General features: G+C 44.8%; 2 protein-coding genes and 1 pseudogene across 2 annotated transcripts in view; all 3 read left to right on the top strand.

Annotated features, from left to right (window-relative positions):
• Window positions 1–22,551: 22,551 nt before the first annotated feature.
• LOC121574303 lies at window positions 22,552–32,354 on the top strand (annotated as a pseudogene).
• A 912-nt stretch (window positions 32,355–33,266) lies between these two features.
• LOC121573455 (long-chain fatty acid transport protein 4-like) lies at window positions 33,267–57,341 on the top strand. Its single transcript, XM_041885458.1, has 13 exons — window positions 33,267–33,622; window positions 36,047–36,208; window positions 39,583–39,977; window positions 40,974–41,132; window positions 41,338–41,407; window positions 41,658–41,749; window positions 41,847–41,956; window positions 42,881–43,090; window positions 43,635–43,761; window positions 50,900–51,037; window positions 51,336–51,500; window positions 54,918–55,064; window positions 55,914–57,341. The coding sequence occupies exons 2-13, from the start codon at window positions 36,048–36,050 to the stop codon at window positions 56,069–56,071; spliced, it is 1,932 nt and encodes a 643-aa protein (XP_041741392.1). The 5' UTR covers window positions 33,267–33,622; window position 36,047; the 3' UTR covers window positions 56,072–57,341.
• Window positions 57,342–69,572: 12,231 nt separating this feature from the next.
• Window positions 69,573–72,089, top strand: part of LOC121573454 (protein AMBP-like) — an 11,181-nt gene continuing 8,664 nt past the window's right edge. Inside the window, exon 1 of the mRNA XM_041885457.2 lies at window positions 69,573–69,754. Coding sequence (XP_041741391.1) covers window positions 69,641–69,754 — 114 coding nt within the window. The 5' untranslated portion in view covers window positions 69,573–69,640. The remainder of the gene's footprint in view (window positions 69,755–72,089) is intronic.

Raw genomic sequence — 72,089 nt, 5'->3', positions numbered from 1 at the left:
GGGGTGGGGGGGTAGAAGGATTACTTTATACTTTATACTATTCTAGTAACAATAATACATTTTGGAAAAATAATGAACTGGGTTTGATTTAGTTTTAGTTTAAATTACAAAAATGTTAATTATCTTTTTAAACTTCCATTAGTTAATCTATTGCTCAGTTATTACTTGGCTCATGTAAATAATTATGAAGTCCTTTAAACATCCTAAGTTCAATATCCCCATAGTGGTCACATTTCTCTCATGTAAATATTGCAGCTACATAAAAATATTAAATAAAAAATGTATTTGGGAAACACCCAGTCTTTGCTCTTTTCTTCATTACCTTGCTGATGATTTCAAGTTGTATTGGATTTATTGTTCTGTTAAAGAGATTGAATACATGTTGTTTAGTATATTTAATACATTTAGGTTTTTTTCTCTGTGAAGTGAGTTCATTTAAAGTTATGTGATTTGGTTTATGGAGACACACAGTAACCAAAAACCTGATCTAATTTACATATTTATACTGAGTTTGCAGAACACAACAAGTTTCCCAGAATTGTTTGCCAGAAGTTCACAAGTTGCTGCAAATGTACCACAACAGTTTGCCACAAAACAAAATTGCATGTGAAAATGAACTTTTCGCAAATTTGGCAAAGGTTTGCCACAACTGTTTGTCAGAAGCCTGTTCTTTGGGTAAGAAGTCAAGCTTATTTCTCTCAAGTTTTGTGCACAAATTTGTTTACATCCCTGTTAGTGAGCATTTCTCCTTTGCCAAGATAATCCATCCACTTGACAGGTGTGGCATATCAAGAAGCTGATTAAACAGCATGATCATTACACATGTGCACCTTGTGCTGGGGACACTTAAAGGCCTCTCTAAAATGTGCGGTTTTGTCACCAAACACAATGCCACAGATGTCGCAAGTTTTGAGGGAGAGTGCAATTGGCATGCTGACTGCAGGAATGTCCACCAGAGCTGTTGCCAGAGAATTGAATGTTAATTTGTCTACCATAAGCCACATCCAACCTCATTTTAGAGAATTTGTCAGTACTTCCAACCGGTCTCACAACCACAGACCATGTGTGACAACGCCAGCCCAGGACCTCCACATCCGGATACTGACTGGTTTTCTGATCCACGCCCCTACCTTTTTTTTAAGGTATCTGTGACCAACAGACGCATATCTGTATTCCCAGTCATGTGAAATACATAGATTAGGGCCTAATGAATTTATTTCAATTGACTGATTTCCTTAAATCTTTGAAATTGTTGCATGTTGCATTTATATTTTTGTTCATTGTAGATCACATATTCATTGACTTTGTTGAGTTGTGAAAATGTGGGTTGAATGCTGTAACAAAACAGAATAAAACAATCAAAAGTCCCATGATGGTAGTGATTGCCCATTACTGCTTATCACTTATTAACCATCATTTATTCACATTACTTTAATAAACTATTTCAGTTATGTGTATTACATTTGTTTTATTTGATGACATTATTATTTCATTCCAAGTCATCATCTCATCTCTATAGAGCTGCTGCCTATGCTGTCTGACAAAATTTTAGTAGTTCTTCAAAGAAAATAAGGCATATTTTTAGGACTGCTGAATACCAACTACCAATCACTTAGATCATGTAATTTCAGGTGGAGATACACTACATGACCAAAAGTATGTGGACAGCTGCTCGTCGAACATCTCATTCCAAAATCATGGGCATTAATATGGAGTTGGTCCCCCCTGTGCTACAATAACAGCCTACACTCTTCTGGGAAGGCTTTTCAGTAGATTTTGGAACATTGCTGCGGGGACATGCGTCCATTCAGCCACAAGAGCATTAGTGAGGTTGGGCACTGATGTTGGGCGATTAGGCCTGACTTGCAGTCGGCGTTCCAATTAATCCAAAAGGTGTTCGATGGGGTTGAGGTCAGGGCTCTGTGCAGGCCAGTCAAGTTCTTCCACACCAATCTCAACAAACCATTTTTGTATGGACCTCGCTTTGTGCATGGGGGTATTGTCATGCTGAAACAGGAAAGGGCCTTCCCCAAACTGTTGCCACAAAGTTGGAAGCACAGAATCGTCTAGAATGTCATTTTATGCTGTAGCGTTAAGATTTCCCTTCACTGGAACTAAGGGGCCTAGCCCGAACCATGACAAACAGCCCCAGACAATTATTCCTCCTCCACCAAACTTTACAGTTGGCACTATGCATTGGGGCATGTAGCGTTCTCCTGGCATCCGCCAAACCCAGATTTGTTGGTCGGACTGCCAGATGGTGAAGCATGATTAATCACTCCAGAGAACAAATTCCACTGCTCCAGAGTCCAATGACGGCGAGCTTTACACCACTCCAGCCGACACTGAGCTGTTGTTGCTCCTAGACGTTTCCACTTCACAATAACAGCACTTACAGTTGACCGGAGCAGCTCTAGCAGGGCAGACATTTGACGAACAGACTTGTTGGAAAGGTGGCATCCTATGACGGTGCCACGTTGAAAGTCACTGAGCTCTTCAGTAAGGCCATTCTACTGCCAAAGTTTGTCTATGGAGATTGCATGGCTGTGTGCTCGATTTTAAACACCTGTCAGCAACGGGTGTGGCTGAAATAGCCACATCCACTCATTTTAAGGGGTGTCAACATACTTTTGTATATATATTGTACTAAAGAGGGCATTTTTCTGTCTCTTCTGTAGCAGGCATAAAATAAACACAGACCAGTGGCCTCCCGAGTGGCGAGTGGCGCAACTGTGCCACTAGAGATCCTGGTTCGAGTCCAGGCTCTGTCGCAGCCGGCCGTGACCGAGAGACCCATGGGGCGGCCCACAATTGGCACAGCGTCGTCCAGGGTAGGGGAGGGTTTGGCTGGCAGGGATGTTCTTGTCCCATCGCGCACTAGCGACTCCTCTGGCGGGCCGGGCGCAGTGCACGCTGACTCGGTCGCCAGGTGTACAGTGTTTCCTCCGACACGTTGGTGCGGCTGGCTTCCGGGTTAAGCGGGCACTGTGTCAAGAAGCAGTGCGGCTCGGTTGGGTTGTGTTTCGGAGGACGCATGACTCTCGATCTTTGCCTCTCCCGTGTCCGTACGGGAGTTGCAGCAATGGGACAATGAGCAGTAATGGGACAAGACTGTAACTACCAATTGGATACCACGAAATTGGGGAGAAAAAGGGGGTAAAATACCAACAAGCAAAAAAAGAAACAGATCCCAATGGATTATGGTCATTGTAGTTAATTACCACATTTTATGCGCTAGACTATGTAGAATATTGGCCTGTTGGAAACTCCCTACTACATCGCACAGTTCAGGCTGGATCTGATCCCCTTAACCCCCTCTCACACTCCCCTCACTCTCAATCAATCACATTTATTTGTAATGCTTTTACAGAAACCCAGCCTAAAACCCCAAACAGCAAGCAATGCAGATGTAGAAGTATGGTGGCCAGGAAAAACTCCCTAGAAAGTCAAAAACCTAGGAAGAAACCTAGAGAGGAACCAGGCTCTGAGGGGTGGCCAGTCCTCTTCTGCCGGGTGGAGATTATAAGAGTACATGGCCATTAAGGCCAGTTCGTTCTTCAAGATGTTCAAACGTTCATAGAGGCTGGCATGCTAGTTAGCTATGGGGTCATAGGATTCGATGCCCTGGACGGTTTTCACGGAAGAATACTGTACCAATTTAGCTAGCTGAATAAACTAAGTTAGAGTCTATTCCTAGAAAACATTGATCCGCTGTAGTTTACAACAATTATAATTTCTAAAGTGGAAGTTGGGAGAGTTACAGTGGGGAAAAAAAGTATTTAGTCAGCCACCAATTGTGCAAGTTCTCCCACTTAAAAAGATGAGAGAGGCCTGTAATTTTCATCATAGGTACACGTCAACTATGACAGACAAAATGAGAAAAGAAATTCCAGAAAATCACATTGTAGGATTTTCTATGAATTTATTTGCAAATTATGGTGGAAAATAAGTATTTGGTCAATAACAAAAGTTTCTCAATACTTTGTTATATACCCTTTGTTGGCAATGACACAGGTCAAACGTTTTCTGTAAGTCTTCACAAGGTTTTCACACACTGTTGCTGGTATTTTGGCCCATTCCTCCATGCAGATCTCCTCTAGAGCAGTGATGTTTTGGGGCTGTCGCTGGGCAACACAGATTTTCAACTCCCTCCAAAGATTTTCTATGGGGTTGAGATCTGGAGACTGGCTAGGCCACTCCAGGACCTTGAAATGCTTCTTACGAAGCCACTCCTTCGTTGCCCGGGCGGTGTGTTTGCGATCATTGTCATGCTGAAAGACCCAGCCACGTTTCATCTTCAATGCCCTTGCTGATGGAAGGAGATTTTCACTCAAAATCTCACGATACATGGCCCCATTCATTCTTTCCTTTACACGGATCAGTCGTCCTGGTCCCTTTGCAGAAAAACAGCCCCAAAGCATGATGTTTCCACACCCATGCTTCACAGTAGGTATGGTGTTCTTTGGATGCAACTCAGCATTCTTTGTACTCCAAACACGACTAGGTTGAGTTTTTACCAAAAAGTTCTATTTTGGTTTCATCTGACCATATGACATTCTCCCAATCCTCTTCTGGATCATCCAAATGCACTCTAGCAAACTTCAGACGGGCCTGGACATGTACTGGCTTAAGCAGGGGGACACAGCAGGATTTGAGTCCCTGGCGGCGCAGTGTGTTACTGATGGTAGGCTTTGTTACTTTGATCCCAGCTCTCTGCAGGTCATTCACTAGGTCCCCCGTGTGGTTCTGGGATTTTTGCTCACCGTTCTTGTGATCATTTTGACCCCACGGGGTGAGATCTTGCGTGGAGACCCAGATCGAGGGAGATTATCAGTGGTGTTGTATGTCTTCCATTTCCTAATAATTGCTCCCACAGTTGATTTCTTCAAACCAAGCTGCTTACCTATTGCAGATTCAGTCTTCCCAGCCTGGTGCAGGTCTACAATTTTGTTTCTGGTGTCCTTTGACAGCTCTTTGGTCTTGGCCATAGTGGAGTTTGGAGTGTGACTGTTTGAGGTTGTGGACAGGTGTATTTTATACTGATAACAAGTTCAAACAGGTGCCATTAATACAGGTAACGAGTGGAGGACAGAGGAGCCTCTTAAAGAAGAAGTTACAGGTCTGTGAGAGCCAGAAATCTTGCTTGTTTGTAGGTGACCAAATACTTATTTTCCACCATAATTTGCAAATAAATTCATTAAAAATCCTACAATGTGATTTTCTGGAAAGAAAATTCTCAATTTGTCTGTCATAGTTGACGTGTACCTATGATGAAAATTACAGGCATCTCTCATCTTTTTAAGTGGGAGAACTTGCACAATTGGTGGCTGACTAAATACTTTTTTTCCCCACTGTATATTTGAGTGTTTCAGTGAAACGTAAGTGAGGGAGGCCCCGCTCTCTCGCTTTCCCAGATGTTTAGTTCATTTCATTCCAATCTCCTTTGCATTATTGTAGCCTTTTTCTGTAGCCTGTCAACTATGTGTCTGTGTATCCCTGTTCTCTCCTCTCAGCACAGGCCATACAAACGCTTCACACTGCGTGGCTGCTGCCACTCTAATCTGGTGGTCCCTGCGAGCACGACCCACGTGGAGTTCCAGGTCTCCGGCAGCCTCTGGAACTACCGTTCTGCCTATGCTACCCTCCAGTCCCTCAACTTCTTGGTGCTGACGGAAACATGGATTACCACTGAAAACACTGCTACTCCTACTGCTCTTTCCTCGTCTGACCATGTGTTCTCGCATACCCCGAGAGCATCTGGTCAGCGCGGCGGTGGCACAGGAATCCTCATCTCTCCCAAGTGGACATTCTCTCTTTTTCCCCTGACCCATCTGTCTATCTCCTCATTTGAATTCCATGCTGTCACAGTCACTAGCCCATTCAAGCTTAACATCCTTGTCATTTATCGCCCTCCAGGTTCCCTTGGAGAGTTCATCAATGAGCTTTACAAGTTCCTTTCCTGAGGATGGCTCACAGTTCTGGGTGACTTCAACCTCCCTACGTCTGCCTTTGACTCATTTCTCTCTGCCTCCTTCTTTCCACTCCTTTCCTCTTTTGACCTCACCCTCTCACCGTCCACCCCTACTCACAAGGCAGGCAATACGCTTGACCTCATCTTTACTAGATGCTGTTCTTCTACAAATCTCACTGCAACTCCCCTCCAAGTCTCTGACCACTACTTTGTATCCTTTTCTCTCTCGCTCTCCTCGAACACTACTCACTCTGCCCCTACTCAAATGGTAATGTGCCGTCGCAACCTTCGCTCTATCTCTTCCGCTACTCTCTCCTCTTCCATCCTATCATCTCTTCCCTCTGCTAAATCCTTCTCCCTCCGATCTCCTGATTCTGCCTCCTCAACCCTCCTATCCTCCCTTTCTGCATCTTTTGACTCTCTATGTCCCCTATCCTCCCGGCCGGCTCGGTCCTCCCCTCCTGCTCCGTGTCTTGACGACTCATTGCGAGCTCACAGAAGAGGGCTCCGGGCAGCCGAGCGGAAATGGAGGAAAACTAAACTCCCTGCGGACCTGTCATCTTTTCACTCCCTCCTCTCTACATTCTCTTCCTCTGTTTCTGCTGCTAAAGCCACTTTCTACCACTCTAAATTTCAAGCCTCTGCCTCTAACCCTAGGAAGCTCTTTGCCACCTTCTCCTCCCTGCTGAATCCTCCTCCTCCTCCCCCTCCCTCCTCCCTCTCAGTGGATGACTTCGTCAACCATTTTGAAAAGAAGGTTGACGACATCCGATCCTCATTTATTAAGTCAAATGACACCGCTGGTCCTGCTCACACTGCCCTACCCTATGCTTGGACTTCTTTCTCCCCTCTCTCTCCAGATGAAATATTGCAACTTGTGACGGCCGGCCGCCCAACAACCTGCCCGCTTGACCCTATCCCCTCCTCTCTTCTCCAGACCATTTCCGGAGACCTTCTCCCTTACCGCACCTCGCTCATCAACTCATCCTTGACCGCTGGCCATGTCCCTTCCGTCTTCAAGAGAGCGTGAGTTGCACCCCTCCTCAAAAAACCTACACTCGATCCCTCCGATGTCAACAACTACAGACCAGTATCCCTTCTTTCTTTTCTCTTCAAAACTCTTGAGCGTGCCGACTCTAGCCAACTCTCCTGCTATCTCTCTCAGAATGACCTTCTTGATCCAAACCAGTCAGGTTTCAAGACTGGTCATTCAACTGAGACTTCTCTTCTCTGTGTCACGGAGAAACTCTGCACTGCTAAAGCTAACTCTCTCTCCTCTGTTCTCATCCTTCTAGACCTATCCGCTGCCTTTGATACTGTGAACGATCAGATCCTCCTCTCCACCCTCTCCGAGTTGGTAATCTCCGGCGCTGCTCATTCTTGGATTGCGTCCTACCTGACAGGTCGCTCCTACCAGGTGGTGTGGCGAGAATCTGTCTCCGCACCACGTGCTCTCACCACTGGTGTCCCCCAGGGCTCAGTTCTAGGCCCTCTCCTATTCTCTCTATACACCAAGTCACTTGGCTCTGTCATATCCTCACATTGTCTCTCCTATCATTGCTACGCAAATGACACACAATTAATTTTCTCCTTTCCCCCTTCTGATAACCAGGTGTGCGAATCGCATCTCTGCATGTCTGGCAGACATATCAGTGTGGATGTCGGAACACCACCTCAAGCTGAACCTCGGCAAGACGGAGCTGCTCTTCCTCCCTGGGAAGGACTGCCCGCTCCATGATCTCGCCATCACGGTTGACAACTCCATTGTGTCCTCCTCCCAGAGTGCAAAGAGCCTTGGCGTGACCCTGGACAATACCCTGTCGTTCTCCGCTAACATCAAAGCGGTGTCCCGATCCTGCAGGTTCATGCTCTACAACATTCGCAGAGTATGACCCTACCTTACACAGAAAGCGGCACAAGTCCTAATCCAGGCACTTGTCATCTCCCGTCTGGATTACTGCAACTCGCTGTTGGCTGGGCTCCCTGCCTGTGCCATTAAACCCCTACAACTTATCCAGAACGCTGCAGCCCATCTGGTGTTCAACCTTCCCAAGTTCTCTCATGTCACCCCGCTCCTCCGCACACTCCACTGGCTTCCAGTTGAGGCTCGCATCTACTACAAGACCATGGTCCTTGCCTACGGAGCTGTGAGGGGAACGGCACCTCCTTACCTTCAGGCTCTGATCAGACCCTACACCCAAACGAGGGCACTACGTTCATCCACCTCTGGCCTGCTGGTCCCCCTACCTCTACGGAAGCACAGTTCCCGCTCAGCCCATTCAAAGCTATTCGCTGCTCTGGCACCCCAATGGTGGAACAAGCTCCCCCACGACGCCAGGACAGCGGAGTCACTGACCACCTTCCGGAGACACTTGAAACCCTACCTCTTTAAGGAATACCTGGAATAGTATAAAGCAATACTCCTGTCCCACCCCACATTAAAAATAAAAGGTGGTTGTCCCACTGGCTATCATAAGTTGAATGCACCAATTTGTAAGTCACTCTGGATAAGAGCGTCTGCTAAATGATGTAAATGTAAATGTAAATGACCAGCAGGGTCAACTAATAATCACAGTGGTTGTAGAGGGTGCAACAGGTCAGCACCTCAGGAGTAAATGTCAGTTGGCTTTTCATAGCCGAGCATTCAGAGGTTGAGACAGCAGGTGCGGTAGAAAGGGAGAGGGAGAGAGAGAGAGGGAGAGGTAGAGAGAGGGTAGAAAACAGCAGGTCCGGGACAATGTAGCAGGTCCGGTGAACAGGTCAGGGTTCCATAGCCACAGCAGAACAGCAGAAACTGGATCAGCAGTGTGACCAGGTGGACTAGGTAGGGCTCATGTCCTCCGGGAGGGGAGAGAGAGACAGAGAGAGAGAGTGAGAGACATTGGATAATTAGATGGAGCATACTTAAGTTCACACAGGACACCAGATAGGACAGACTGACCCTAGACCCCCGGTACATAGACTATTGCAGCATAGATACTGGAAACTGAGACAGAGGAGGTCGGGGGACACTGTGGCCCCATCCGACGATACCCCCGGATAGGGCCAACCAGGCAGGATATAACCCCACCCACTTTGTCAAAGCACAGCCCCCACACCACTAGAGGGATATCAACAGACCACCAACTTACTACCCTGAGACATGACGGAGTATAGCCCATGAAGATCTCAAGCACGAGGGGGAGCAAAACCGGACAGGAAGATCACGTCAGTGACTCAACCCACTCAAGTCAAGTATAGCGGAAAAACCTGGCACGACGTGATGCACCCCTCCTAGGGACGCAGACGACACACATTGTGTGACGCAGACGACACACAATTAATTTTCTCTTTTCCCCCTTCTGATAACCAGGTGGCGAATCGCATCTCTGCATGTCTGGCAGACATATCAGTGTGGATGTCGGATCACCACCTCAAGCTGAACCTCGGTAAGACGGAGCTGCTCTTCCTCCCTGGGAAGGACTGCCCGCTCCATGATCTCGCCATCACGGTTGACAACTCCATTGTGTCCTCCTCCCAGAGTGCAAAGAGCCTTGGCGTGACCCTTAACAACACCCTGTCGTTCTCTGCTAACATCAAAGCGGTGACCCGATCCTGCAGGTTCATGCTCTACAACATTCGCAGAGTACGAACCTACCTTACACAGAAAGCGGCACAGGTCCTAATCCAGGCACTTGTCATCTCCTGTCTGGATTACTGCAACTCGCTGTTGGCTGGGCTCCCTGCCTGTGCCATTAAACCCCTACAACTTATCCAGAAGGCCGCAGCCCGTCTGGTGTTCGACCTTCCCAAGTTCTCTCATGTCACCCCGCTTCTCCGCACACTCCACTGGCTTCCAGTTGAGGCTTGCATCTACTACAAGACCATGGTGCTTGCCTACGTAGCTGTGAGGGGAACAGCACCTCCTTACCTTCAGGCTCTGATCAGACCCTACACCCAAACGAGGGCACTACGTTCATCCACCTCTGGCCTGCTAGCTCCCCTACCTCTACAGAAGCACAGTTCCCGCTCAGCCCATTCAAAGCTATTCGCTGCTCTGGCACCCCAATGGTGGAACAAGCTCCCCCACGACGCCAGGACAGCGGAGTCACTCACCACCTTCCGGAGACACTTGAAACCCTACCTCTTTAAGGAATACCTGGAATAGTATAAAGCAATACTCCTGTCCCACCCCACATTAAAAATAAAAGGTGGTTGTCCCACTGGCTATCATAAGTTGAATGCACCAATTTGTAAGTCACTCTGGATAAGAGCGTCTGCTAAATGATGTAAATGTAAATGTAAATGACCAGCAGGGTCAACTAATAATCACAGTGGTTGTAGAGGGTGCAACAGGTCAGCACCTCAGGAGTAAATGTCAGTTGGCTTTTCATAGCCGAGCATTCAGAGGTTGAGACAGCAGGTGCGGTAGAAAGGGAGAGGGAGAGAGAGAGGGAGAGGTAGAGAGAGGGTCGAAAACAGCAGGTCCGGGACAACGTAGCAGGTCCGGTGAACAGGTCAGGGTTCCATAGCCACAGGCAGAACAGCAGAAACTGGATCAGCAGTGTGACCAGGTGGACTAGGTAGGGCTCATGTCCTCCGGGAGGGGAGAGAGAGACAGAGAGAGAGTGAGAGACATTGGATAATTAGATGGAGCATACTTAAGTTCACACAGGACACCAGATAGGACAGACTGACCCTAGACCCCCGGTACATAGACTATTGCAGCATAGATACTGGAAACTGAGACAGAGGAGGTCGGGGGACACTGTGGCCCCGTCCGACGATACCCCCGGATAGGGCCAACCAGGCAGGATATAACCCCACCCACTTTGTCAAAGCACAGCCCCCACACCACTAGAGGGATATCAACAGACCACCAACTTACTACCCTGAGACATGACGGAGTATAGCCCATGAAGATCTCAAGCACGAGGGGGAGCAAAACCGGACAGGAAGATCACGTCAGTGACTCAACCCACTCAAGTCGAGTATAGCGGAAAAACCTGGCACGACGTGATGCACCCCTCCTAGGGACGCAGACGACACACATTGTGTGACGCAGACGACACACAATTAATTTTCTCTTTTCCCCCTTCTGATAACCAGGTGGCGAATCGCATCTCTGCATGTCTGGCAGACATATCAGTGTGGATGTCGGATCACCACCTCAAGCTGAACCTCGGTAAGACGGAGCTGCTCTTCCTCCCTGGGAAGGACTGCCCGCTCCATGATCTCGCCATCACGGTTGACAACTCCATTGTGTCCTCCTCCCAGAGTGCAAAGAGCCTTGGCGTGACCCTTAACAACACCCTGTCGTTCTCTGCTAACATCAAAGCGGTGACCCGATCCTGCAGGTTCATGCTCTACAACATTCGCAGAGTACGAACCTACCTTACACAGAAAGCGGCACAGGTCCTAATCCAGGCACTTGTCATCTCCTGTCTGGATTACTGCAACTCGCTGTTGGCTGGGCTCCCTGCCTGTGCCATTAAACCCCTACAACTTATCCAGAAGGCCGCAGCCCGTCTGGTGTTCGACCTTCCCAAGTTCTCTCATGTCACCCCGCTCCTCCGCACACTCCACTGGCTTCCAGTTGAGGCTTGCATCTACTACAAGACCATGGTGCTTGCCTACGTAGCTGTGAGGGGAACAGCACCTCCTTACCGTCAGGCTCTGATCAGACCCTACACCCAGACGAGGGCACTACGTTCATCCACCTCTGGCCTGCTAGCTCCCCTACCTCTACAGAAGCACAGTTCCCGCTCAGCCCATTCAAAGCTATTCGCTGCTCTGGCACCCCAATGGTGGAACAAGCTCCCCCGCGACGCCAGGACAGCGGAGTCAATCACCACCTTCCGGAGACACTTGAAACCCTACCTCTTTAAGGAATACCTGGAATAGTATAAAGCAATACTCCTGTCCCACCCCACATTAAAAATAAAAGGTGGTTGTCCCACTGGCTATCATAAGTTGAATGCACCAATTTGTAAGTCACTCTGGATAAGAGCGTCTGCTAAATGATGTAAATGTAAATGTAAATGACCAGCAGGGTCAACTAATAATCACAGTGGTTGTAGAGGGTGCAACAGGTCAGCACCTCAGGAGTAAATGTCAGTTGGCTTTTCATAGCCGAGCATTCAGAGGTTGAGACAGCAGGTGCGGTAGAAAGGGAGAGGGAGAGAGAGAGAGGGAGAGGTAGAGAGAGGGTCGAAAACAGCAGGTCCAGGACAACGTAGCAGGTCCGGTGAACAGGTCAGGGTTCCATAGCCACAGGCAGAACAGCAGAAACTGGATCAGCAGTGTGACCAGGTGGACTAGGTAGGGCTCATGTCCTCCGGGAGGGGAGAGAGAGACAGAGAGAGAGAGTGAGAGACATTGGATAATTAGATGGAGCATACTTAAGTTCACACAGGACACCAGATAGGACAGACTGACCCTAGACCCCCGGTACATGGAGGTGGAAACATTATGCTTTGTTTCCACCTCCATGTGTTTTTCTGCTAAGGGGACAGGACAACTTCACTGCATCAAAGGGACGATGGACAGGGCCATGTACCGTCAAATCTTGGGTGAGAACCTCCTTCCCTCAGCCAGGCCATTGAAAATGGGTCGTGGGTGGGTATTCCAGCATGACAATGACCCAAAACACACGGCCAAGGCAACAAAGGAGTGGCTCAAGAAGAAGCACATTAAGGTCCTGGAGTGGCCTAGCCAGTCTCCAGACCTTAATCCCATAGAAAATCTGTGGAGGGAGCTGAAGGTTCAAGTTGCCAAACGTCAGCCTCGAAACCTTAATGACTTGGAGAAGATCTGCAAAGAGGAGTGGGACAAAATCCCTCCTGAGATGTGTGCAAACCTGGTGGCCAACTACAAGAAACGTCTGACCTCTTTGATTGCCAACAAGGGTTTTGCCAAGTACTAAGTCATGTTTTGCAGAGGGGTCAAATACTTATTTCCCTCATTAAAATGCAAATACATTTATAAAATTTTTGACATGCGTTTTTCTGGATTTTGTTGTTGTTATTCTGTCTCTCACTGTTCAAATAAACCTAACTTTAAAATTATAGACTGATCATTTCTTTGTCAGTGGGCAAACGTACAAAATCAGCAGGGGATCAAATACTTTTTTCCCTCACTGTATACAGGTAACAAACTGAGATTAGGAGCACTCCCTTTAAGAGTGTGCTCCTAATCTCAGCTCGTTACCTGTATAAAAGACACCTGGGAGCCAGAAATCGTTCTGATTGAGAGGGGGTCAAATACTTATTTCCCTCATTAAAATGAGAATCAATTTATAACATCTTTGACATGGGTTTTTCTAGATTTTTTTGATATTATTCTGTCTCTCACTGTTCAAATAAACCTACCATTAAAATTATAGACTGATCATTTCTTTGTCAGTGGGCAAACGTACAAAATCAGCAGGGGATCAAATACTTTTTTCCCCTCGCTGTATAGCTACAGTACTGGTCGAATATTCCACAGCACCAGAGAGAGATAGTAGCCACAGCACCAGAGAGAGATAGTAGCCAGTGAGACAGAATATGCACGCTCACTTGCACGCACACATACAGTGAGCTCCAAAAGTATTGGGACAGTGACACATTTTTTGTAGTTTTGACTGTGTAAACTTTGGATTTGAAATGATACAATCTATGATTGCTTTAACTATGAGGTTAAAATGTAGACAGTCAGCTTTAATTTGAGGGTATTTTCATCCATATCAGGTGAACCGTTTATTCACTTTCTGTGAATAATGATGAGTGAGAAAGTTACAAAAGCAACAAATATCATACCCCCCAAAAAATGCTAACCTCACCTGTTATTGTATTGGTGAGAGGTTAGCATTTTTGGCAAGATATGATATTTGCGTGTCTTTAATTTTCTCACTCATCATTATTCACGATTCAATCAGGATTAGCCATAATCATGGTAGCATCCACATTAATGTAGAAGTGTTTAGAAACATATTATATTCTTATTTACAATAAAAGTGACTCCAAAATGACACTATATATTATTTACCATTCATTTCTATTGGGCACAAAATAGTCTGAAACACAACCAAAACAAACAGCAAATGTATCCAACAAGCTTGATGTAGTCATTGCATGCTATGAATATGGGACAAAATACTTAACTTTTTACTACTTTAATACACATAAGTGAATTTGTCCCAAAAGGTTTGGTCCCCTAAAATGGGGGTACAATGTACAAAAAGTGCTGTAATTTCTAAACGGTCATCCGATATGGAGGAAAATATCCTCACAAATTACAGCTGACAGTCTGCACTTTAACCACATAGTCATTGCATCATTTCAAGGTGCTGGACTACAGAGCCAAAAAATAATAATATGGTCACTGTCCCAATACTTTTGGAACTCACTGTATGTACTGCACGCATACACGTGTCAAGGAGTTAAGAACGTACCATAAACTCACTCCACAGCTAGCTTGAAACGTTGCGGAAGGAGCCATCCAATTGGTACCTTTTGGGAGGCTCAACACATTGGAATGTTGTCAAGGAGGGCGGGCGTGTGTGTTGGGAAGCAGACGATCACTGGTTTGAGTCCAGTATGGGGCAGTCGGACAGTGAAGGAAGCTAAACTGTTAGCGGCACACTTACCCCTGTTACACACGCATGCATGGCATGCTCACACACACCTTCCGACACACACATACCTCTTGCATAATGATTGCGGTGTCAGACCCAGAGAGCCCACTACAGGGACATTACCACGTCTTTGTGATCTGCTGATTTCTAAAAGGAGATAGAGGCTATGTACCTCCCTGAATATTTGATCCTGCACACTCCTTTTTCTACTGATTAATAAAGCATAACTCCAGAGAGCTCGCAGAATGGACCGCTTTTATATATTTTTTATTCTGAAAAACGGAATCTCTTTTTCCCCATTGATATTTGCCCATTGAACCATGAGGTAAGAAGACAGCTTTTTCCACTCCAGGGGCCTCATTTATAACAATTTAGTCCATTTCACACTAAATATCTTCCTGGCCATTTCTGAAAACACTGCAATGGTACAAAAATATTGAGATTTATAAACTTGCCGTACGCTATACTGTTTACAGTTATAAATTCGACCCCTCCTGAAATTGTGCGTGCGTGAACAAGCATTAAAACTCCACCTGAAAAACGCCCATAATTCACTTTTTATGGTGACAATAATGCCCTTATTTACTGTATACTTTGGAAGTATTGGAATTAGGACAAGACAGTTTCTGAAAGAAAAATACAATAGAAAATAGTTGTAGACCTGTAAACAAACGCTGACACTACACATCCAAGTATATCTGACCAAATTATGAAAGACAAGCATTGTAATTTTGAATTCCGTAAAGTGAGTGTGGAAGAGGTGAAAAAATGATTGTTGTCTATCAACAATGACAAGCCACCGGGGTCTGACAACTTGGATGGAAAATTACTGAGGATAATAGTGGACGATATTGCCACTCCTATTTGCCATATCTTCAATTTAAGCATACTACAATGTGTGTTGCCCCCAGGCTTGGAGGGAAGCAAAAGTCATTCCGCTACCTAAGAATAGTAAAGCCCCCTTACTGGCTCAAATAGCCGACCAATTAGCATGTTACCAACCCTTAGTAAACTATTGGGAAAAATGGTGTTTGACCAGATACAATGCTATTTTACAGTAAACAAATTGACAACAAACTTTCAGCATGCTTATAGAGAAGGACATTCAACAAGCACAGCACTTACACAAATAACTGATGATTGGCTGAGAGAAATTGATGATAAAAAGATTGTGGGGGCTGTTTTGTTAGACTTCAGTGCGGCTTTTGGCATTATCGATCTTAGTCTGCTGCTGAAAAAACGTATGTGTTATGGCTTTACTCCACCTGCTATATTGGGATACAGAGTTACCTGTCTAACAGAACACAGAGGGTGTTATTTAATGGAAGCCTCTCCAACATAACCCAGGTAGAATCAGGAATTCCACAGGGCAGCTGTCTAGGCCCATTACTTTTTTCAATCTTTACTAATGACATGCCACTGGCTTTGAGTAAAGCCAGAGTGTCTATGTATGCGGATGACTCGACACTATACATGTCAGCTACTACAGCGACTAAAAGGACTGCAACACTTAACAAATAGTATTTGGGACAAACAGCACTGTCAACAAGGCAGGTCCTACAGGCTCTAGTTTTGTCACACCTGGACTACTGTTCAGTCGTGTGGTCAGGTGGTACAAAAAAGGACTTAGGAAAATTGCAATTGGCTCAGAACAGGGCAGCACGGCTGGCCCTTGGATGTACACAGAGAGCTAATATTAATAATATGCATATCGATCTCTCCTGGCTCAAAGTGGAGGAGAGATTGACTTCATCACTACTGGTGTTTATGAGAGGTGTTGACATGTTGGGTGCACCAAGCTGTCTGTTTGAGCTACTGGCGCACAGCTCGGTCACCCATGCATACCCCACAAGACATGCCACCAGAGGCCTCTTCACTGTCCCCAAGTCCAGAACAGACTATGGGAGGCGCACAGTACTACATAGAGCCATGACTACATGGAACTCTATTCCACATCAAGTAACTGATGCAAGGAGTAGAATCAGATTTTAAAAAACAGATAAAAAAACACCTTATGGAACAGTGGGGACTGTGAAGCAACACAAACATAGGCGCAGACACATGCATACACACACATGATAACATACGCATTATACACACACGTACACATGGATTGTACTGTAGATATGTGGTAGTGGTGGAGTAGGGGCCTGAGGGCACACAGTGTGTTGTGAAATTTGTGAATGTATTGTAATGTTTTTAAAATTTTATGAACTGCCTTAATTTTGCTGGACCCCAGGAAGAGTAGCTGCTTCCTTGGCAGCAGGTAATGGGGATCCATAATAAATACAAATACAAAAACAGATTGTTTCAATTGAATAATGTTTTGTGTTAACTTTTTCTCAAACCTAAATATGCTGCACTGCTTGCAAAATGTTAAGCATTGTCTAGTTTGTCTACTCGAAAAAAAGAATGAATTATCGTGGTAGCCTACATACACACTTCAAAGCAAAATATCAACTGTCTATTCATCTGTTAAATTCCACTGTACACTGCATTCGGAAAGTATTCAGACCCCTTGACTTTTTCCACATTTTGTTACGTTACAGCCTTATTCTAAAATTGATTTCAATGTTTTTTTCCCCTAATCAATCTACACACAATACCCCATAATGACAAAGCAAAAACAGGTTGCTAGAAATTTTTGCTAATGCATTAAAAATAACAAACTGAAATCACATTTACATTAGTATTCAGAACCTTTACTCAGTACTTTGTTGAAGCACCTTTGGCAGCGATTACAGCCTCGAGTCTTCTTGGGTATGACGCTACAAGTTTGGCACAGCTGTATTTGGGGAGTTTCTCCCATTCTTCTCTGCAGATCAGGTTGGATGGGGAGCGTCGCGGCACAGCTATTTTCAGATGTTCGATCGGGTTCAAGTCCGGGCTCTGGCTAGGCCACTCAAGGACATTCGGAGACTTCTCCCGAAGTCACTCCTGCGTTGTCTTGGCTGTGTGCTTAGGGTCGTTGTCCTGTTGGAAGGTGAACCCTCGCCCCAGTCTGAGGTCCTGAGCGCGCTGGAGCACCTTTTCATCAAGGATCTCTCTGTACTTTGCTCCTTTCATTTTTACCTCGATCCTGACTAGTCTTCCAGTCCCTGCCACGTAAAAACATCCCCACAGCATGATGCTGCCACCACCATGCTTCACCGTAGGTATGGTGCCAGGTTTCCTCCAGACGTGATGCTTGGCATTCAGGCCAAAGAGTTCAATTTTGGTTTCATCAGACCAGAGAATCTTGTTTCTCATGGTCTGAGAGTCTTTAGGAACTCCAAGCGGGCTGTCATATGCCTTTTACTGAGGAGTGGCTTCCGTCTGGCCACTCTACCATAAATGCCTGACTAGTGAGAGTGCTGCAGAGATGGATGTCCATCAGGAATGTTCTCCCATCTCCACAGAGGAACTCTGGAGCTCTGTCAGTGGGACCATCAGGTTCTTGGTCACCTCCCTGACCAAGGCCCTTCTCCCCCGATTGCTCAGTTTGGCCGGGCGGCCAGCTCTAGGATGAGTCTTGGTGGTTCCAAACTTCTTCCATCTAAGAATGATGGAGGCTACTGTGTTCTTGGGGACCTTCAATGCTGCAGAAATGTTTTGGTACCCTTCCCCAGATCTGTGCCTCGATACAATCCTGTCTCGGAGCTCTACGGACAATTCCTTCGACCTCATGGCTTGGTTTTGCACTGTCAACTGTGGGACCTTATATCGACAGATGTGTGCCTTTCCAAATCATGTCCAATCAATTGAATTTACCACAGGTGGACTCCAATCAAGTTGTAGAAACATCTCAAGGATGATCAATGGAAACAGGATGCACCTGAGCTCAATTTCGAGTGTCATAGAAAAGGGTCAGATTAAGATTTTCATAATTAAACAAGGGTATGACTGTTGTTTTTTAAAGAATTGTCCTTGAGCCCTTATGACTTGAAAAAGCTGTTTGGATGTGTACTGGTGAAATAGATTGGTTAATGCCGCCGCCTTGTGGTCAAATATTAACATCACACCTAGTGTAGCTGGAAACGGAAGCTTTCTGAAGTCTTTGGGGCTTTCACCAAATTGTGCCGGAAAACGGTTTCATCACAATGCAGATTAGTGACATCTTCTGGTCAACAATGAAAAGCAGCGTGTGATGTTCATGTATACATTGTTCCACAATATTCATCAAATCGCTAATCGCGGAAGCCTTGTTCACACTGCAGGCCTTAATGCTCAAATCAATTTAGTTTTTCAAATCCGTTTTGGATTACTGACTGTCCAAACAGCAAGTTACAAGTGACCAAATCGGATTTGTGTGTGTTCAGACAGCAGTCATTTGCTGACAAGGCTAAGCTAGTTGTCATAGGTTGATTGGTGGTGGTGGTTGTGCTTCTGATCACACAGAAGTTATGTAGCAGTGGAGGCTGGTGGGCAGAGCTATAGGAGGACTGGCTCATTGTAATGGCTGGAATGGAATCAATGGAACAGAGTCAAATGTGGTTTCCATATGTTTGATAGCATTCTAGCATTTCCACTGTTATGTAACAAGCTAAAGTGACAACAATGCCTGCCAAGTTTCCCAGTTGCTTTGAATGTTCAAAATCATAGGGTAAGAACACTTTTAAAGCCTCAAAGGATAAGATGATCCAACTTTCAAAACGAGTCCTATAGGTAGCTGTTTAGCTTTCTAGCACGTTCACCAATTTGTAAACAATTAATAAGCTAGTTAGCTACCACATGTTCTTGTCAAACTGTCAACTGAGTAGTAGCTAGCAAGCAACAAGATATGCCAAATACTGTAAGTCTAAAAACCACTTGCAGGCAAATAAATCAGATTTGACCATTCAGACACAAGTCACATAGCCAAGAATCAGATTTGTATCTGACTTCAAAACACCTACAAAGGTGGTTTGAAATGTGGCTTAAAATATCAGATTCCAGGTGCTTTTTGGCTGTTCAGACTGCAGGAAAAATAATCTGTTTCGAATCGGATATGCAAATAAATATGATTTGAGTCACTTCAAACTGCCAATGTGAACACGGCTTTAGTAGCCCTACTATCAGTTACCATACAGGTTGGCACCTTCCATCATGCTTCCCTTTTTTCCTGTGAATCCTTTTTTTTTGCTGTCAAAAACAGTGAATCTATGGCATTATTTAGGATGCTTAAGACAGAAGCTTCTACTTTACTAAATAAAACTAGTTATTTGAACAACAATGTGCAGAAAGTGTGGTTTCACATTAAACAATTGTGAAAATAATGTTTCGCCGGAAATCGACCACATTCCCTGGTTCTGGTTCCTGAGACCCCGACTCTACCTGCTGAGCTACCATTCAAGCAGTGGCGGTCAGTGCCGTTTAAGATGAGGGAGGACGATTTTGTTTTCATGAGCATGACCTTATTTATATTACAGCATATTGGATGACTCTCATTCATATTCCATTCACCCAGTTCAATGTAACAGCGATAGGTTTAGGCTACTACATGATACTCAAACTTTCCCTATACCCATCATGAGGTTGCTACAACCTAGCCTATGAATGAAAGTTTACAACGTAGGTGCACACAGGTTGAGAGACATATTTGAGGTGACAGACAGTGAAATTCAATACCGCCTTGCACACTCTTGCCTGTATTTAGCTGATATAGGGTGTAATCATTAGTCTAACAGTTGCAAACGAGAGTTTCTATTGGACAAATTCAGGTATGTTTATCCCCGTTTTGTTCCATTTGCTTTCGTTTAAGAAACGTTTTTCAACAGAATCTGCAGAATGAAGTTATTCTCGCATCTATGCTCTCTCCTCTCACCTCTTTCCTTCGCTTGTGGACTTCAATGCACAACACATCAGCTGTATGTGACCAGGAGTATGTGACCTTTCCAAGCCAAACAATATCATAACCGCTATACACAGCCTACATCGTTGTCACCATATTAGCTAAAGTAACGTGATAGTCAGCATAGCTAATAGAACTAGCGTGTTAGTAAACCCGCTACAATCATGCAGTAACGTTACAGTGTACAGTCAGTAAGCAGTTACACAGGCGGGCCCCGGTGGCAATACATTTGTAATACCAAAAGCTTACCTTGACTTGGAAGAGTTCCAGTGTTGTGTTGGAAAGTCATCACCAGCTAGCTAACATAGCATCCCTCTGTTTGAGCAGGGTGTTTCAGTAGGCTAAACTAGCTAGCTGCATTTGCTAGCTAAGTAACTGAAAAAAAATGACATTTACATTTATGTCATTTAGCAGACGCTCTTATCCAGAGCGACTTACAGTTAGTGCATACATTATTATTTTCATACTGGCCCCCCGTGGGAATCGAACCCACAACCCTGGCGTTGCAAACGCCATGCTCTACCAACTAAGCTACCTCCCTGCCGGCCATTCCCTCCCCTACCCTGGACGACGCTGGGCCAATTGTGCGCCGCCCCATTGGTCTCCCGGTTGCAGCCGGCTACAGCAGAGCCTGGATTCGAACCAGGATCTCTAGTGGCACAGCTAGCACTGCGATGCAGTGCCTTAGACCACTGCGCCACTCGGGAGGCGTATGACATCTCTCTATCTCTATTTCGCTCTTGCTTCTCCTTAATTTTGGAATAAATTAATTTGTTCAAAACTGTTAAACTATTGTCTTTCTCTCTCTTTGAGTCAACCACTCACCACATTATATACACTGCAGTGCTAGCTAGCTGTAGCTTATTCTTTCAGTACTAGATTAATTCTCTGATCCTTTGATTGGGTGGACAACATGTCAGTTCATGCTGCATGAGCTCTGATAGGCTGGAGAATGTCCTCCAGAAGTTGTCATAATTACTGTGTAAGTCTATGGAAGGGGGTGAGAACCATGAGCCTCCTAGGTTTTGTATTGAAGTCAATATACCCAGAGGACGGAAGCTAGCTGTCCTCCGGCTACACCATGGTGCTACCCTACAGAGTGCTGTTGAGGCTACTGTAGAACTTATTTGAAAAATAGTGTGTTTTAATCAATTATTTGGTGATGTGATTATATTTAGTATAGTTTTACCATTTTAATTTTTATGAAATTCACTTAGGAGGATGGTCCTCTCCTTCCTCCTCTGAGCCTCCACTGCATTCAAGTGACTCTACATGAAAAAAATCCCGACTCAATTGTAATGTGTCCATAGAGGTCGGTGTTTGAAAGCAACTTGGAATCGAAGAAAGCACCTGAACCACAGCGAAATCAGTGGGATCTCGCATTTTGAAGCACAGGCTGCAGTCCAAACACTTTATTTGTACCCCCTCAGCCCTTGTGCTACATTTACATTTACATCATTTAGCAGATGCTCTTATCCAGAGCGACTTACAAATTGGTGCGTTCAACTTATGCTAGCCAGTGGGACAAGCACTTTTTTTTTATTTATTTTTATGGGGGGGTGAGGAAGGGAGGGGTAGAAGGATTACTTTTCGCCACTTTTCCTCGGGGGTATCCCTGTTGAAACCTGATGCAGTTTGATTGCCATCTTAAGTGGAGGTAGCGAGTGAACAACTTTGGTCACTTGCGGGGTTGATATGACCCACAATTCAATGCAATCTGTAGTCACATGTCAAACTGATGGCCGTGAAGTGTCAAATTTAATCAACAAGGCTGCATTTTCGGCATGTCAGAAAAAAGTATGAAGATTCATAAACATATTTTTTGGAATTCTGAAATGTATTGGAATAAATGACAACTATAAAACTAGCTAGCCAGCTACAGGTAACTGTAGCTAGCTACCTGAGAGGAGTGCTAGCTAGATATGTTAATAGCTTTAGGTTGGTTGTTTTTAAGATCAACTTCAACATTTCCACCAAGGACGTTGCCTCTCCGATCATCACTCTCCCTCGCTTTGGCAAGGGACATTTAAGGTACACTCGGATTTGACGACGTAAAACTTCATTAGGGCCGAGGGCTGTCCACTTTGAGTTTGAAACCCAACTACACAAGTTGAAAAACCACGTGATCAAACGAAGCTTCGGCTGTAATTGATCACGTGATAATATTACTTTGAAACGAGCACGTGTCGGATCAGTAGCGCTTTGAAGACTGTACTGGAGCGTCGGTAACTATCACCCCTCGACCCATAATATGCTGAGGGCCAATGAAAATGCCGTGCGTATAGTGATGTACGTTTTCTGAGCGCGAGAACGAGAGAATTAGAAAACTACTGGGAAATTGAGACAAACACCCCAATAAATACTTTTTACGTTTTTCTCCCATATGCTTAATTTGCCTTTTTATGTGGCTAATTCTGTACTTCGAGTGGTATGGCGACAGAACCGAGCACTGAAATCTGTGGCAATTTCCCGGATGTAAAATTGTCAACACCAAAGGGGAAGTACTTCTCGACAGCTAAAGGGGCTCATAAAAGGTACGAAAACAGTGTTCCACAAAATCACTAATGGGATGTGTACTGGGCAGGTTCATAACTACCTCTGTTGTAACTCGGGTGACACCGTGTTGTAATTGCTCCAAATTCAAGCTTCTTCTTTCACGCTATAGCTAACTAACGTTAGCTTTCATTCAGTTAGCTGGAAGGTTGTTGTTATGTGACATTATCCGTGGCGGTAGTGTAGCGTTACTGAAACGTTATCAACAAAATGGTTACGGGTTTGAAAACTGTCAGAAGGTACTAGCACAGATAGAACAATGAGCACATCTTTGGTATTAGTGCACTTTCATCAAGGTACTATGGACTTTGTTTTGCCACAAACAGAGGTTACTAGTGCAGTAAGGTACCTTAATTAAAGTGCACTAGTACCTTCTGCCAGGTAATTTGTGGCAAAGCAAAGTCCAAAGTGTGGCACCATTCAATATCTAGGTTAATTCAAAATGTATGATATCATTCCCACTCTAACACAACTTGGTGTAACTCGGTGATGGTATCTTGAAAGTAATCTACCTGCCTTATCTCTAGGCCTAGATGCCTGATAACCAGACCAGACTCTTATACAGACTGAGCTGTGGCATGTGGAAATATTCCAGATAAGTTATAGGTCAGTGATTTTACTGAATAGGATATTACAAATATTCTTCTTGTTTTATTTTTTCCCCCCTTAGGACCCCATACTCAGGATACAAAAACGTCCATTCCAGCTTCAAGTCACCTGTAAGTCTACTGATGTAGAATTGCTTTTGCATATCACTTACACACACACACACACATCATAGTCCTTGTGTCTTTCCCTAGGTCCAGACCTCAAGTACTGGCCATGCCATCCCTGAAGAGGAGACGGGCAGAGTTAGACTCAGAGATTACACTGCTGGAGAAAAAGTGCGTACAAGTGGAGAATTAGTAGAATAGAGTCTAATAGTAGAATAGAGTTGAAATTAGATCATGGTCATTCATTCAGATGTCCTTCACTATGGCTATTCTACTGAATGGAAGGAAAATATTTTACTTCTATCAAAGCTGATTAGATTGTGGCAGAGTAGTTAGTGTGTGTTTTATCTGATAGTGTCCAATATTAGTAATAACATTAACACTTAGTTTTCATACTGTTATCTGTTATGACCAACCATATACTTGGCAGTATAGGTGAAACCGTGTGTGAGATGAACTGTGTGTGTCTTTTATAGATGGTTCACAGTTGTTGAGTTGGAGCAGCACATTGACCTGCTGCATGAGTACAACGACATCAAAGACATCGGACAGTCACTAGTAGGCAGGATAGGTAAGGCCTACACACACACACACACAGGCGTATACAGTACACAAGGGCATACACACTACACACACAAATCCCCATCTCTCTATCTTTATCTCTCACACGCTCATACACACTAGGTACTAACTACTCTGCCATAATCTTATCAGCTTTGGTCAAAGGAGATATATTTTCCATCCAGTAGGTTAGCCACAGTCCTTAAAGGGCATTTAAATGAACCAATGATTGTGATCTAATTTCAAATCATTCAACCCTATTCTACTATAGTAATTCCCCAGTGGAGTCTTGTCTTATTCAAGGCCAGGTATTTGCAAAATATTGTTGAATGACTGTTGGTATCTGTCGGCTGACACTGAGGAAGTGTGTTAAGGTTCACAGGGAGGGTGTACTAATCACAGCAGAGCTGTCATATATCTATCTTTGTCCCAGGTTGGTTATGAGTTCATATTGAATATTAAAAGTCAACTGTTTTTCCCCAGTTGATGTTACTGGTGAAAGAAAGTCAACTGTCTTTTCCTATCAGTTTATACATATCGCTTCTTAGAAAATAGTCAACTGTCTTTTCCTATCAGTTTATACAGTGAGGGAAAAAAGTATTTGATCCCCTGCTGATTTTGTACGTTTGCCCACTGACAAAGACATGTTCAGTCTATAATTTTAATGGTAGATTTATTTGAACAGTGAGAGACAGAATAACAACAACAAAATCCAGAAAAACGCATGTCAAAAATGTTATAAATTGATTTGCATTTTAATGAGGGAAATAAGTATTTGACCCCTCTGCAAAACATGACTTAGTACTTGGTGGCAAAACCCTTGTTGGCAATCACAGAGGTCAGACGTTTCTTGTAGTTGGCCACCAGGTTTGCACACATCTCAGGAGGGATTTTGTCCCACTCCTCTTTGCAGATCTTCTCCAAGTCATTAAGGTTTCGAGCCTGACGTTTGGCAACTCAAACCTTCAGCTCCCTCCACAGATTTTCTATGGGATTAAGGTCTGGAGACTGGCTAGGCCACTCCAGGACCTTAATGTGCTTCTTCTTGAGCCACTCCTTTGTTGCCTTGGCCGTGTGTTTTGGGTCATTGTTATGCTGGAATACCCATCCACGACCCATTTTCAATGCCCTAGCTGAGGGAAGGAGGTTCTCACCCAAGATTTGACGGTACATGGCGCCGTCCATCGTCCCTTTGATGCTGTGAAGTTGTCCTGTCCCCTTAGCAGAAAAACACACCCAAAGCATAATGTTTCCACCTCCATGTTTGAAGGTGGGGATGGTGTTCTTGGGGTCATAGGCAGCATTCCTCCTCCTCCAAACACGCGAGTTGAGTTGATGCCAAAGAGCTCGATTTTGGTCTCATCTGACCACAACACTTTCACCCAGTTCTCCTCTGAATCATTCAGATGTTCATTGGCAAACTTCAGACGGGCCTGTATATGTGCTTTCTTGAGCAGGGGGACCTTGCGGGCGCTGCAGGATTTCAGTCCTTCACGGCGTAGTGTGTTACCAATTGTTTTCTTGGTGACTATGGTCCCAGCTGCCTTGAGATCATTGACAAGATCCTCCCGTGTAGTTCTGGGCTGATTCCTCACCGTTCTCATGATCATTGCAACTCCACGAGGTGAGATCTTGTATAGAGCCCCAGGCCGAGGGAGATTGACAGTTATTTTGTGTTTCTTCCATTTGCGAATAATCGCACCAACTGTTGTCACCTTCTCACCAAGCTGCTTGGCGATGGTCTTGTAGCCCATTCCAGCCTTGTGTAGGTCTACAATCTTGTCCCTGACATCCTTGGAGAGCTCTTTGGTCTTGGCCATGGTGGAGAGTTTGGAATCTGATTGATTGATTGCTTCTGAGGACAGGTGTCTTTTATACAGGTAACAAGCTGAGATTAGGAGCATTCCCTTTTAAGAGTGTGCTCCTAATCTCAGCTCATTACCTGTATAAAAGACACCTGGGAGCCAGAAATCTTTCTGATTGAGAGGGGGTCAAATACTTATTTCCCTCATTTAAAATGCAAATTTTAAAATGCAAATTTTAAACCTACCATTAAAATTATAGACTGATCATTTCTTTGTCAGTGGGCAAACGTACAAAATCAGCAGATCAAATACTGTTTTCCCTCACTGTACATATCGCTTCTTAGAAAATAGTCAACTGTCTTTCTTCCCCAGCTAGCTATTGCACAGGACCCCTCAGACAGACAGTACAGTAATGTCAAGAGTATGATAATACCATCCTTCTACACCACAGTGTGGAGCAGCAGTGGGGCTGTTTCCCTCTTCACAAAGAGAGCCTTTCAGAGTGTCAGATTCTACTCTGCTCTTTGACTGTGGGCTGAAGGAGCTGTCTGGGGGTAGGGATAGCCTGTTGCAGGCAGTCGCAGAGGTCAGAGTCTAGAGCAGATGGCGTGCTGGCCCTGGGTCGGTCTGGCTGGGAAGACAACTATGCCTCTGTGTGTGTTGCAGACCTGGGTTCAAATACTATTCTAAATCTTTCAAATACTTCTAGCATATATATTTTCCTGCCTGGAGTGTCGTATGACAGGGTTTCCAGTTTTCGGACTATTCTATTGGTTCCGTCAAGCCAGGCAAGCGCAATCAAGTACAGATAAAGTATTTTACATTGCCTTCACTCTCACCCATCTACACACAATACCCCATAATGACAACTTGAAAACATGTATTTGTTTTTATTTTTGCAAATGTATTGAAAATGAAATACAGAAATATCTCATTTGCATAACTATTCACACCCCTGAGTCAATACTTATAGAAGGACCTTTGGCAGCAATTACAGCTGTGAGTCTTTCTGCGTAAGTCTCTAAGAGCTTTCCACATTTGCCCATTATTCTTTTCAAAATTCTTCAAACTCTGTCAAATTGGTTGTTGATCATTGCTAGTTGATCATAGGTTGTTGATCATTATACCCTGATGAAGACAGCTTGTCTGTCAACGAAGGTTATTCAATTATTGCATCTGAGCTCCTAGAGTGTGACTCTCTTTTTCAAGTGTTCTACTCCGCTAGCCAGCACCTCTCCTAAACAGGTGTTCTACTCCGCTAGCCAGCACCTCTCCTAAACATGTGTTCTACTCCGCTAGCTAGCACCTCTCCTAAACAGGTGTTCTACTCCGCTAGCCAGCAACTCTCCTAAACAGGTGTTCTACTCCGCTAGCCAGCAACTCTCCTAAACAGGTGTTCTACTCCGCTAGCCAGCACCTCTCCTAAACAGGTGTTCTACTCCGCTAGTCAGCACCTCTCCTAAACAGGTGTTCTACTCCGCTAGCCAGCACCTCTCCTAAACAGGTGTTTTACTCCGCTAGCCAGCACCTCTCCTAAACAGGTGTTCTACTCCGCTAGCCAGCACCTCTCCTAAACAGGTGTTCTACTCCGCTAGCCAGCAACTCTCCTAAACAGGTGTTCTACTCTGCTAGCCAGCACCTCTCCTAAACAGGTGTTCTACTCCGCTAGCCAGCACCTCCCCTAAACAGGTGTTCTACTCTGCTAGCCAGCACCTCTCCTAAACAGGTGTTCTACTCCGCTAGCCAGCACCTCTCCTAAACAGGTGTTCTACTCCGCTAGCCAGCACCTCTCCTAAACAGGTGTTCTACTCCGCTAGCCAGCACCTCTCCTAAACAGGTGTTCTACTCCGCTAGCCAGCACCTCTCCTAAACAGGTGTTCTACTCCGCTAGCCAGCAACTCTCCTAAACAGGTGTTCTACTCCGCTAGCCAGCACCTCTCCTAAACAGGTGTTCTACTCCGCTAGCCAGCACCTCTCCTAAACAGGTGTTCTACTCCGCTAGCCAGCACCTCTCCTAAACAGGTGTTCTACTCCGCTAGCCAGCACCTCTCCTAAACAGGTGTTCTACTCCGCTAGCCAGCACCTCTCCTAAACAGGTGTTCTACTCCGCTAGCCAGCACCTCTCCTAAACAGGTGTTCTACTCCGCTAGCCAGCACCTCTCCTAAACAGGTGTTCTACTCCGCTAGCCAGCACCTCTCCTAAACAGGTGTTCTACTCCGCTAGCCAGCACCTCTCCTAAACAGGTGTTCTACTCCGCTAGCCAGCACCTCTCCTAAACAGGTGTTCTACTCCGCTAGACAGCACCTCTCCTAAACAGGTGTTCTACTCCGCTAGCCAGCACCTCTCCCTAAACAGGTGTTCTACTCCGCTAGCCAGCACCTCTCCTAAACAGGTGTTCTACTCCGCTAGCCAGCACCTCTCCTAAACAGGTGTTCTACTCCGCTAGCCAGCACCTCCCCTAAACAGGTGTTCTACTCCGCTAGCCAGCACCTCCCCTAAACAGGTGTTCTACTCCGCTAGCCAGCACCTCCCCTAAACAGGTGTTCTACTCCGCTAGCCAGCAACTCTCCTAAACAGGTGTTCTACTCCGCTAGCCAGCACCTCTCCTAAACAGGTGTTCTACTCTGCTAGCCAGCACCTCTCCAAAACAGGTGTTCTACTCCGCTAGCCAGCACCTCTCCTAAACAGGTGTTCTACTCCGCTAGCCAGCACCTCTCCTAAACAGGTGTTCTACTCCGCTAGCCAGCACCTCTCCTAAACAGGTGTTCTACTCCGCTAGCCAGCACCTCTCCTAAACAGGTGTTCTACTCCGCTAGCCAGCACCTCTCCTAAACAGGTGTTCTACTCCGCTAGCCAGCACCTCGCCTAAACAGGTGTTCTACTCCGCTAGCCAGCACCTCGCCTAAACAGGTGTTCTACTCCGCTAGCCAGCACCCCCCCTAAACAGGTGTTCTACTCCGCTAGCCAGCACCTCTCCTAAACAGGTGTTTTACTCCGCTAGCCAGCACCTCGCCTAAACAGGTGTTCTACTCTGCTAGCCAGCACCTCGCCTAAACAGGTGTCCGTTTCTTTCACCTCCAGATCATTGCTAGCCAACCATTTTCAGGTCTTGCCATAGATTTTCAAATAGATTTAATTCAAAACTGTAACTCGGCCACTCTGGAACATTTGTATTCTGTACAGGCTTCCTTCTTTTCACTCTGTCAATTAGGTTAGTATTGTGGAGTAACTACAATGTTGTTGATCCATCCTCAGTTTTCTCCTATCATAGCCATTCAACTCTGTAACTGTTTTAAAGTCACCATTGGCCTCACTGTGAAATCCCTGAACGGTTTCCTTCCTTTCCGGCTACTGAGTTAGGAAGGACGCCTGTATCTTTTGTAGTGACTGTGTGTATGGATACACTATCCAAAGTGTAATTAATAACTTCACCATGCTCAAAGGGATATTCAATGCAGTGGCGGCTCCTGAAAAAATTCTCAGGAGGGGCAATTTTTCTGATGATTTAGGTGACCTACACACATTTTTAAAAAGATATGTCCAGCAACAACATGAAGACAGGGGCAGCATATAAGTCAATACCAGAATCATTTATTGACTGATCTCAGGGAGTGCTCCTAATCTCAGCTTGTTACCTGTATAAAAGACACCTGTCCACAGAAGCAATCAATCAATCAGATTCCAAACTCTCCACCATGGCCAAGACCAAAGAGCTCTCCAAGGATGTCAGGGACAAAATTGGAGACCTACACAAGGCTGGAATAATAATAATAATAATAATAATAATATGCCATTTAGCAGACGCTTTTATCCAAAGCGACTTACAGTCATGCGTGCATACATTTTTGTGTATGGGTGGTCCCGGGGATCGAACCCACTACCTTGGCGTTACAAGCGCCGTGCTCTACCAGCTGAGCTACAGAAAGTGGATACTCATGGATGCGCATCGCAATTGTAAAATGTCAACACAATTGGAGACACCACGTCATTTTTGGAGACATGTTATTGACAGTAAACTATTGTAGATGCGACTGCTAACTAAATAAAACATTTTAGCTGGCTAGCTAATCATCTTAGCTAAATGTGGGGCAAACAATTCAGTTATTTACCGTTAATTTGAGGGATTGGGGTGAAAGAAATCGAGTTACATAGTGATACTTTACGATATACTGTATTGACAATATCGCAATATAACCATATCCACCCTGTCCAAAGTCTCTACTTGGTCTCAGTTCTCCAGTAAACTTGTGATTATCAACACTAACCTCATCGTTGTGGCGGCGGACAGCTAGCCTGTATCCCTCATCCAGTTGAGTGGCAATGTTATTTTTTCGTTCGTACCATTTTTTGGAAAATCCTCGGGTGTAGGACTTCCCCCCTTTAGTAGAAACCTGTTGAATTATTAAATTTGGTCTGGGAGGTCCTAATTGTTTCGTTGCCAATTTATCTTCATTTGTTCGCCGACAAAAAGGAAATTCTTTCAAAGACACAATCGAGTTGCACTGAAGCCTAGCCATGTTGATAGTAGTAGTGAATTGATTGACGCTGCTACCCTCTCTTTTCTTAGTTACGTTCATGTGACGAAAGCGCGTAAGTGCAAGCCCACAGACACCCATTGAGATTGTATTGAAGGCTCTGAAATTTGAAAAAAATAGATTTTACATGGGAGTCTATGACAGAAGTTCTGGGCGATTTTCAATCTGACTGAAATCGCCCCAAAAGGGGGGTGGAGCCATTTGAAGCACGACTTTAGCCTGATTCGACATTTAGTGGCAGTGTGGCACTGTGGCAGATCAGACGTATAGATTACAACACTGATAACTACTGTTGCCGTGATATAATTGATTAGAAAAAAAATCCCTTCCTTTTCCCGTTTGGCAGTGCGTCGCCCATATCGCCCTATTGAACAGGCCGTCCCTGATTCAATGTCTGCTTTTTTATTTTCACCCATCTACCAATAGCTGCCCTTCTCTGCGAGGCATTGGAAAACCTCCCTGGTCTTTGTGGTTGAATCTGTTTGAAATTCACTGCTCGACAGAGGGACCTTACAGATAATTGTATGTGTGGGGTACAGAGATGAGGTAGTCATTTAAAAAATCATGTTAAACACTATTATTGCACACAGTGAGTACATGCAACTTATTATGTGACTTGTTAAACAAATGTTTACTCATTAACTTATTTAGGCTTGCCATAACAAAGGGTTCAGCTTATTGACTCGACATTTCAGCTTTTCATTTTTAATTAGTACACATTTCTAAAAACATAATTCCACTATGTGTAGGCCAGTGACAAAAAAAAATCACCATTGAATCTATTTTCATTTCAGGCTGTAACACAACAAAACGTGGAAAAGGTCAAGGGGTGTTAATACTTTCTGAAGGCACTATAAATTAATTCAAACGGTTTTTGAACCTGTGTGTGTGCGTTTTGCAGATGCCCTGAGAAGAGTGACCACACAAGACCTGTACAGCCAATTTAGCCTTGAGCTGGACGACTGAGGGAGGAATAGTGGGTACCCTACCCATCCTACGCTCCACCCCTCCAGAGAAGAAGAGGGATGAAGGGATGAAAAGAGAGGAATGAGGAAGCTGGATTGGAATACAGCCTATACATGAAAGATTCTACATGAGTAAATTAGAGGCTGGTGGCCTGGCCAATACATTGGCAGTTAGTCTCATGCCAAAATGATCAATGACACATTTTTTATTTTTATGGAGTTATTATAGTGTCACTTATGACAGTAATGTTTCTGAGCCAGGAAAAACTCTGGGCCCTAGTTATAGCCTACTTATAGACTAGTTATAGACTTGAAGGGCATGGAGTTTTTCCTGCTCAGGTCACATGAGGACAAACTGGTCAGGGTTAAAATATGTATTTGTAATGCAAATGAATGTGTTGTGTATGTAAAGAGATTTACACTGGAGTTTATATAAAGCAACTGCACCTGCTTTATGTCAGACTGACAGAGTCTGGAGGAAGTGTTTATGCAGAATTAAGAGAACTTAATGGAGGAATCTTTGTTTTAAACATGCTCTCCTACATTGCACTCATATAAGAGGGTTATGCATTTAATTCCTTTGCTTTTAGTGATGCCCACATTTAGTATGTAAATATAAAAACCTGCCTCTGAAGTTCCAGTGAAAATTAAGCTCTGCTCTGTTTCAAAATTTAGCGCTAGCAAGTTTATGGGTCCAATACAAACATAGGCCTAATACAAAAAACATAATTTGAGTATATAACAACTTTATAAAAACATAATGTTGGAGTAGAAATGTGTTATTTTCTAATTAAGTTATTCTGGAAGGTTGAAAAATCCAATAAAAAGAAAATACTTTTGCTGTATAAATGTCTATATTTGCATTATCAGATGCTTTCATTTTTGACTGCAAATGATGTCATGGGTGCATGTACAGAGATAAAATGAGATGTCCTCTTGTCTATCTACACTCCCACACTGTTAGTAAAAAGGTGATATCTAGAACTTAAAAGGGTTCTTCGGCTTTCCACAAAGCATAACTCTTTAAAGAACCCTTTTGGGTTCCATGTCAAACCCTTTTTTCCATAGAGGGTTCTACATGGAACCCAAAAGGGTTCTTCCTAGACCAAAAAGGGTTCTACCTGGAACCAAAAAGGGTTATCCTATGGGGACAGCTGAAGAACCCTTTAGGAACCCTTTTTTTCTAAGAGTGCAATGTCTTCAGAGGTTGTCTACTTTATTGCTAGTCTAATTTCACAGCCACAGTGGCCCCTATCACCGAAGAGAATGAGGCGTTGCCCGTAATCTATGTGGAAAACACTGATAATGTTTTGTCTTGGCCAGTTAGTGACTTAAGTGCTGCTGCACGGCCCAGATGATCCAATGATTAGTAGGCTAGGCCTACTGGTGTCTTAGTTTATTATCTGATCTTCTGCATTTCTCAAAGATGGGCAAAATAGAACTGCCGTTATGCGCAGGTCTGGTACAGTTCCAACGCTTACCAGCAGCTCCTCGAGATGGCTGTATACGCAAATCTCCCCTAACCATACGATTTGTAGCTGTGTAGGTTTAATGCGCGTCTCACAGTCCCGCAGCAGGCCGGTGTCGGTGTCACTACCGGCTGGAATGAGGCGTGCACTCACTCTTCGGAAGAAGGGCCGCATTTCCTTGATAATAGAATTGGTGCTGCAGCAAGCTCCACCTCTATGGGATGCAATTGTAAACTATGGGTCATTTGATTGGTCCTAGTGCTAGTCACTCATCGCTGCTTACACATAATGCCGGTGGATACGGATGGGACGGTCTCAACTAAGAAAATTATAAGGCCATTCGAATTACGGTAGTGAGCGAGTTTATGGTTACAATGAAGCTGAAAAAATTGAACCGGCGATAAGAATGAACGGATGATTTAGATAGGGGCAAAGTCGAACCAAGGAGGTAGGCAAATTTGATATAACCCCGACGGAGTAAGGGCAGTGCGCTGTTATCGGAGACCCTGGTGTGTGTCAACGTGCAAGGAGACGCCAGAGCCGTGGAAGGCTTTGCTAAACCAATCAAGGTGGAATTGTGCAAAACGGGTTCCACGTCCGGTGTAATACGCACTTTACTGTGTTTGTGGAGGACGTGAAACAAGGTAGGCATCATAACACTTGTCATTTTTATATCCCTCAATGGTCTAGTTTCCGGATCCATTATTAGCCTATTTAGCAGCCTAGCCTAGTGAGGTCTGAATAGCGCAGGCTTCACCCAACTGTCCTTTAACAACCTTGCCAGTGTATGTATTAATGTATGTATGGAAGGAAGCCTGCGTTTAAATGGACCAGGTTTGAATCTGTTGGACCATTATGTTATGTTATGTAGGCCTACCCTAATGTTATACAGCTGTCAGTGCCAAGAGTGCGGGTGGCAGACAACGGGATACAGTCAGCAGCGTTGACACAATACATTGAGGCTACAGAATAGCCACCACTCCAATCCAGTGTGCCGTTCGTTGCGCGCCACTATCAGTTTATAATAAATAGACAGCGGGTACGTTCGATCGAATGGAGATGTAACGGTTCTGATTAGGCTATATTTGGTGGGGTCGCGCACATGGCATAGCTGCTGGTGATGGGTCGAGCTCTTTATTTTATTTCCGATCAGCAGTGAGCCTGCCTCTCTCTCTCACCATTACCGCAGTACTGCTGCTTCAATGGTGCTACGGCGCGTTAAACCATCGAGTTTATAGATTATTAGGTTATTAAACATTCAAATATTTCAACGCCCTTCGCATTTTTGTGATGTTGGATGATTTATAGCCAAGTAAATAGTAATATTATTTAATCGCAGCAATATTTCACCCTCTATTGAGGGACAAAGCCTAAACTACATTATACATGTATGTATTGCCATGTTGGCCAGAGCATGTAATATCCCTCGTGCGGCAGAGTGGGTCTTGATGATGAGCACTTTGACGCACGCGATCATATCTAATCATACTCCCCCTTCATAACGGAAAATATATATCGTAAGTAAGAATAATGTGCTCTTGTTGACGCCTATGGCTTTAGCGTCAGCTAAAGCTTCCAATCTCACACTGGCAATATCAGGTAGCAACTATTGTTACCGCTGGTGTCCTCTGGCTCTGTGCTGGTTCTGGTCTCTGTGTCCGACAGTAAACAATCAATTTTAATGTAATCTGTGAGCCCAAGCTTGTTCTGTAAATGGACAGGATGTCCCCAGACAGGAACCATAATAAACAACATTTCTCTCTGGTGCTGCATACCGACATGACGCTATTGGTCCATAGCCAATTTTATAATTCTTTGCTACCAAAATATGTTGTACCTTTGGCCTAGTTTTTACATCGAATGTGGTACTGGCCTGGTACCTGGCCAGGAAGACCCGTTTGGTCAGGACAGTCACAAACTGGACCTTGCCGAGACAGACAAGCATAGGGCCTATCCATAATTGCATGTAGTGGTCTAAATCTGGAAGTGATAAATAAATAGGAACACCTTTTAAAAGGGAGGAAAATTAATGTGGAATAGAGAGAGAACCACTGTAGAGATTTAGAACAGCAAACATTTGAGGCCCCTTTCCCCTGATGGAGAAAAGCCTGGATGAACAGAACAAATCTACTAGACCCCACCTAGCTGTGATTGCTGCTCAGGAAAGGCTTGGAGGTAGCTAATGTCAAAAGTTGTGTTTTCAGTTGCCCTCCGTAGCCCTTTCCTGTAGTCAATGACCAAAAGCACCCCCTTTGGCCTCATGGGTGGAATGTTATTAATATTTTTCAGAATTGCTTTTTTATTTTTTATTATCCAGTGTTTCTATAACAGTTGTTATATTTCAGTCTTCTGTTATGTATATAAAGTGTAATATTGGGATGCAAACTCAAAATGTTATACATTTCAACTCTATATCTGACATGGTACAGGAGTCTTCTTTTTTCTTTTAAGCCCATAACCATGTGTTTGAAGTGTATACTTTTGTTTCAAAGTTGATTTGTTTAAGACTACCAAGAATAACTCTGTGTGACCCTGATTTAGCCCACTGCAGTAAAAGGTTCAATGAGTTACCGTACCTGGTGGTGACACTCATCTAGTGCAAAAGGTCAGACTGTAAGTTATAGGCCTATTTAAGGGTACACTTTACATATTATTGTATTATTATATTAGCTAGTAATTCAGTAGACACTCCTACCCAGAGAGCACTACAAGTGCTTTCAACTAGGAAGTAGAGAAGACCACACACCACACACCACAGGTTCATCGCGAGTGCAACCTCTGGGCTAGAACAGGGGGGGAAAAAAAGAAAGGTAAACGTGTTGTTTTATGTGTCATTTTATAATGATAGTATTTCAAGCTTTAGAGCTTGTCAGCGTTTGTTTCCTCCCACAGCCTGTGGGGGGAAACAAGGAAGCGAGGTGTCCTTTGCAATAGGATAGCATTAGCCAAATTGACTAACTCGTTTTCAGAAATATGGAAACATTGATCAAGACTCTTGTTCATTATAAGTCTAGAAAACAGATATAACATGATGACATGAATTGTGACATGTTTTCCTTTCTCTCCAGGATGATGCGCCTGGCATGCTGCACCGTCCTCCTCTTCCTGCTACGTCTCCTGGTGGGCCTGCCCTGGTTCCAGGTCCTCCCCTCCATCCTCATCTTCTACCTGGGCTCTGGAGGCTGGAAGTTCGTACTCATTTTCGCCAAGACCATCGGCAGAGATGTACAGTGAGTGGAAGTATATTATGGGATGTTTGATGTGTGTCTGTGTGGGCACCCGTGTGGACCTGTCTGCACCTGTCTGCAAGTCAATCAGAAGCACGTTTTACAGAAATGTGTGCATCAGTGCTCCTCTGGTTTTAATGACGTTAAACAACCGATACCTTTTGAACAACAGATACCTTCACCATGGTTAGGACTATAGGAGTTTAATTGTCTCCAACAAGAAAAGCAGCACATTCCTGTAAGACAAGGAGGGATGTGCCACAGAGACAAAAGCTCACGTGTTACAGAAGGGAGTGTTGAGTTAGTCGGGTATGGAGGAATGTCCATGGACAAACGAGAGACTGAACGTGAGAGAGAGCAAAGACAAAGCAGACGAGAGATGCTGAGGTTTCTCTGTGTTACCAGAGTTCACATTCACAGCTAGCTAGTGTTGTGATCTGTTCACCATGGTGACAGGTACTTCCCCTTGCACCCACGTAAAGCTTCAATGTTCTGATCTGAAGGGTCTGGATTGTGGAAGGGGAATCAGTTGTTACCAAAATACGAACCCTTTGCGCTGACTGACTTGGAGTGAAGATTGTAGTGCGTCAACCTGATAAAGTCAGACAGGGAAAAAAAAGTATGTTCCGCACTCACTTGCAATAATAAATTGTAAGGTTTATTCCATTAGGGACAAAGTTTTGGCCACACAGGTTTCATCAGTGTCATAGAGTGCATTCGGAAAGTATTCAGACCCCTTGACTTTTTCCACATTTTCTTACGTTACAGCTTTATTCTAAAATTGATTTGTATTTATTTATTCCCCCCTCATCAATCTACACACAATACTTCATAATGACAAAGCAGAAACCGTTTTTAGACATTTTTACAAATGTATTAAAAATAAGAAACTGTCACATTTACATAAGTATTCAGACCCTTTACTCAGTACTTTGTTGAAGCACCTTTGGCAGCGATTACAGCCTCAAATCTTCTTGGGTATGACGCTGCAAGCTTGGCACACCTGTATTTGGGGAGTTTCTCCCATGCACAGCTATTTTCAGGTCCAGAGATGTTCGATCGGGTTCATGTCTGGGCTCTGGCTGGGCAACTCAAGGACATTCAAAGACTTGTCCCGAAGCCACTCCTGCGTTGTCTTGGCTGTGTGCTTACGGTCGTTGTCCTGTTTGAAGGTGAACCTTCGCCCCAGTCTGAGGTCCTGAGCGCTCTGTAGCAGGTTTTCATCAAGGATCTCTCTGTACTTTGCTCCATTCATCTTTACCTCGATCCTGACTAGCCTGCCACTGAAAAACATCCCCACAGCATGATGCTGCCACCACCATGCTTCACCGTAGGGATGGTGCCAGGTTTCCTCCAGACGTGACGCTTGGCATTCAGGCCAAAGAGTTCAATCTTGGTTTCATCAGACCAGATAATCTTGTTTCTCATGGTCTGAGAGTCCTTTAGGTGCCTTTTGGCAAACTCCAAGCGGGCTGTCATGTGCCTTTTTTACTGAGGAGGGGCTTCCGTCTGGCCACTCTACCATAAAGGCCTGATTGGTGGTGCTGCAGAGATGGTTGTCCTAGAAGGTTCTCCCATCTCCACAGAGGAACTCTGGAACTCTGTCAGTGACCATCGGGTTCTTGGTCACCACCCTGACCAAGGCCCTTCTCCCCCGATTGCTCAGTTTGGCCGGGCGGCCAGCTCTTGGAAGAGTCTTGGTGGTTCCAAACGTCTTCCATTTAAGAATAATGGAGGCCACTGTGTTCTTGGGGACCTTTAATGCTGCAGAATTTTTTGGTACCCTTCCCCAGATCTGTGCCTCGACACAATCCTCTCTCAGAGCTCTACGGACAATTCCTTCGACCTCATGGCTTTGGTTTTTGCTCTGACATGCACTGTCAACTGTGGGACCTTATATAGACCGGTGTGTGCTTTTCAACATGTCCAATCAATTGAATTTACCACAGGTGGACTCCAATCAAGTTGTAGAAACATTTCAAGGATGATCAATGGAACAGGATGCACTTGAGTTTGAGTTCAATTTCGAGTCTCATAGCAAAGGTTCTGAATACTTATGTAAATAAGATGTTTTCGTTTTGTCATTATGGGGTATTGTGTGTAGATTGAGGATTTGTATTTATTTAATCAATTTTAGAATAAGGCTGTAACGTAACAAAATGTGGAAAAAGTCAAGGGGTCTGAATACTTTACGAATGCACCGTAAATCACATACATACATTTTATTTATAGGGTGGTTTATTATGTGTGATTCATTTATGACACTGATGAAACCCATGTGGCCGACACGTTTGTCCCTAATGGAATAAGTCTTATCATTTATTATTGTGAGTGAGGATCATACCTTTTTCTGAATTGGTTGTTACTGAAATACCCCACTACTTAGCCGAACCGAGGTGAGTTGTGCTACTCTAGTCTGGTTAGACATCCACCATAGTTGCTGGAACCATGCAGGATAGGACAATGAAAATAAAAGATTTGAGCCAGCACAGTACAGTTTGGATCCGCACAATAGTGTTAAGAGTACTGGTGGTGACTGGCTTATTGTCAGACTCATGTGGGTTTCCCTTTCCCCTACTATACCGTTTAGTAATAAAACTTAAGAAGAGGAAGTAGTCACCGGTTGGAGAGATGCCTCAAACCCCTTGAGTGACTCACCCCAAAGGAATGGTTTCAGTTTAACCTGTCTGTTCAGAGGGACAACCTCAAACCTTGATGGACCTGTATAGCTTATGAATATAAATAATTACAAAGGGTACTTGCACTCCTTGATGGGAATGTATAACTTCTATACAGTAAAATACAAAGAGTGCTACTCTCACTCAAACCATACAGGAAATAGTTGCAGGAGGCATGTATAGCTTTATGAAAATGTCACCTATAGTCTATCCTCATGAAAATGATGTTTTTATTGCTTATTCAGACTTTGTCCTGGTGAGCGAACCAAGCCTCTGTGTTGCAATATTTTACATCTCCAAGCCCCTGTTGCGCTAACTAATGTCTTTTAAATGGACATTTAATGTGTTTGCTCAAGAATTGCCACAGTTGCAAAATGTACATGCTACAGTTGGTTGATGTTTTATCAGCTTATTTGTTTCTCAATGTCAATTGGAAGCTTTTTCTGGATTTGAACTTTGAGCCCAGAAATAAAACCTTTTATTGCTTAATCATAGATTGCTTAATGGAGTTTATTGCTTCATCACAATGTACTTCATGTCAGCTGCTATTTAGTCAGGAAAACCATGAAAACAACATCAGGGTTGTGTTCATTAGGGCATGCAAGTCCGGCTAGTTTACCACCATGTCTCTTTAGGCTCTTAGTTCTCTTTGAGTTGTTGTGATTCTCACCCCTTCTTTAACCTCCCTCTCCTCCACAGTGCGGCAGGCGTCCTCCTCAAGGTGAAGTCGAACGTCAATCGTCACCTGAAGGAACGAAACACCCTCCCTAAGATCTTCGCCGAGACTGTGCGTCGCCATGGGGACAAGACTGCACTCATTTTCGAGGGCACGGGCGAGAAGTGGTCCTTCCGGCAGCTGGACGAGTACTCCAACCGCGTGGCCAACCTGCTGCTCCAGAGGGGTTTCGTGGAAGGGGATGTGGTTGCTCTCTTCATGGAGAACCGCTCCCAGTACGTGGGCCTCTGGCTGGGCATGGCCAAGATAGGAGTGGAGGCTGCCCTGATCAACTTTAACCTGCGGCTGGAGGCCCTGGTGCACTGTGTCACCATCTCAAACGCTAAGGCTGTGGTGTTCGGCAGCGAGCTGACCGAGGGTGAGGACCAGGGGGGGTTAGTGGAAGGGTGGAGGAATGGATGGCTGGAGTGGGTGGCTGGAGGGAGGGAGTGATTGGTTAAGTGACAGGTGGCTGGAGGTAGTGGATGAATGGAGGGAGGGAGGGAGAGGGGGCTGGAAATCTTTGTTTAAGGAAATTGTACATGCTGAAGGCCCGTTCCCCGGACATACTGTAGATTAAGCCTAGTGCTGGACTAAAAAGCTATTTCAATGGATAGTCTTCTTTGAGCATGCTTTTTAGTCCAAGACTAGGCTTAATCTGGGTCTGGGAAACTCTCACTGAATGTTCCTTGAATTGCTAGTTTTAATCTTGATTTGTAACTTCAGATTATGTTTTATCTATAATAAGCAGAGGAAGGACACATGACTATTGACTTCATGGAGATGTGGGGTCCGGTTCAGAATGATGATGGAGCATTTGTATCAAGTCTATATTGATCCTTTGGTTTATGTCTTTAAGTAATTGGAAACCCTGCATCCCTCTGACTAACCTGCGTCAGTCATCATATATTCCTGCTGAGAGAACTGTCTGAGTATAAGGCTTTTCTTTCTTTCGTTCTTTCGTTCTTTCTTTCTTTCGTTCTTTCGTTCTTTCGTTCTTTCGTTCTTTCTTTCTTTCTTTCTTTCTTTCTTTCTTTCTTTCTTTCTTTCTTTCTTTCTTTCTTTCTTTCTTTCTTTCTTTCTTTCTTTCTTTCTTTCTTTCTTTCTTTCTTTCTTTCTTTCTTTCTTTCTTTCTTTCTTTCTTTCTTTCTTTCTTTCTTTCTTTCTTTCTTTCTTTCTTTCTTTCTTTCTTTCTTTCTTTCTTTCTTTCTTTCTTTCTTTCTTCTTTCTTTCTTTCTTTCTTTCTTTCTTTCTTTCTTTCTTTCTTTCTTTCTTTCTTTCTTTCTTTCTTTCTTTCTTTCTTTCTTTCTTTCTTTCTTTCTTTCTTTCTTTCTTTCTTTCTTTCTTTCTTTCTTTCTTTCTTTCTTCCTTCCAGCGGTGTGTGAGGTCCACAGTTCCATGGGGAAGACAGTACAGATGCTGTGTTCAGGGGACTGGGACCCCAAATGTGTCCCTGCGGGGACAGAGTGCCTGGAGCCTCTACTGGACGCCGCCCCCACCCACCTGCCCATCCGCCCAGACCGCTGCTTCACTGGTCAGTCAATCAAACAATATGTCCAATCACACTCAGTCAGTGTATAAGAAGCCAGACCTGGACTCATAGTATTTTAGTTTTCTTTCAAAAACGTTTGATTGAACCTGTTTGAATTTGCAATTTCGGGAGTATTTCAAGATCAAGCCCATAGTTTTACTGCTGTTTTATATTTATATTTATTTGTCCCAATCTCTCGGTCTTCCAGATCGTCTGTTCTACATCTACACATCTGGGACCACTGGGATGCCTAAAGCTGCCATCGTGGTGCACAGCAGGTAGGAGCTCCTTCTCTGTCTCTGTCTCTGTGTGTGTCTGTCTCTGTGTCTCTCTGTGTCTCTCTGTGTCTCTCTGTGTCTGTGTCTGTCTCTGTGTGTCTCTGTGTCTGTCTCGTCTGTGTCTGTGTCTGTCTCTCAGGAGCTCTTCTTCAAAGATGAGTGTTTGTCTATTTATCTCTTTCACTCTTCCACTCCTTTCCTCTCTCTTTTCTCCTGTCTTCTAATTCTCTCTCTCTCCTGGGTTCAACAGGTACTACCGCATGGCAGCGTTGGTGTACTATGGCTTCGGTATGACGTCTGATGACGTTTTGTACGATTGCCTTCCACTCTACCACTCCGCAGGTAACACTGGTGTGTGTGTGTGTCTGATCTCTGTGTCAGTGTTTGTATGTATGCCCATTGTAATTGTTTCTGGAACACGTGTGCATGTCTTCTCCAGGTAACATAGTCGGAGTGGGGCAGTGTCTAATCCACGGCATGACGGTGGTCATCAAGAAGAAGTTCTCTGCCTCCCGATTCTGGGAAGACTGTGCCAAGTACAACTGCACAGTGAGCCACAGACACACACACACACAGACAGTGCTAGCTGACTCCCAGTAGCTCAGAGACTGTAAGATACATCTGTACAGAATAGGAGATCAGTAGAGAGAAGATGCATGTTTTGGGTTACTGCGCTGTTGAAAGTAGTGTTCAACTGTGTTGATGTTTATCTACAGCGATAGCTCAAGGATATTCGGGTTTACGATTAGGGTTTTGGGAAAAATCTGTTCAGGTGGTGAAAGTAGTCAAATCTGATAAACCAGAAGTAATGCTCTGCAGAGGGTAGTAGACGGCATTATAAGACCGTGTTCTGTTTTTCTTCAGAAGTACCCAAAGATTTTATTTATTTATTTCACCTTTATTTAACCAGGTAAGCCAGTTGAGAACAAGTTCTCATTTACAACTGCGACCTGGCCAAGATAAAGCAAAGCAGTGCGATAAAAACAACAACACAGAACTACATATGGGGTAAACAAAACATAAAGTCAAAAATACAACAGAAAATATATATATACAGTGTGTGCGAATGTAGTAAGTTATGGAGGTAAGGCAATAAATAGGCCATAGTGCAAAATTGTTACAATTTCATATTAACACTGGAATGATAGATGTGCAAAAGATGATGTGCAAATAGAGATACTGGGGTGCAAATTAGCAAAATAAATAACAATATGGGGATGAGGTAGTTGGGTGGGCTAATTTCAGGAAGGCTGTGTACAGGTGCAGTGATCGGTAACTGACTCAAGTAGATTTGGGGCATAATAAAATAAGAGTTAGATCTGTAGATTGGTGTGGGTTCCTCACTTATACGCCCTCGTCTCATTGTGCTGGTGACTGTCTGACTCACTGACTGACTCACTGACTGGCTGTCTGACTGACTCATTGACTCACTGATTGATTGGCTCACTGACTGTCTGTCTCTCTGATCCCCAGATTGTCCAGTACATCGGGGAGATCTGCCGGTACCTGTTGAACCAGCCGATAAAGGACATAGAGGGGAAACACAAGGTCCGTATGGCGCTCGGTAACGGCCTGCGCCAGTCCATCTGGGAGGAGTTCACCTCTCGCTTCAATGTGCCACAGATAGCAGAGTTCTACGGAGCCACAGAGTGCAACTGTAGCCTGGGAAACTTTGACAACATGGTGAGGCACTAGGAGGACATTTTGGATCTCACAGCAAAGAGCTGAAAGCCAATGACGACGCTCTCATAGTTTATCTTATGGTGTTGGCAGACATTTTGGCTCTGAGGGCCTGCTTTTTCTATAGTGTGTGGTCCCAGGGAATCAACACCATCTGTGTAGTGTTAATCTTTATTATGGCTCTCAATTCAATTCTCAAAGCACATAAAAACACACAGTATTTCATCCTCAGGAGTAAAAGTTAGGGTATTAGTGGTCAGTGATGTCACTTTGTATTGAATTTGGACTGCATGCTGTATCCGAGCTATGGCGTGAAACAGTTGCTGTAAAGCTGAACAGAGTTTTAGTGCTGTTAGTTGAGTTGACATTACAGTATTATATTGTTGTCATATCGTTGTCTCTGTTTTATTTACGTGAACGTGTGGCTTCACCAGCCACATCCTCCCTTTCATCTACCCAATCAGACTGGAGAAGGGTTAGTTGGGTTAGTTGGGGTCAGGGTTAGTTGGGTTGACGTTAACAGTATGGTATTGTCTCTGTGTTACAGATAGGAGCGTGTGGCTTCAACAGCCAGATCCTCCCCTTCATCTACCCCATCAGACTGGTGAAGGTAGATGAGGAGACCATGGAGCTAATCAGAGGCCCCGATGGCGTCTGCATCCCCTGTGGCCCTGGTACGTCACTACTAGTATACCTATAGAATACTCTCTCAGGCCTGGTCAGTTTTAGTATACTATAATATACCTATAGAATACACTCTCAGGCCTGGTCAGTTTTAGTATACTATAATAATACTCTCTCAGTCCTGGTCAGTTTTAGTGTACTATAGTATACAGTGAGGGGAAAAAGTATTTGATCCCCTGCTGATTTTGTACGTTTGCCCACTGACAAAGACATGATCCGTCTATAATTTTAATGGTAGGTTTATTTGAACAGTGAGAGACAGAATAACAACAACAAAATCAAGAAAAACGCATGTCAAAGATGTTATAAATTGATTTGCATTTTAATGAGGGAAATAAGTATTTGACCCCCTCTCAATCAAAAAGATTTCTGGCTCCCAGGTGTCTTTTATACAGGTAACGAGCTGAGATTAGGAGCACACTCTTAAAAGGAGTGCTCCTAATCTCAGCTTGTTACCTGTATAAAAGACACCTGTCCACAGAAGCAATCAATCAATCAGATTCCAAACTCTCCACCATGGCCAAGACCAAAGAGCTCTCAAAGGATGTCAGGGACAAGATTGTTGACCTACACAAGTCTGGAATGGGCTACAAGACCATCGCCAAGCAGCTTGGTGAGAAGGTGACAACAGTTGGTGCGATTATTCGCAAATGGAATAAACACAAAATAACTGTCAATCTCCCTCGGCCTGGGGCTCCATGCAAGATCTCACCTCGTGGAGTTGCAATGATCATGAGAACGGTGAGGAATCAGCCCAAAACTACACGGGAGGATCTTGTCAATGATCTCAAGGCAGCTGGGACCATAGTCACCAAGAAAACAATTGGTAACACACTACGCTGTGAAGGACTGAAATCCTGCAGCGCCCGCAAAGTCCCCCTGCTCAAGAAAGCACATATACAGGCCCGTCTGAAGTTTGCCAATGAACATCTGAATGATTCAGAGGAGAACTGGGTGAAAGTGTTGTGGTCAGATGAGACCAAAATCGAGCTCTTTGGCATCAACTCAACTCGCCGTGTTTGGAGGAGGAGGAATGCTGCCTATGACCCCAAGAACACCATCCCCACCGTCAAACATGGAGGTGGAAACATTATGCTTTGGGGGTGTTTTTCTGCTAAGGGGACAGGACAACTTCACCGCATCAAAGGGGACGATGGACGGGGCCATGTACCGTCAAATCTTGGGTGAGAACCTCCTTCCCTCAGCCAGGGCATTGAAAATGGGTCGTGGATGGGTATTCCAGCATGACAATGACCCAAAACACACGGCCAAGGCAACAAAGGAGTGGCACAAGAAGAAGCACATTAAGGTCCTGGAGTGGCCTAGCCAGTCTCCAGACCTTAATCCCATAGAAAATCTGTGGAGGGAGCTGAAGGTTCGAGTTGCCAAACGTCAGGCTCGAAACCTTAATGACTTGGAGAAGATCTGCAAAGAGGAGTGGGACAAAATCCCTCCTGAGATGTGTGCAAACCTGGTGGCCAACTACAAGAAACGTCTGATCTGTGTTAGCCAACAAGGGTTTTGCCACCAAGTACTAAGTCATGTTTTGCAGAGGGGTCAAATACTTATGTCCCTCATTAAAATGCAAATCAATTTATAACATTTGTGACATGCGTTTTTCTGGATTTTTTTGTTGTTATTCTGTGTCTCACTGTTCAAAAAACCTACTATTAAAATGATAGGCTGATCATGTCTTTGTCGGGGGGGGGCACTAGTTGCCCATCCCTGCTCTGTAGGATACTATACAGTACTGAAGCAACACATGGTAACTGGGTATCAAGTGACCCCAGGCTAAACTACAGGGGATCTCTGAGCAGTAGTGGGCCCCAGAGACGAGGTGTGCAGACCCGCTGGTGAGCAGACACGCCCTGGCACCCGTCAACCACTACCCCACCTATGGGTTAAATAGCAACAATGCATTATGGAGTGCAAAAGGGCAGGACACACGTGTCCCTGGCCATCCACTGCAGCTGAAGAAGCTTCCAGCCGTAACGTTTACCGTGCCTCTGGGCCCTAGTTTCAGACGCCGAGAGAGTGGGACTGTCCCAGTGCAACAGCTCTCCCACTATAAGCAACTCACGCAGGGGTAACTTGTGCTAACACCACTTCTCCCCCAAAAAAGCCCTACAGCGATGGGGGAATGGCGATGCGAAATGTGGAGATGATCACTGGCGGTTGTAGCCACGAACCTGCATGTAGTCGATCCAGGATATTGGCCGCTCATCTTCGTAACCAGGACAGAGATGATGTTCGGCAGCACCCTGGATGTCTGAGCAGCCCTTTTTAGGACAGCACTGCTCACCCTAACCTAGGGAAGGGGCTAGAAAAAGTGCCCTAGAAATAGCCTGCCCTACTGAATCTGGCCAGCTTACCGTGGTTGGCAGATCATCTCCTAAATGGTAGAAACACAAGCAATATAAACAAAAAATGAAAAACCAGACAAAAAGCAGCTCGTAATAGCTGCGTACAACGTTAGAACAATGATGGACAAAAACTCTGTCCCATGTCCCGAGAGAAACTGCCTTGCTGTCCAGGGAACTGAGCAGATGTAAGATCGACATAGCAGATCTGAGTGAAACAAGGTTAGCTGACGATTGCACCATCACTGAACCAGTAGGTGGCTATAGGTTTTTATGGAAAGGCAAACCAAACGATGAGGACAGAGTACATGGTGTGGGCCTTGCCATAAGAACCAACCTTCTCAGGCACCTGCATGACTTACCATCCGGCATAAATGAGAGGCTTAAGAAAATCAGGATTCCTCTCAACAAGACCAGGCATGCCACAATAATTAGTGCCTATGCACCTACATTACCAAGCCCTGACAATGTGAAAGAACAGTTCTACTCCGAGCTAGACAACATCATCCAATCAACTCCCCAGAGTGACAAACGAATAATTTCTGGAGACTTCAATGCCAGGGTTTGATTGATTTGAATTTATTAGACCATTTTTAAAATCCATACATAAGGGTGAACCAGCTAGTGATGCCTCCACATACAATTTTAAGAAAATCATCAAGAATAACACAATAAAGCTTAAAAGTGTATTTCCATTGTGGGCAAAGATGGCACTAACTGACAAAGAGTGATTTGGCAAAGATGGAGTGGGAACCATGGGCTCCTACTCAGAGCATAGCCTCGCCACCACCAACACCTGCTTCAGGCAAGCAGACAAGTACAAAACTACATGGACGCACCCAAGATCCGAGCACTGGCAGCTGATAGATCATACACTGCTCAAAAAAATAAAGGGAACACTTAAACAACACATCCTAGATCTGAATGAATTAAATAATCTTAAATACTTTTTTCTTTACATAGTTGAATGTGCTGACAACACAATCACACAAAAAGTATCAATGGAAATCAAATGTATCAACCCATGGAGGTCTGGATTTGGAGTCACCCTCAACATTAAAGTGGAAAACCACACTACAGGCTGATCCAACTTTGATGTAATGTCCTTAAAACAAGTCAAAATGAGGCTCAGTAGTGTGTGTGGCCTCCACGTGCCTGTATGACCTCCCTACAACGCCTGGGCATGCTCCTGATGAGGTGGCGGATGGTCTCCTGAGGGATCTCCTCCCAGACCTGGACTAAAGCATCCGCCAACTCCTGGACAGTCTGTGGTGCAACGTGGCGTTGTTGGATGGAGCGAGACATGATGTCCCAGATGTGCTCAATTGGATTCAGGTCTGGGGAACGGGCGGGCCAGTCCATAGCATCAATGCCTTCCTCTTGCAGGAACTGCTGACACACTCCAGCCACATGAGGTCTAGCATTGTCTTGCATTAGGAGGAACCCAGGGCCAACCGCACCAGCATATGGTCTCACAAGGGGTCTGAGGATCTCATCTCGGTACCTAATGGCAGTCAGGCTACCTCTGGCGAGCACATGGAGGGCTGTGCGGCCCCCCAAAGAAATGCCAGCCCACACCATGACTGACCCACTGCCAAACCGGTCTTGCTGGAGGATGTTGCAGGCAGCAGAACGTTCTCAACGGCGTCTCCAGACTCTGTCACGTCTGTCACGTGCTCAGTGTGAACCTGCTTTCATCTGTGAAGAGCACAGGGTGCCAGTGGCGAATTTGCAAATCTTGGTGTTCTCTGGCAAATGCCAAACGTCCTGCACGGTGTTGGGCTGTAAGCACAACCCCCACCTGTGGACGTCGGGCCCTCATACCACCATTTGAGCAGACACATGCACATTTGTGGCCTGCTGGAGGTCATTTTGCAGGGCTCTGGCAGTGCTCCTCCTGCTCCTCCTTGCACAAAGGAGGAGGTAGCAGTCCTGCTGCTGGGTTGTTGCCCTCCTACGGCCTCCTCCACGTCTCCTGATGTACTGGCCTGTCTCCTGGTAGTGCCTCCATGCTCTGGACACTATGCTGACAGACACAGCAAACCTTCTTGCCACAGCTCGCATTGATGTGCCATCCTGGATGAGCTGCACTACCTGAGCCACTTGTGTGGGTTGTAGACTCCGTCTCATGCTACCACTAGAGTGAAAGCACTGCCAGCATTCAAAAGTGACCAAAATATCAGCCAGGAAGCATAGGAACTGAGAAGTGGTCTGTGGTCACCACCTGCAGAACCACTTCTTTGTTGGGGGTGTCTTGCTAATTGCCTATAATTTCCACCTGTTGTCTATTCCATTTGCACAACAGCATGTGAAATGTATTGTCAATCAGTGTTGCTTCCTAAGTGGACAGTTTGATTTCACAGAAGTGTGATTGACTTGGAGTTACATTGTGTTGTTTAAGTGTTCCCTTTATTTTTTTGAGCAGTGTATCATTGTGTGACATTATGGATGTCAAGATTACAAGAGCCATGCGTGGCACAGAGTGCTAAATGGTCGGAGCGATCCTTGGCATGCACATCGTGCCAAACCACCCAAGGCGACACGAAAAATCTAGACCTTCCCCAGATGTCCGTAAGCTGCAAGATGCACACCTCAGGGCTCAGTTGCAAGGCAACTTGCAAACTGCATGATCCCCTCAGATACGCCTTCGGAAGAATTTGAGAAGTTCAAAGAGACTGTGTACAGGAATCGGCAACAAGAATCCTTGGCACTAAAAAGAGAACCCATCAAGACTGGTTCAATGACAACAACGAAATTATGATGCTCCTGAAAAAAATAACGCTGCATTCCTGTCTTTCCAAAACAACCCCCTATCTGCCTCCAAGAGAGAAGTTCAAACACTTGCAGCAAAGAGTGCAGAAACTGCTCCAATCAATGCAAGATCAATGGTGGGAGGGACTAGCAGAACGCACACAAATGTATGCAGACACACACTGCACCAAACCATCTACGGACCGGTGAAGTCTTGCACATCACCTCTGAGATCAGCAGATGGCAAACCCCCCCTCAGAGACAAAACAAGTATTGCAGAGAGGTGGGTGGAGCCATTCAGCAATCTCCTGAACAGGCCATCCAGTGTCGACCCCTCAGCCATAAACCTGATGCCCCAAAAAGCCATCCAACATCACTTGGACGAACCACCTACACTCGAGGAAACTGAAAAAGCTATCAGCATGAGCTCGGGGAAAGCACCATGCAAAGACGGTATCCCTACTGAACTCTATAAGACAGCTGGCCCAATTGCGACAGAAGTACTCCATGACATCTTTACCAGCATCTGGGAAACCGAGGAAGTGCCCCAGGACTACAAGGATGCTACCATTGTTGCCCTGTATAAAAACAAAGACAGCAAAGCAGACTGCGGCAACTATAGAGAAATGTCACTTCTCTCCATAGCTGACAAGATCCTTGCCCAAATCATCCTCAATAGGCTAACCTCCATCTCAGAAGAGAACCTTCCAGAAGCGCAATGTGGATTCAGGCCTGGTCGCAGAACAACGGACATGATATTTACCATCAGGAAGATACAATAAAAATGTATTGAGCAAAACATGGACCTCTACTGCATGTTCATAGATCTCACCAAGGCTTTTGATACGGTAAACAGAGAGGGGTTATAGAAGATCCTCCACAAATTTGGCTTCCCGCAAAAACTAGTCAACATCATCCGTCTACTTCATGATGGAATGCAAGGCCAGATCCGCTGTGGTGGTGATATCTCTGAAGCTTTTCCCATCTCTAACGGCATCAAGCAAGGATGTATCTTGGGCTCGGTGCTGTTCAACCAAGGCATCTACATCAGATACAGGGATGATGGTTCAATCTACGATCTGCGCAGGCTCATAGCAAAGACCAAAACACAAGAACATCTTGTCCGTAAGGCCCTCTTTACTGATGACTGTGCCCTACTTGCGCACACAGAGGCAGACCTCCAGTCTTTGGCAGACAACTTTAATTAAGCTTGCAAGAGTTTTGGTCTTACCATCAGCTTGGAAAAAAACTGTAGTCCTCAGTCAACAATCACCCCTGTTCAACCCATTGCTCCCCGGCATCTGGGGAGCACCATCTCCAAAGATGGCTCACTCGCACAAGAAATAACTAGCAGAATTCAGAAAGCAAGCCAGTCATTGGGAAGGCTGAGGAACAGGATACTAAACCATCACACCATCACTCTTTCCACAAAGATGAAAATCTGCAATGCGGTCGTCATCACAACTATGTTGTATGGCTGTGAAAGTCACTACGTCAAACAGCTGGAGACATTCTATACACGATCTCTGAGATCTATTATGGGTATAAGGTGGCAAGACGAGGTATCCAACAAGGAGGTACTACAGAAAGCTAACAGCACCAGCATTGAGGCTAAGATCATTAAGGGACAGCTCAGATGGATCTGCCACACCATCAGGATACCCCAACACCGTCTCCCAAGAAGGATCTTCTTTGGGGAGCTGCAGCAGGGACACCAGAAGACAGAACGACCCAAAATGCTCCTCAAAGACAACCTTAAACACAACCTCAAGTTCTGCAATGTCCAGCCCAGCCAACTCACAGACGTCGCCTCTACCCGATCCACCTGGCACTCCAAAACCCTCACCGACAGTACTGAATATAGCATACTGTACCTATAGAAAATATACTGTATACCTATCAGAGGCCCAGATGGATTCTGCATCCCCTGCAAAACCAAGGAAACATTTTGTTATTTTTGCTGACGTTGTATTGGTCAGGCCTTTTGTTTTATGTAATAGACTCTCTCTCTCTCTAGGTGAGCCCGGCCAGTTGGTAGGCAGGATCAATCAGAAAGACCCCCTGAGAAGGTTTGACGGCTACGTGAACGAAGGAGCCAACAGCAAGAAGACGGCTAACAGTGTCTTCAAGAAGGGAGACACTGCCTATCTCTCAGGTGAGAGGCTACTAAACTTTATAGACTTTTATATTTCTGTCTGGCTGTCTGTCTTTCTGTCTCTCTCTTTCTCTCCCTCACACATTCTGACAGTGAGGTGTTGAGGTATCTACTACTGAGTTTAACCTTGGCCCAGTCAAAGCTGACTCTCTGTCTGGAAAACAGTGGTATTTGTTACTGAGTGGACTGTCCTGGCTAAATAAATAAAGAATGGCGGTCCTCATCATGGACCAGTATGGTTACATGTACTTTACAAACGCACAGCTTTGTTACTGATCTGTTAGTTTTCTCCCTCCAGGCGACGTCCTAGTCATGGACCGGTATGGTTACATGTACTTTAAGGATCGTACAGGGGACACGTTCCGTTGGAAGGGAGAGAACGTGTCGACCACCGAGGTAGAGGGAACCCTGAGCCGTCTGCTGGATATGAAGGACGTGGTAGTCTATGGCGTGGAGGTGCCAGGTACAGTGCCATCACACAGCTCTTTTTCCAGCAATGTCTTTATGGATTTTCAATTTACAACAATGGGGACATAGTCTTTGTTATCATGGCACCAAAACCAATCAAACAACTGCGCAAACTCATCCCCTCCCCACTACCCAAACTGATACAATAGCACTCATCCCCTCCCCACTACCCAAACTGATACAATAGCACTCATCCCCTCCCCACTACCCAAACTGATACAATAGCACTCATCCCCTCCCCAAACTGGTACAACAGCTCAGATACACAGAGCATTATAATTTCCCCAAAGAAAGGTTTTTAGCTAACCTGGCACCACTAGAGTAACAATTGATGTTTCTTCTGTGTGAACAAACGAAATGCATCAAATGAAGCCCTTTGCTGTTTTACGAGTGGTGTGGGACGGCGTGGTCGAGATTAAATAAAGTACCACGTTCGCTACAAAGCTTAAGGGAAACTCACCCCAGATCCCCAGTTTTGGTGAAAGGAGGAGAGGAAAGTGCCTAAGAAGAACTATCCCACTGGGCACAGACGTCAATTCAACGTCTATTCCACGTTGAAACAAAGTTGATTCAACCAGTGTGTGCCCAGTGGGATAGTGTTGTAAATTTCAATGGATTATCAAGGGTGTGTGCTTTGCTTTTTGCATTTTCTATTTCAAGGATGTTGTTAACCGTGTAGCCTACTGGTCGTAATGTGAAGAGCACTGAGCAGCAGCAGACCGGGTTTGGGATGTGTGGCCCATGACGTCATCACTACAGCATGTTTTCAAGGCAAATCCAACTGTCTCCTTGATTCTTACAACAGTTGTGAATTACTTGATGGATGTAGATGCCAGTTACCATCAACTAATTGTCTAATTGTCAGTGATAAATCTATCACAAATCATCTAAAATGTTTTCTGGTGCATCATGCGCTGAGGGGACTATACCACCTTCTTACACTGAACAAAAATATAAACGCAACATGTAAAGTGTTGGTTTCATGAGCTGGAATAAAAGATCCCAGAAATTTTCCATATGCACAAAAAGCTTATTTCTCTCAAATTTTGTGCACAAATTTGTTTACATCCCTGTTAGTGAGCATTTCTTCTTTGTCAAGATAATCCATCTACCTGACTGGTGTGACATATCAAGAAGCTAATTAAACACCATGATCATTACACAGGTGCACCTTGTGCTGGGGACAATAAAAGGCCACTCGAAAATGTGCAGTTTTGTCACACAACACAATGCCAGAGATGTCAAGTTTTGAGGGAGCGTGCAATTTGCATGCTGACTGCAGGAATGTCCACCATAGCTGTTGCCAGATAATGTAATGTTCATTTCTCTACAATAAGCCGCCTCCAACGTGGTTTTAGAGAATTTGGCAGTACATCCAACCTGCCTCACAACTGCAGACCACGTGTATGGCGTCGTGTGGGATAGCGGTTTGCTGATGTCAACGTTGTAAATAGAGTGTCCTATGGTGGCGATGGGGTTATGGTATGGGCAGGCATAAGCTATGGACAACGAACACAATTGCATTTTATCCATGGCAATTTGAATGCACAAAGATACCATGACAAGATCCTGAGGCCCATTTTGAGGCCCTTTTTTATTTTTATTTTTTAAAGCTATCTATGACTAACAGATGCATGTCTGTATTCCCAGTTATGTGAAATCCATAGATTATGGCCTAATCAATTTATTTCAATTGACTGATTTCCTTATATGAACTGTAACTCAGTAAAATCTTGAAATTGTTGCATTTATATTTTCTTCAGAATATAAAGGGAAGGCATTTACTTTTCACAGGATTACCGTAATTAGTCTAGTAATGGCACCTCCACTCTATTACATACAGTGCCTTCAGAAAGTATTCACACCCCTTGTTTTTTTCCACATTTTGTTGTTGCAGACTGAATTACATTTTTTAAATAAAATGTAGATTTTGTGTCACTGATCTACACACAATACCCCACAATGGGCAAACCTAAATAAGTTCAGGAGTAAACATTTGTTTAACAAGTAACATAAGTTGCATGGACTCACTTTTTGTGCAATAATAGTGTTTAACATGATTTTTAAATGACTACCCCATCTCTGTACCCCACACATACAATTATATGTAAGGTCCCTCAGTCAAGCAGTGAATTTCAAGCACAGATTCAACCACAAAGACCAGGGAGGTTTTCCAATGATTAGCAAAGAAGGGCACATATTGGTAGATGGCAACAACAACAAAAAGACATTTGAATATCCCTTTTGAGCATGGTGCCGTTATTAATTACACCTTGGATGGTGTACTGATACACCCATTCACTACAAATATACAGGCACCCTTCCTAACTGTAACTGATTTTAAAACAGTTACAGAGTTTAATTGCTGTGTTAGGAGATGACTGAGGATGGATCAACAACGTTGTAGTTACTCCACAATGCTAACATAAATGACAGTGAAAAGAAGGAAAATATTCCAAAACATGCATCCTAAGGCACTAAAGTAATACTGCAAAAAATGTGGCAAAGAAATGAACTTTTTGTCCTGAATACAAAGCGTTGTGTTGTGTTTTCCCCAAACATATCACTGAGTACCACTCTTCATATCTTCAAGCATGGTGGTTGCATCATGTTATGGGTATGCTTGCCATTGGCAAGGAGTAGGGAGTTTTTTAGGATGAAAATAAATGGAATAGAACTAAGCACAGGCAAAATCCTAGAGGAAAACCTGGTTCAGTCTGCTTTCCACCAGACACAGGGAGACACATTCTCCTTTCAGCAGGACAATAACCTAAAACGCAAGGCAAAATATACACTGGATTTGCTTACCAAGACGACGTTCAGTGTTCCTGAGTGGCCTAGTTAAAGTTTTGACTTAAATTGGCTTGAAAATCTATGGCAAGGCTTGAATATGGCTGTTTAGCATTGATCAACAACCAATATGACAGAGCTTGAATATTTTTTATTTAAAGAATAATGGGCAAATATTGAACAATCCAGTTGTGCAAAGCACTTGGAAACTTACCCAGAAAGACTCACAGCTGTAATGCTGCCAAAAGGTGATTCTAACATGTATTGACTCAGGGGTGTGAATACTTATGTAAATTAGATATATTAGTGTTGTATTTTAATTTGTTTTGTTTGAATTTTTCTTCCACTTTGACAGAGTATTTTGTGTAGATCGTTTACAAAAAAATGACCATTAAATCCATTTTAATCCCAATTTATAACACAACAAAATGTGGAAAAAGTCAAAGGGTGTGAATACTTTCTGAGGCACTGTATGTTTTCTGATGCGTGTGTCAGGTGGCAGAGGGCACTGTGTGACTTTCTAACTCTCAGACCCCTATAGCAGGTTGGGGTCCATTGTTACAGGCTGAGTGCTTTATACAATCATAAATGTATGTATCTTTCCGTTGCATGTCTGTCTCAGGCGCTGAGGGGAAGGCTGGGATGGCCGCCATAGCAGATCCAGAGAGATCTACAGACCTGGAGAAGTTTGGGAAGGATCTGGAGAAAGCCCTGCCACCCTATGCACGACCCGTCTTCCTACGCTTCCTCAAAGAGGTCAACAAGACAGGTGGGTTCAGTTGGACATGTATCAATTATACAGTATCTGTTACTTACATTATATACTGAGTATATAAAACATTAGTTGCATCCCCCTCTCTTTTGCTCTCAGAACAGCCTCAATTCGTCCGGGCATGGACTCTACAAGGTGTCGAAAGCATTCCACAGGGATGCTGGCCCATGTTGACTCCAGTGCTTGCCCCAGTTGTCAAGTTGGCTGGATGTCCTTTGGGTAGTGGACCATCCTTGATACACACGGGAAACTGTTGAGCGCGAAAAACTCTGCAGCGTTGCAGTTCTTGACACAAACCGGTGCGCCTTGCACCTACTACCATACCCTGTTCAAAGGCGCTTAAACCTTTTTGTCTTGCCCATTTATCCTCTGAATGGCACACATACACAATCCATATCTCAATTGTCTCAAGGTTAAAAAATCCTTCTTTAACCTGTCTCCTCCCTTTCATCTACACTGATTTGAAGTGGATTTAACAAGTGACATCAACAAGGGATCATAGCTTTCACCTGGATTCACCTGGTCAGTCTGTCATGGAAAGAGCAGGTGTTCCTAATGTTTAGTACACTCAGTGTATATTGAATCCTCTCCTCAGGGGGAGGTCAGGGACTATTCAAAAAAGTGATGGAGTAGGAGTGCGGATCTAGAATTAGGTCCCCTCTGTCCATATAATCTTATTCATAGTGATCTAAAAGGCAAAACTGATCCTATATCAGCAGTCCTACTTTGAGTCTGTAATTCAACCCTCTATGACGACTATGTGAATATGAGCCCCAAAGTAGCCCATTCTCTAATACATCCCTCTTCTCTCACTCTCTAACTCTCTCACTCACTCCTCCTCCTTAGGCACCTATAAATTCCAGAAGACAGACATGCGGCGGGAAGGTTTTGACCCCAGCATGGGATCAGACAAGCTGTACTTCCTGGAACCCAGCAGGGGGGGCTACGTGGCACTGCACCAGGAGCTCTACAGCAGCATCATCTCAGGGAAGCAGAAACTGTAACTGATCACTCTTGCCCCCCACCTAACCCTGCACACACAAACACCCAATTCCTGAAGTCACTCTCCCTCCCCCCTCCTACATCCCACCTCTCTGCTCTCTCTAAGCCCACACCCCTCGTTACCTCAGTGACCACAGTGAGGGGCAGCTGGCTCATCCGGGTCACATGACAAGCCAATCTGACACCATATCCCATGATAGACCTAGAGCGACCTTTGACCCCTAAAGGCACCTCCCCTGACCCTTCACCCCGGAGTTTGACCTTGACCTGACCTGGAGCTATAGGAACGCTCGCTGGAAGGACACTGCTCTCTGGCTGAGAGAGGCGTGTGGCATCTCCAGAATGCAAAATATTGTTACTTACTCCAAATCTAAGAGTCCAAGCTATAGGAACTTGGCACAATGAAATAACTTTAATTGAATGAAGGAAACACTCCTATTGGTTTGTCTGTCTCATGTTGATGAGGTCACTCCCTCATAGGCCCAACCTGCACAATGCCCAGTCAGTGACCAGTGGCTTCTGTTGTGACACAAAATGGCCGATTTTAGTTTTAGTGGTGTAGACTCTGCTCATCCATATTAGACATACAGTACAGCTAACCTGAAACTGATGGATTTAAGTGCAATAGGGCTCCAGCAGTGCAATAATCAGCCAGAAGTAGAATTGAGAAGAAGCTTTCTAATATATTTAAATATGCCTGCATTATACCAAATATATTTAATTTTTAGAATAGTCTTTACACATTTTAAAACAAAAGAATGATTGTATGTTCAAGTTTCTGATAGTATTCAAATTCTAATCATGTTATGCTATATCCACGATTGCGCTCGGCTTTCTCCTGCCCAGTCTTCAACTATAGAATCTACAGACCAACTACCAGCCGCTGGAACACCAATAATTCTCTTACAGTTTCAAACCTGATTCTGAACGTTTTTTATTCTGGATAGAAGATTCTGATTCTGAATGTTCTGATTCTGGGTCAATATTTTTTTTTTGTCTGTGTCAGCATTGTGCAGGTTGGGCCCAAAGGGCTGGCTTCGTCTTGTATGGCATAGTGGACATTTTAAAGCTGGAAGAAGAGCGAGCTGAAGTGAAAAGCACTAACCTCCATCTGTCTCTGTTGAGGACTCGATGTGACGAGAATAATACTCTGGTGCTACAGAAGGAAGGAGACTGGCACAGCGGTGCAGCAAACCGAACAATCTAAATCGGGGCTCTCCAACCCTGTTCCTGTAGATTAACCGTCCTGTAGGTTTTCACTCCAACCCTAACCTAGCGCACCTGATTCTAATAATTAGCTGGTTGATAAGCTGAATCAGGCTAGTTAACTGGGGTTGGAGCGAAAACCTACTGGAGGGTAGCTCTCCAGGAACAGGGTTGGAGAGACCTGATCTAAAGACGGTCCTTGCTCTAAGGGGGAAGAGGAGAGGAAAGAGAGGAGAGGAGAGATACTTATTTTCGGCATTGTTGTTTGTTCTTCTACTTTGTTTAATTTTCTCAGCAGCATGAATGATCAACACAGAGTACTGTACCTTTACTGTGAGTTTACCATCTCAGATTCACAGGCCCTGTCCCCCATCACCCCCATCACCCCCTACCCTAACCCTTCACTCCCTACTGTCCCATAGCACCCAAACCCATCACCCCCTACCCTAACCCTTCACTCCCTACTGTCCCGTAGCACCCTACCCTAACCCATCACCCCCTACCCTAACCCTTCACTCCCTACTGTCCCGTAGCACCCTACCATAACCCATCACCCCCTACCCTAACCCTTCACTCCCTACTGTCCCGTAGCACCCTACCCTAACCCATCACCCCCTACCCTAACCCTTCACTCCCTACTGTCCCGTAGCACCCTACCCTAACCCATCACCCCCTACCCTAACCCTTCACTCCCTACTGTCCCGTAGCACCCTACCCTAACCCATCACCCCCTACCCTAACCCTTCACTCCCTACTGTCCCGTAGCACCCTACCCTAACCCATCACCCCCTACCCTAACCCTTCACTCCCTACTGTCCCATAGCACCCTACCCTAACCCATCACCCCCTACCCTAACCCTTCACTCCCTACTGTCCCGTAGCACCCTACCCTAACCCATCACCCCCTACCCTAACCCTTCACTCCCTACTGTCCCGTAGCACCCTACCCTAACCCATCACCCCCTACCCTAACCCTCCACTCCCTACTGTCCCATAGCACTCAAACCCATCACCCCCTACCCTAACCCTTCACTCCCTACTGTCCCATAGCACCCTACCCTAACTCATCACCCCCTACCCTAACCCTTCACTCCCTACTGTCCCATAGCACCCTACCCTAACTCATCACCCCCTACCCTAACCCTTCACTCCCTACTGTCCCATAGCACCCTACCCAAACCCATCACCCCCTACCCTAACCCTCCACTCCCTACTGTCCCATAGCACCCTACCCTAACTCATCACCCCCTACCCTAACCCTTCACTCCCTACTGTCCCATAGCACCCTACCTAACCCATCACCCCCTACCCTAACCCTTCACTCCCTACTGTCCCATAGCACCCAAACCCATCACCCCCTACCCTAACCCTTCACTCCCTACTGTCCCATAGCACCCTACCCTAACCCATCACCCCCTACCCTAACCCTTCACTCCCTACTGTCCCATAGCACCCTACCCTAACCCATCACCCCCTACCCTAACCCCTTCACTCCCTACTGTCCCATAGCACCCCCTAACCCATCACCCCCTACCCTAACCCTTCACTCCCTACTGTCCCATAGCACCCTACCCTAACCCATCACCCCCTACCCTAACCCTTCACTCCCTACTGTCCCATAGCACCCTAACCCATAACCCCCTACCCTAACCCTTCACTCCCTACTGTCCCATAGCACCCTACCCTAACCCATCACCCCCTACCCTAACCCTTCACTCCCTACTGTCCCATAGCACCCTAACCCATCACCCCCTACCCTAACCCTTCACTCCCTACTGTCCCATAGCACCCTAACCCATCACCCCCTACCCTAACCCTTCACTCCCTACTGTCCCATAGCACCCTACCCTAACCCATCACCCCCTACCCTAACCCTTCACTCCCTACTGTCCCATAGCACCCTACCCTAACCCATCACCCCCTACCCTAACCCTTCACTCCCTACTGTCCCATAGCACCCTACCCCATCACCCCCTACCCTAACCCTTCACTTCCTACTGTCCCGTAGCACCCTACCCTAACCCTTCACTCCCTACTGTCTCGTAGCACCCTACCCTATCCTATCGCTCCCTTGTCTGTCCTCTGTCCCTATCATCAGGTATTACCCCACATTTTCCCCTCACTTTCATTCAGCACCCCAATCATGTTGTACCCTAACCCGTGATCACTCCTGTTAGGCATGTCTCCCACCCACTCAGACCCTCACCCTCTCTCATTCTCACCCAGTCCATCACCCAGTCCCTCACCCTTCCCAGGCACCTCTGTTTGATCCTTGCTTCTCTTGTTATGGCTAGACATTTCTGTCTGTCATGCTGTTATTCCCTCAGCTCAGAGGACATTGCATGTGACTAACGACAGTCACCTCCCCAGCTCTCGTACCTTCGGCGAACATCGGTAGTACTGTACGTTATTACATTTACATTTCACCATGTCCTCTCAAAACAAACAAATCATGAGCCAGTTTCGTCAGCCAAATATCCTGTCTGTTAAATCAAAGGTGACAATGGGCATTGGGAAATATTCTGAAGTGGCTTCCTTTCCTTGTCTCCTTTCCTCCATCTGCACTGATCTGAAAGGAGTGGAGAGGTGAAAAACAACCATAGCCATATTGTTTACACATTTTACATTTTAGTCATTTAGCAGATGCTCTTATCCAGAGCGACTTACAGTTAGTGCATACATTTATTTTTCATACTGGTCCCCTGTGGGAATCGAACCCACAACCCTGGCGTTGCAAGCGCCATGCTCTACCAACTGAGCTACACGGGACTACAACACCTATGCTGTTGTGTTGCAGGAGAGGAGACAAGTAGAGGAGACAAGGAGAGGAATCTGTTTTAGACTATTGAGATGCATCCCCTGTCTGCCCCAGATGTTTCCATTCCCCCTTTTTTTGTAATTTAATTTAAAAGTATTATTCATTCTTTATTTGATTGTGCATTGACTGTGTCACGGCTATGCGTTGCATTTGTTTGTTATATTCTGTGTGTGAAATCAAAGCTTTGATGTCTCAGGATTCTGGAAGGGAGTGAAGGGTTTCTGTGAGTTATGTGTACCTGTTTGACTGTGACCAGGACCCAGACCTATGACTGCACCAGCCCACTATCTTATCACACTGAATAGAGAGAGACATACTGTTGTGTCTTTGGGCCGGTTTCCTGGACACAGATTAAGCCTTGTCCTGGACTGAAACGTGTCTCCATTGAACATGCTTTTTAGGGAATCCAACTCCCTAGATCTGTCAAACCAATGGGAGCTATAGTAGTGTGAGAGTGTGACAGGGTGTTGGTCACATCTTTAACCAGAGGGAGGCGGTGTTTCCCAGAAAAAAAGCATAATGGCTGCTGCCTACTTCTACCCATACAGATAGATAAAGGACTCATCTTTGTATCTGCGCCATTATAGTGTCTGTGACAGCATGGGCAGAGCCATTGAGGCTATCTCCATTTTGAAGTAGTCAATTTTCTTCTTCACGATTGGCCGATCCCTCCTGATGACCCAGTTGGACAGGACTCCAGCAGGGTCACCAGGATGGATCAGCCAATGAAGTTGGAAGTCCCACCCAGTTGACTAAAATGGTGGAGGCCCTCAATGACGCTGCCCATGGTAATACGGCCTTTTGGCCACTAGAGGCCTCTATCGTTCTCAAGTGTAGTGGTCACCAACCATTTCTGAGTCAAAATGCAAACCGAGATCTGCCGCTCATATTATTTTTAAACATAAGCCTATGCAACATTAACCAGTTAAAAACAGTTCTGTAGCAATGAGGTTTGTGCAGTAGGATATAGGCCCAATACATTATCACTGCATATTGGCTATGCTTGAATTGCCCTGCCAATGTTGTTCTTCTCAGACCATTTTGAAATTATATTTTTTTTAAATGTGGTATATGATCACACTGGTAATAGATAATTTGTTGTATTAATTGTGAGGCACAGCTAAGTGAGCATAATGTCCTTTTTTATTTTGTATTTTACTGGACTGATGGCCTGCATCTGATGGTCTGTCTGATGGGAGGGAGGGAGCAGCGGTGAGGCTGCCTCTCACCGTCCTTCCTCTCTCCCTCCCTCTACTGAGAAAAGGGACACAGTCCAGCTGATGGCAAAACTCAACTCGCACTGCATGATTTCTGCCTCATGCACCAATTCATGTTGTTACTCCTATGACCAGAGAAAGTGAAATATTCCTCGATATTAAAAAAGACAAGCAGCTAATAATAACAACACAAGCTTATCGGAACACTTTGCTATACTCATTCATTACAGATGCAGTGCTGATTGTAGTGAGTGGAAGTAGGGAGCATGTGTATTTTATGGCTTTTATATAAAAGTGTGGAACAAAGTGAGTCTCTCTAGTCATGGTTTTGAAATCTCACAGTATCAACTTTGCTGCGTGTACGAGGCTTCTTTTTACAGCTCGAGGAAACCGTGCAGACATGGTGATCTGAGCTATCTGATTAGCCAACGGTAGACCTATAGGTGCACTTGATTTGTTCTCTAGGCCGGCCGGGTAGGCGGCGTTCTACCTTCAGACACATAAAATGGTTCAAAATGGGAACACTTTGCCTTCCTGGTGCTAGGGCTGCTGAATCAAGTGCACCTACCACCAACAGCCCCAAACAAAGAAAAAAAATATATAGGAACACAAGGCTTTATCGTTGGGTTTTTTACAGAAATGTTTGGTGATCGACTAGGAATGCCTTGGAGATCGACTAGTTGAGCGCAATCGACCGGTTGGTGACCACTGCACTGGTGCTACCATACCAGTGAACCCTCATTCCATAGGAGTAAACATTATTATTATTATGTCCTTAACTAACTGTATTAAAGAATGTCTGATGTATTTTATAAAATATAATATCAATGCATTGCTCTTCTATAGTACTGGGATTATGGATAATGAATAAAACAGATTGATGAATGGAAACAGTATGTTTATCCACTGTGTTGTATTGAAGTGAAGAGTTTCAAATGGCCTGTAAATAATGGTCTGTGCCATGCTTTTTTATGATTGTGCACATCAGTTATATGGTATGCTTGAGCCAATCGTGAGGCCCGATGCTATGAGAAACAGGAAGTAGGATGTAGCACTAGAAGCCTGCATTGAATATGTTAGTTTATTTTTTACTCCTTGTTCTCAATGCACTCTAGCCCTTGATCTGTCAAGAAAACTGCATCAGACACCTGAACTTATTGTGTGGAGAGCAAAACACCAATCTCCTAACTGATGATTGATTGGGGCATAATTCTGTAGCTCTGGTCAGAAAGAATCACTCCAGTTCAGTAATAATAATAACCTCTTCTTCTCACCGACCTGGCCACATGATGCACTTTTTTATTTGTCTTGTTCTGTTCTGTTGTGGTACTCAGGAACAATAAGCAATGGCAGAGAAGGGGAGGGAAGGTGTGTGTTACTTTGTTGGACAGGCTGCCATGCTTAGCATGTCATGCAAAGTGTGTGGAGGAGGTGTGTGAGGTGTGTGCTGTCTGCGACACACTGATGTCCTCTTGTCTCTAAAAGACTAGCTGGCTGTAAATCATGCATTAAAAAAAACATTGGCAACGGCAAATCCATATTAATGAAAAGTATTTAAATTGGTGTCTTTTGGGTTTTCAGTTCTTTGTTTTTTTAATATTGTAAAAGGACATTTTGCTGTTCTGACTGACAATGTTGCCCAGTGTATGACTCAGTCAAAAACAAATGCTTCTTGGTTGGTAGAAGGACAAACAGTGAATTGAATAATTGTTTAAAAAAGCACAAATGTCCCTTCGTCTATCTGAATTCTACAGTATGACTGATGTATTTTAAGCAAGGTCTACTCTGCTCTCCTTTCTTTAAACTGCAGTAAAGCATTTTCAGGAATTACATATTGTTCAGGAATTCCGGAAGCAACTTATCTATCATTCCCACTATACCTGCTACAGCTGAGGACTGTCATTGGCTTCTGACCAATGATTAGCATTGGCATTGCCACTCTAGTCCAGGTCCAGTCCAGCTTTTCCCTCCTTTACAGTTCAGTTTGGTTCCAGAACAGGGTACTTGTCTTCCTCTCCTCCTCCTCTTCCTTGGCAACAATGAGGATCACCTTGGTGACAGTGGCCATGGCGATGTTGTGTTTGATGGGTGTCCATGGGAACGTGCAGCTCATACATGTCATCATGCCACTTCCTCCATTCTTTCATATACTTGCTTTCATTACCCAGGGTGCATCAGTGAAGGGCCTGCTCCGCTTCCACAAGCTATTTCACATCACACAAAGTGCTGTTTGTCTGTAATCTCTCCGCTGGCGTGAATAAACACAAATTCATTTAAGCTTGACTTTGGGGTCCTTAGTGGTAATTTCCACGACAGTACTAACAGGTCCATGTAGAATAAACAGCCCTTTACATAATACCATAGAAGCAGTGTTCTGATAATATAACAATGTGAACCTTTCGTCTTTCATTGTCATTCCCAGCCGATACAGATACTGTGTCTATTGGCATTTTGTCTGTTGATAATGGGGCTACCTTGGCAAACAGAGTGGTCATACCTTCCTGTGTGGTGTCCCGTATACAACAGGAGTTCCCTGATCCTGGTGCAGAATACACAGGGTTTCTCCCTCCCCATATTGACTGATAACATTCAATTCAATAATAAAAAAAGACAATACAAGTAAAAGTTGTCTAGTAAAATGTTAATGCTGAGTGCCAGGTCTCTCTCCATTCAGAGACATCAGTATCAAGCCCTTCTGTCAGTCTGGACTTCATCACATCATCTTGGAAGTCTCCATGTTCTGGCACCATACATGTTTCTGGGAACACATACACATGTAGTCACTGTTCTATTACCAATGGCAGTTAGGATAAGTGATATCTGACACACAAACAGGTAATATGTTGTAGTTTGATCAGGTCAGATAAAACCTACCCAATTATGGTCTCCCCATCAAATGACAGTTTTGCCAGATGGCAGCCTCAGTCTCCAGTCCATCTGTAGAAATAGGCAGGGTTGAGGCAGAGTTCATCAGTAATCACCTCATTGTGGATGTACTGAGTGCCAGGTCTCTCTGCATCTCATGCATCTGTGACAGTCACTGTTCTATTACCAATGGCACTAAGCGATAGGTGATATCTGACACACAAACATATACTATGTTGAGGTTTGAACTGGTCAGACTAAACCTACCTAATTCTGGTCTCATCGACGACCGTTGGTGATCAGGCAAGAGGTGAGGCTGGAGGTAAGGTCTTTGCCAGAGCCCCATTGATGGGCATAGCAGTGTAGATCAGCTTCTGGCCTCTCATCAAAGATACTGGTCGGTCACACACAGACACAAACACACACAGATCCCTGATTACATGATCAATGGTGGTTATGATTAGCATGGTGGAACCAACCTGATCACTGTGTTCACCTTTCTATTTCACTTCAGATATCATAAAATGTGAAGTGAAATAGAATGGTGAACACAGCGATCAGGCTGGTTCCACCAGGTTAGGTTATACCCTGGACATTATATGCATCTAAGAAGTAGAAAACAAGCAACAAATAATGTCAGTGTCCATAAATGATATTTCCCAATTGGGTTATCAAATGTATCAAAGTAATGAAGTGGGTTACCTTCTGTATTTGTACAAATGTTGAGCCTGTGAAAGCTGTTGCCGATGACTGGTGAAGGTTTGTCTAACCGGATACTTGCCAACATGTGGCTGACTGATCCATTCATAGGAGTGCTCACAGTGAGGTCAAGTCTGCATGATGCTGATGAAGGTCTTCTCTATGCTGCATGTTCGGATGCAAACTGGACATCTCTAAAACAACTGCAGCAGGCAATCTGATGAGGTGGTGTTGACTGGGAGGGTCTGTGACAGGGTGATATATTAGACAGCCATGTGGTAAATAGCATATTGTTCTAAAGAAAGGACAAAGCTTTTTGATAATGCACTTCACAATCAACGTGACTCTACTAGTGGTATCTGCTTGGCTGGGGAATTAGCCTACTAGTTTATCAAGCCAGGTATTTTTTAATACAACTTTTCACATTTCACATAACACACATTACCTGTCGTTGATAAAGCCGTCTGTGTCATCAGGGCAGTAACTCGGGTCACAGTCAGAGGCTTCATGATTACCTTTTCATAGGAGTCGAGAGAGACTGGGCAACAATGGAGGAAGTGGCACAAGGGTATTTGTGTTGCATGACACATTTTTATTCTGAGGTCCTGCCTGACAAGCTGTGAAAATAACAAGCAAACGGTGAATTAAAATTTTTCGGAGGTCACTAAACCATTGCAATCACATTGCTGGACATGTTATGGTACCCACCTTTGCTCCTTCTGGTAAGTCCCGGCATCTGTTCATAACCAGGGGATCTGTCTGGCACCCAACTGTTCATAACCAGGGGATCTGTCTGGCACCCAACTGTTCATAACCAGGGGATCTGTCTGGCACCCATCTGTTCATAACCAGGGGATCTGTCTGGCACCCAACTGTTCATAACCAGGGGATCTGTCTGGCACCCAACTGTTCATAACCAGGGGATCTGTCTGGCACCCAACTGTTCATAACCAGGGGATCTGTCTGGCACCCAACTGTACACTTTGTCTAATAGAGTCAACGATTGTCATCATCCCTCAATAGCTTAAGAAATAACGTAATCACGTTTGGAAGCTAATTCTATGCTTTACGGATGTAGACTGACTGGCTCCCGATTGGATTAGATTCAGGCCGGTGATGCCGTTACGCTATGCAACCAGCTGTGACATGTTTTGCTATGACCCTGGGTTGGTTTGAGTTTGTTGCTGCTAGTTAGTACACTTTTGTAGTCAGACATGAGTTAGCTGCATCCAATATTTATTTGTGCCCTAGACATGGGTGGCACCTCGGAGGCTAATGTGACTGTTTCTTGTAAATTACACTGACTTAGAGTGGCATGTAAATGCAATGACATTGCTTAAGTAGGAAAATAATTTGTAGGAAACACCTTTGCCATATTATGATTTCGTTGAATGTAATCATAATTAGGTGGGTGCTTACATTTGTCCTATTTCACAGAAGTACAAATTATGCACATGTGCATTGGACATTTGTATATCCCACTCCCCCTGAGAGACCGGGGTCATGGATCAGCCATTATTGACAGTGACCCTGGAGCAATTAGGGGTAAGTGCCTTGCTCAAGGGCACACAGACAGATTTTACACCTAGTCAGCTCAGGGATTTGAACCTGCAACCTTTCAATTACTGGCCCAACACTCTTAACCGCTAGGCTACCTGTCGCCAACCACCTATTCTGCACAATAGGGTCCTTCGGCAGGGCACGCAAACCATAGTTGTTGGCTGTGCGTGCTGCTGGAAGCATGCATTGCATGGTCAATCCGTAAAGGGCGTTTCAGTGTCAAATGGCCATGATCCTTTGAATGCGTTGGGGGCGATGAAACAACGGAGCCCCATTCAATGAAGGGAAGCGAAGTGGGCGGAGGGGCCATTTGCACATGGAGTTTGGCAAAAGGCGGCATGATTTGTTGACATAATTGTAATCCAAACCCAACCTTCATTTACGTGTTGTGACGCACTGAGGTTCCAAACTCCATTTTAGACGAGACTGACTTTATGACCAAAATTACCTTATTTACACTTTGTATAACATTTTGACGCCATAATAAAACGTTTGACTCATATCGATGCCACATAGGCCGTTTTCAAAGGGATTAGTTGGGTTTTAGGGGCAGTCGCTCTTTAACTTTGACCTCTAGTCTGTGAGTCTTTTATTTAAAGAAGTTGTTAGTCATAGACATGTTACCCGACCCCACATGTTCAGTACTCTCTGTTTGTTGTTGGCTGTCTGATAGGGAATGGAGTGTTGTTTCCAAGTGGTGGTGGGGACAGGGTAGCATTAGGACAGAGGCTGAGGCTGAACCCAAAGCAAACAGTGCTAGGGGTCAAAGGTCAGGCAGACAGCAGGGTTGCAACACTGATAGGATGACTAGCAATGCACGCCAAGTTCCCTCCACCCATGGGGGGGACACACTGGACAGCCACGGACATACAACTGCCTTATAAGATACGTCTTGCTGCCTGATTTACAGACTCTTCCTGTTGTTGACACTGTTGAAAGCGTCAAATTGCTGATGTGTGAGTGCAGGCCATGTTTCCCCTTCTGACTGTAAATTCTCTAATTAAAACCAAGGACTATACTGGTGTAGGTTTGACTCTCTATGTGTAGCCTACTGTCTGCGTGTTATGTTCAGTTTGCAGGGAAGAGGCTGGGGTATGACTGCCTAGTTGGTACACTTAAAGGGCTTCATATCATAGGCTGCTTTAAAACTCTGCAGCTGCAATCAAAAATAAAACATCTTTACAATTAAAAAATAAGGTGACCCGCGAAAGCCAGATGGAGATGGGTAAATTAGACAAGCATTCGGTCTTTATATTATAGACTATGCTGCAGCAAATGTAGGCCTACCTGTCACAAGAAAAAAAGGTACATGATGAGATGATAGATCTCCATGCATTGTGAACTGCGCTCCATACTGAGATGGGCTGTCTGTCCCCACCCTGAGCGTTGATGATTCATCATGCAGAGGCCGTAGAGAAGCCAGATTTAGACGTCGCATATAACGGTTCCATTTCACCCCATGCTGTTCATATAAATAATTTATTATAATTTACCGGTTTCTCGCAGTGGTTTTGGGTGGTAAATCCCGGTAAATCCCAGTAAATGCCGGCAACCGGGTTCCCGCCAACCGGGTTCCCGCCATTCAACCCTAGTACACACAGGTGTCCCTCTATGGTGAGTCTGTCTGTTCTGCTGTTCAGGTGGAGGTGTGACCAACCAGGTTTAAACCTGGGTCTCCCGTGCACCAAAAGACAGTGTTAGCTTGAAGAGCTAACACAAGTCTTGAGGTCTCATGCGAGTGTGGTTCACCAAACCACCTCTGTTACATACTTGGAGAGGAACTGGGGCATTGGAGTGGAGGCCTGAATGTAATATGCTGTTTTACAATGTGCTATAGCATTGTGTTTGAGGAAATGCATAGCTGGTGGCTTTACCGCTAAATCTTGCTCTTCGTCTGGTCTTATAGGTCGTTCCCTGAAGGTGAAGCCTGATATGATTCAAACATTTCCCGAGGAGTGTAGTTTGACCCCAAACAGGTTGTAGCCTAAGTAGGGAAACACACACACACACACACACACACACACACACACACACACACACACACACACACACATACACCAATACATAATACTGTATTACTTCTTAAAGCAGACATTGTTGTACTCCTTGTTGTTTACAGAGAACCGCCCTCCCTCTGGACACTAGGTCAGTTAATACACTTCCTTTCTACAGACAGTCTATGCTGTTGATGACGGACTACAATTACTGGAACACGTGATATTTGAATAAACTGTAGGTTTTATTGTTATGTTCTCCGTCAGATTAGGACATCATGATGACTCTCTATGCCAACACCAGTTCCCAGCACGTACACATCTGTCTCTCCGTTAGAGCGCAGCATTAGGACATGTTTTATGGCATATTTTCACAACACTCCGACACACTTTACAGTACCTGACAACAACAGCACTTCAACACGATTTACAGCACACATTCTGCAATGGATAACAGTTTAACCACCATTGATAAATGCACTTTTAGACACCTCTTCTTATGCTATTACCAACATCCTCTCTGATGTCTGTCTGTCTGTCTCTTGACCCCTCAGTACCACCGACTGTTGATTTAGTTTTCCATTTTGGGGCATCATTGTATATAACGCTGCTATGGCTGAATAACTGCTAGTGTTCCTTTGCCTATCGTGCTACGTGGTGTCTGTGGTGTGTGTGTGAGTTGGAGAGAGAACCATAGATATAATAGGACAGGAGACAGGGAGAGAGAGAGAGAGAATTCCATGTGTGTATTTGAGTACCTCATATGGTACATTACATGTTTTTGTGATGAAGAGTTTTCAGAACACTCCAAGGTTACTAGGGAGTTCTGCAGGGTTCAGTCCTTCGGCCATTATTGTTTTTGCTATACATGCTACCACTCATTGGTGCTGAAATGTGCTGAAATGTTATATATTTTTTCCTATTAAATTCCACTTTGAAGTCCAGTGTTTCAGAGAAAGGGACAAGATAAGGAGAACTTTGCGGTTTGTTTTATGCTGGAGTTCGAGGGGGTACAGGAAGGGGTAAACACACATGGGTCAATGCCATTGGGTTTCTAGCCTAATCCAGTGGAGGGGGTGGAGGTAGAGGGGTAGAGGGTTGGAGGGGTAAAGGGTGGAGGTGTGGAGGGGTGGAGGGGTTAGCTCTCCCAGCAGATCCAGGAGCTCAGAGTAAGCCTCAGTCAGAGGTTGGTATTGGAGACAGACAAACAGGATGCAGCAGGTTGTCGTACTTGCGTTCCTCTTGGGCCTCGTTTGTCTCCTCCATGGAGTGCCTGTACTTCCTGAATCTCTCTTCCCCACACAGGAGAACTTCGACCTGACCAAGGTAAGAGTTAGTCTCTTCTGTTTCTCATACCATGGATCATAGCCATGGTATGTTGTAGCTCAGTTGGTAGAGCATGGCGTTTGCAACGCCAGGGTTGTGGGTTCGATTCCCACGGGGGGCCAGTATGAAAATGTATGCACTCACTAACTGTAAGTTGCTCTGGATAAGAGCGTCTGCTAAATGACTAAAATGTAAATCTCTCTCTCTTGCTTTATCTCACCTATTCTCCGTGGGCATAATCAATCAAATGTATTTATAAAGCCCTTTTTACATCAGCAGATGTCGCAAAGTGCTATACAGAAACCCAGCCTAAAACCCCAAACAGCAAGCAATGCAGATGTAGAAGCAAGGTGGCTAGGAAAAACTCCCTAGAAAGGCAGAAACCTAGGAAGAAACCTAGAGAGGAACCAGGCTCTGAGCGGTGGCCAGTCCCCTTCTGGCTGTGCGTGGTGGAGATTATAACAGTACATGGCCATTAAGGCCAGATTTTTATCCAAGATGTTCAAACATTCATAGATGACCAGCAGGGTCAAATAATAATCATAGTGGTTGTAGAGGTTGCAACAGGTCAGTACATCAGGAGTAAATGTCACTTGGCTTTTCATAGCCGGGCATTTAAAAGGTTGAAATAGCAGGTGTGGTAGAGAGAGAGAGTTGAAAACAGCAGGTCTGGGACAAGATAGCGCGTCCGGTGAACAGGTCAGGGTTCCATAGCCGCAGGCAGAAGAGTGGAAACTGGAGCAGCAGCACGACCAGGTGGACTGGGGACAGCAAGGAGCCATCAGGCCAGGTAGTCCTGAGAGAGAGACATGGGATAATTAGATGGAGCATACTTAAGTTCACACAGGACAACAGATAGGACAGATTGACCCTAGCCCCCTGGTACATAGACTATTGCAGCACAGATACTGAGACAGAGGAGGTCGGGGGACACTGTGGCCCCGTCCGACGATACCCCCGGATAGGGCCAACCAGGCAGGATATAACCCCACCCACTTTGCCAAAGCACAGCCCCCACACCACCAGAGGGATATCAACAGACTACCAACCTACTACCTTGAGACAAGGCTGAGTATAGCCCACGAAGATCTCCTCCACTGCACGAGCCCGAGGGGGCGACAAACCGGACAGGAAGATCACATCAGTGACTCAACCCACTCAACATTTACATTTACATTGACATTTTAGTCATTTAGCAGACGCTCTTATCCAGAGCGACTTACAGGAGCAATTAGGGTTAAGTGCCTTGCTCAAGGGCACATCGACAGATTTTTCACCTAGTCGGCTCGGGGATTAGAACCAGAGACCTTTCGGTTACTGGCACAACGCTCTTAACCACTAAGCTACCTGCCGCCCCGTGATGCACCCCTCCTTGGGACGGCATGGAAAGCACCAGTAAGCCAGTGACTCAGCCCCCGTAATAGGGTCAGAGGCAGAGAATCCCAATGGAGAGACAGGACCGGCCAGGCAGAGACAGCAAGGATGGTTTGTCGCTCCAGTGCCTTTCCGTTCACCTTCGCACCACTGGGCCAGACTACACTCAATCATAGGACCTACTGAAGAGATGAGTCTTCAGTAAAGACTTAAAGGACGAGACAGAGTCTGCGTCTCTCACATGGATAGGCAGACCATTCCATAAAAATTTAGCTCTATAGGAGAAAGCTCTGCCTCCAGCTGTTAGCTTAGAAATTCTAGGGACAATGAAGAGGCCTGTGTTTTGTGACCGTAGCGTACGTGTAGGTATGTACGGCAGGACCAAATCGGAGAGATAGGTAGGAGCAAGCCCATGTAATGCTTTGTAGGTTATCAGTAAAACCTTGAAATCAGCCCTAGCCTTAACAGGAAGCCAGTTTATTTAGTGCTAGCACTGGAGTAATATGATCACATTTTTGGTTCTAGTCAGGATTCTAGCAGCCGTGTTTCGCACCAACTGAAGTTTATTTAGTGCTTTATCCGGGTAGCCGGAGAGTAGAGCATTGCAGTAGTCTAATCTAGTAGAGTAATCAGTAGAGTAATTGGTTTGAAAATTCTGCGTAACGTTACTTGATGGTGTCACACCCTGGCCTTAGTTATCTTTGTTTTCATTAATATTTTAGTTAGGTCAGGGTGTGACATGGTGAAGTATGTGTTTTGGTTTGTCTAGGGGTTTGTAGGTTTATGGGGTAATGTCTTGTCTAGGTGTTTGTATGTTGATGGCTGCCTGGATTGGTTCTCAATTGGAGACAGCTGTGGTTTATTGTCTCTAATTGGGAGCCATATTTAAGGCAGCCATGGGCATCATGTGTTTGTGGGTAATTGTCTATGTTGAACGTTTGTTGCTTGTCTGTGCACTTAC

Source organism: Coregonus clupeaformis, chromosome 9 (assembly GCF_020615455.1).
Source record: "Coregonus clupeaformis isolate EN_2021a chromosome 9, ASM2061545v1, whole genome shotgun sequence".
Lineage (NCBI taxonomy): Eukaryota > Metazoa > Chordata > Actinopteri > Salmoniformes > Salmonidae > Coregonus > Coregonus clupeaformis.
This window is presented reverse-complemented; position numbering and strand designations above follow the sequence as displayed.

What these genes read in the sequence shown, in the direction of transcription:
- LOC121573455 (XM_041885458.1), top strand. Translation starts at nt 36,048, where the DNA reads ATGATGCGCCTGGCATGCTGCACCGTCCTCCTCTTCCTGCTACGTCTC. An exon ending in CGGCAGCGAGCTGACCGAGG is followed by an intron (nt 39,978 to 40,973) that starts GTGAGGACCAGG and finishes TCTTCCTTCCAG; the next exon opens with CGGTGTGTGAGGTCCACAGT. An exon ending in CAAAGAGGTCAACAAGACAG is followed by an intron (nt 55,065 to 55,913) that starts GTGGGTTCAGTT and finishes CCTCCTCCTTAG; the next exon opens with GCACCTATAAATTCCAGAAG.